This window comes from Rattus norvegicus, chromosome 10 (assembly GCF_021556685.1).
Source record: "Rattus norvegicus strain SHRSP/BbbUtx chromosome 10, alternate assembly SHRSP_T2T, whole genome shotgun sequence".
NCBI lineage: Eukaryota > Metazoa > Chordata > Mammalia > Rodentia > Muridae > Rattus > Rattus norvegicus.
This window is the reverse complement of record NC_141543.1, coordinates 48,466,900-48,538,200: the sequence shown is the minus strand read 5'-3', so window position 1 is coordinate 48,538,200 and position 71,301 is coordinate 48,466,900. Positions and strand designations below refer to the sequence as shown.

Here is a 71,301-nt window from a genome sequence, read left to right as displayed (position 1 = left end):
TTTGCTGCCTGACAATTAAGAAGAGATTATGAATCCCCAGAGGCAGAGGATGCAGGAAAAACAGGCTCTACCTTATCACTTGGAGCCCATTCTGAGGGCATCCTGTGCTTCCAAGGCCAAATCCTTCCTGCAAGTGTTTGGAACTAAACCGCCTCTGCTACTGCACTCACAACATGGCCTTTCATTGAGGGCATCCCTGAGCCCTTGCACTGCAGGCCTCCCTGAACTCTCTGACACACTCATTTCTCTCTGTAACATTAGTGTTGCAGATGTAGTGTCTTCCCTGTCAGACAGCATGTTCCTCGAAGGCTGGGGACTATGTACTGTGATTCTAGTATAACTAGGCAGAATTAGAAAGTGTCACTTGAGGATAGCAAGGGTGGAGCAGAAGAGAGGCTGAGGGTGAAGGACCACTCCACTAAGCTGTGGCTCTTTGGGCATATGTATTTCTCTCACCTGTGACCAGTGGCCAGCCAGTTTTCTGTCTTGTCTTGTCCTCCCCTGCTACCCCTGACAGACTTCTGGGAAATTACAATGAACGAGCTAGAGGAGAAGGAGGTGGATGAATTCAGCTCCAGTGGTCTCAAGTGTCCCACATGCTTCTCCATGAAGGGGAGAGAGTGCAGACCAACTCTCAAGTGGTGCTCAACGGACAAGATAAATTGTGTGGAGTTCTCCGGCATCGTAAACACAGGTGCCTGAAAGAATGGACCCAAAAGCACGTTGAAAGGCATAGAACATAGTCACAGGTGATAACTCTGGGAGCTGTGGCTGTTATAATAGGCAGCTCAAGCCAAGAACAAGAGGTGATATCTTCATGATCCTAAAACACGTGGCTGGCTGCAGCACAGGTCTGCACAGCTCCCAGCAGCAGCAGCAGCAGCAGAAGCAGAAGCAGAAGCAGAAGCAGAAGCAGAAGCAGAAGCAGCAGAAGCAGCAGCACACAGGATGCTCCCAGCACAGCACAGGTGTCTGCCCACCACTGCCACACAATGTCAGTCAAAACACTACAGCATCCCAGTGCTAGCGGGTCACTACAGGATGGCAAGGGGACTGTCCACTGATGTATAGAAGACATACCAGTACTTGACTGACATAGCTTGGGGGAAATTTAGGGATTGGAAGACCCTGTGGTAGGAGAAAAACATCCCGACCATTGCCTGACTTAGGCCTAGAGAGCAGAATGAGTCCTGTGAGAAGGCAGCTGGTCTGCCACCATCTACAGACCAGTCTGTGTGGGTCAAAGTGGGATCTAAGGCCAGGGAGGGAAGTGTCATGTGTTTTTCCCACAGGTGTCGACAACATACCCATTCAGCTGATGAAATGCATAACCGTAGAGCAGTGCAAGGACACAGTGACCACTTATATGGGTTTTTCCATCAGTAACAAAAGTGAAATCTGTAAGTCAGCCGTCAGAAATGGGGCCAGAATCAGAGCCCCAACCCCCATCTTCCTTATTCTCTTCCTGAAGAAACTGCTTCACTGAGCAGCTGTGGAGGCTCAACCACCATCCCCAAAGAATTAAAGTTGCAGTTTCTGTTTGTTGATCGCACTGATTGTCAATTTTGATACAAGTATATTCAGTTACCTCCTTAAGGGCTCTCCAGAGCCTTGTGCATCCCCAGGCACACAGGGAAGGGGACAGCACCCTCACATGGCTTCCTGGGGACTGATGAACAAGCAAGCATCTGTTCATTCACGGAAAATGGGTCACTGATGGCAAACCAAAGGAATGGTTCTGCCCATGCCTGATTTAGTAAGTCAGTGAGTTTGGGGTGTTGTTTATGGAATGTGAGGGTGTCAGCAGTGGCATTACCATCTCCAACAAGACAACCTCCAGCCTGGGTAACAGCTCAGAAAAGTTGCATCCCAAGAGCTCCCTGCCCACCAGTCTCCCCCTCCCCAGAAGCTGCAGAACCTTGAGAGGCCCTGTCGATCTTGTAACTTTTTGAGTTTCCTGGGTCTAATGAGCCTCCTTCCTCCCTTCCTAGGAAAATGCTTTAGAGTAGCAGAGAGCAGTGACCATCAGAAAGCATGTATTTCTGATGGCCTTAGGAACTGACACGTTGCTCAGGAGCAAAACTACAGTTATGAAGTAACAACAAAAGTAAATTTGTGGCTTGGAGTTCCTAGGACATTGAGAAATGTGTTTCCTGATGGTCACAACCCATGGGTCGAGAACCGCCACTTTAGAGGAAACAGCTACAGCGGGACCAAAGCCAGGTCTTTAAGGTTTCTGAGCATTCAGAACAAATTAGATGTAATCACAAACATGATTAGAAACCGGTGTAAGAAGTATGAATGAACAAGGCTCTCCCTTCACTAACCCTGGATCCGGCTTAGACACTGGGTGGAAGTGGAAGACTAGGGCTATGACCAGGGAAAGGCTGAGCTAAGCTAGTGGGTAAATGTGAGGTCTGTGCTATGTCACCTGGGAATGGTTGGGACACAGAGATGAAGATGTGAAGAGATTACATGTCTGAGGTTCCTAGCAGGTGCTGGGCCAAGAAAAAGAAGGCGAACATATGATTGGTGTTTGATGCTCCGTGGAGGTGCTGCCCAGTGCTAGGCACAGTGGAGGTCCCTGAGCTGAGCGTGGAGTTGATGTGCAATGGAAAGCTGTCGGCTGCTCTTCATTTCACTGGAGAGAGAGCCTGACAGAAGTGTCTCTAGATAATGGAGTCTCTTCAGGTCCTTCTTCCAATCATTAGGATAGCCAGGGAACCTGATGCTGGACCACTCATCCCAGGCCAAGTACCAGAAACTCTGGATGGATTTCTCTGAAGCAAGCTTTGCCACGACCACCATCTCTCTTTCCGAAATCTGCTTGTTTTAATCACACACGCACACAGCCCCAACCTATGTGAGTCTTCCTGTCAGTTGCTTTGGTCTTTTTTTTTTTAATCTCACATGATCTTGCTAAGTAATAGAATTTGTCGAAGGTGAAACTTTCCATAGGACAAATAGTAATGACTTTACACATCCTTCTAAAAAGTTACTTGTGGTGTGACCGCAGTGTCCTAGAAGACCACGAGAGGGTGCAGCGGATCCCTGCAGCTGGAGGTGCTTACAGCTAGATTCAGGGCCTCAGCAGGAGCCACCAAGTGCTTTTAAAGGCAAGCTACCTCTCCAGTATAGTACTGTGCCCAACATTGTTGCTTACAAGGGATACCTAGCAAACCCAGGAATCAGTGTCCTTAACTGGATCAATCAGCTCTGAAACGGATACACTTCTGATTCAAAGTCAGATCGCAAATCATCACCACCAGCTTTCAATCTACAATGACAACACAACCCCATAATTAGCCATAAATCAGAATGACCCCAAAGACCCATTACAGAATCTACAGCCACTCGGTGGAGAACATTATGGAGCATACCTACAGACTGTATCCCTAGTTAGATCAGATTAGATGATTTGCCCCCCACTCTCCATGCGTCCACTCCTGAGAGGGGGCCGGGTGCAGTGTACCGTCACCGCTAGTATAATCTACCTGTAGCAAATCGCTAAGGTCCCCAGGTGGCTTCCACCAGAAGATACATCATCTTTCCCCACTGGGTAGCCAGCAGTCATTCCTGTAAGAGCCCACAGAGCCCATGTGGCTAAACACCCCATGGATCCCCAGGCCACGCACACCAAAGCAGAAATTGCTGTTAAACCATGACACAAAGGAGCTGCCGCCACCCTACAAAGTGGCAGCAGCGTACAGGTAAGTTCTGAGGCCTTTTTCCCAGGACCCTCCCAGACACTGCATCCATACCCACAGCAGCTACTTGGCCCTGCAGTCTCCAGCGCAGAGTATAAATGGCAGCACATCTGAATCGAGGCACAGCGGAATCACGCAGAGGGCTAGGCTACACGCCCAGGTTCTTCCCCTGTATCCCCAGACGGTGCAAGACTGTGCCTGACTGTGCCTCCATGCTTGGCTCTCTACTGCTTCACACCTCAGGAGCCCCTGAGTCTCAGCACCATCTGCCCATCCTAATCCTGCCTTCAGTCCCCACTAAGCTGTGTTTCAGGCTTCAGAGTCAGCCAGGGCCAAGAGACCCACCTGCCGACATCACTTCCCCTGTTGGAGGAACAACAGGAACTGGGAGGACCTATCACCCCTGAAGACGTCAGCTGGCCTGTCGCCGCTACGGACATCCACTGAGGGCTTCAGGGGTCCCTGAGGCATCATCCACATTGACCTCAAGTGACAGAGCTGCTCAGAGTTGCCATGGAGTCCAAAAGGCGGCATGGTTAGAGCGAATAGAATGAAGTGAAGGAGGAAAGCAAAATAGGCTAAATTATCAGTTATGCCATGAGTGGTCACTAGGTGGAGATGCCCCCCTCCCCCCCCCCCGGCCCCTCAAATTTTGTGCCGTTTGGTTGGTTAGTTTCGTTTCCCTGTGTAGCCTTTGCTGACTTGGAACTCACTATGTAGATCAGGCAAGCCTCTAACTCACAGAGATCTGCCTGTCTCTGCCTTTGTAGGCCACCATGACTGCATCCCTTTTATCTTGATATGCCTCTCCCCACACCTTGGGTCTCTCTAAGATGTATTTCCTCTGATTGTGTGTGTGTGTGTGTGTGTGTGTGTGTGTGTGTGTGTGTGTGTGTTTCTCTTCCCTTTTTGTATTTTGTTTGTCATTTCTTATAGCTATGAATGCATTTTATTGAGATTTCCATACATGTACATATTACATTTTAATTAACCCCCCCATTCCATCCCCCCAATTCCTCTCCTATTCCCATCCCTTTCCCTCCTTTCACAGGCCCCACTTTTTAGTGATACCTGTACACACATGGATGCAGGGCTGTCTACTGGAGCATGCGTAGCCCCTCAGAGGCCATATCCCTGAAGGAAACTCAGTCTCCCTCCCAAGAAGACTTCAATTGCCTGTGGATACTTGGGTAAGGATGGTACATTATGATCCCCTCTCCCATCTAGGTGGGGATTTTGGCTGGCTTGATACTGTGTGACATTCAAACACAGGAAGATGGCTCAGTGGGTAAAAGCATTTGCTGTGCAAGTCTGGGGACCTGATTTCAAATCCCCAGCACCTACATGGGGCGGGGGACCTAAATATGACTGGCCATCGAAGCCTGTAATCCAAATGGCTGGGGGTGAAGTGGACCTTCAGATACATGGAAGGAAGGAAGGAAGGAAGGAAGGAAGGAAGGGAGGAAGGAAGGAAGGAAGGAAGGAAGGAAGGAAGGAAGGGAGGGAGGGAGGGAGGGAGGGAGGAAGGAAGGAAGGAAGGGAGGGAGGGAGGGAGGAAGGGAGGGAGGAAGGGAGGGAAGGGAAGGAAGGAACTGGCAGCCCTCTTCCCTCTCAAGCACCACTAGAAACCAGTTCCCTCAGATTCTCACAACTTTTTATTATTCCCCACCCCACCCCCGCCATTCTTGCTTTCATGGTGGGGCAGTGGCTTCTTGACTCCATCCTGCTGTGGTGTTTTCCCTCTGACTCTTGAGGTGTCCATCATCTGTCCACTTCAAAGCCCCCCATGTTGTTTATCACAGAAGAGAATGGGGTACAGGGGAAGATCGGTGAGAGTGGGAGCCAACAATGGAGAGTCTGAAAGGAAACAGGTTGGGAAAAAAAGATACAAGCAGACAGTGCATCAAGAGGAGAAAAAAGAAAAGGAAACTGGCTTGTACAATCCACTGTATTCTGGCAATCTGAGCTGTGCCAGCTGTTCCACACTGGAGCAGCAGCTGGGCTGTACCTTCTGTAAATTTTTGTTCACTACAGTCATTCACTGTGAGCTCAGTGAACCCCCCTCATTTGATAATGATTACTCTAAAAGTGCTGTGACAAGAGAGTGTTCTAGATTGCTTTCTACTGCTATAATAAATACCATGACCCAAAGCAACTTGGGAAGGAAAGTCTTTATTTTATCTTACAGGTTACACCGTGGAGGAAAGCCAGGGCAGGATCTCAAGGTAGGAACTTGGAGACAGGAAATGTAGTATCATGGAGGTGCACTGCTTACTGACCGGCTCCTCAGGCTTATGTTTGTCCTCCTTTCTTTCTTTTTTTTTTTTTTTTTTTTTTGGAGCTGGAGACCGAACCCAGGGCCTTGTGCTTGCTAGGCATGTCCTCCTTTCTCATTCCTCCCAGGACCACTTGCCTAGGGATGGTACTGCCCATAGTGGGCTTGGTCCCACATCAAACATCAATCAAGGAAATGCTCCACGAATTTTTCTACAAACCAATCTGATGGAGGCATTTTTCTCTGTTGAGGTTCCCTCTTCCCAGGTGACCCTGGTTTGTGTCAAGTTGGCAAGACAAGATTATATATGTGGGTACACTGTTGTTGTCTTCAGACATACCAGAAGAGGACATCTGATCCCACTACAGATAACTGTGAGCCACCCTGTGGTTGCTGGGAATTGAACTCAGGACCTCTGGAAAAGCAGTCAGTGCTCTTAACCACTGAGCCATCTCTCCAGCCCAAGGCAAGATCTTTATAGAAATGATCAAATTAAAATGAGATCACTTTAGCCGGTTCTGGTTCTTGCTATTCTTATTGAAAGGGGGTTTTGATGCTACTACTTTTCCAGAAATGATGTCTTAGTTTCTTTTCTATTGCTGTGAAGACGCCATGACCAAGGAAATTTCCAAAAGAAAGAGTTTACTGAGCGTTCACAGTTCAGAGAATGACTCCATGACCATGATGGCAGGGAGCACAGCAGCAAGCAGGCACAGTGTGGGAGCAGTTGCTGAGCTCGTCTTTTGATCCGTGCTGAGAGAGGGGGAGTACCTGGAGTACAGAAAGAAGAAAGAGGTTTCTCAGTTTAAAATACAAGCAGCCACTGGCCTTTACTTCTGTTCTGTTGGGTAAAGGAGTCACAAAACGTTGTTGATGTGTATAAACAGGAAGCATCGTGGTAGTGACAGTAGCCGAAGGATCAAAACAAGGCTTTCATTAGGAAAAGACTAGCCAGAACAGATAAGACAGACCTGAGTGGGGGGCTCCCACTGACACAGGAGGTATCGATTTTAATATTATTCAAGATGATCACGTTCTTCAAGTTGCAGGCAGTCTGGGTTGCACAGCCCATGGCGTGTATCTTAATGAAGTCCTCCCTAATTCCTGTTAATGAAAAGACCCAAGAATCACTTTTTCTCTCTCATTTCATCTCCCCTTCTCACCCACATCCTTTGAAAGGAAACTGCTCAGAATGGTCCAGAATTTGTGACTCCCACCTCTGGGTGAGATTATGAGCACAGCTCCATCCATGTGGAAGTCGGGCCATCTTGTCCTCTGGCCCCACTGTCTCAGACACAAGACGAACAGTGAGACCTCTGGGTAACCATTCAGTAGGAGCTTGATACGGATGAGGAAGAAGGCCAGATGCAGGGTCTCGATTGTTGGCTAAAACCCTTCTTGTGAAACCTGCCTTCCCCACTCTATCCTTTTTCTCCTTCCCTACCTGGAGGAAAATTTGTGGATCTCTCACAAACTGATCCTTCTTCCGAGGTCTCCGAGTTCCCTATGAGTATAACTGTAGAATACACCAGACATCTCTTTCCCAACATAAGCTGAGGTAGAAGCCTGTCCCACTGTGGATGGTTTTAGTCATCTTTTGAATTCTGGGACACCACATTTTCCTCATTAACATCAACCCATCTAGACAAAGAGCCCTTCCCTTGCTTGCCCCAGAACTTCTGTCAAAATTCTTTCCAAGTAAAGTAAAAGCATAGCTTGCCTCCAGTCCCACCATTCTTAGTCTACCATTCAAACAGCACCCAAAACACCACTCATTCTATGGCTCCATGAGATTTTCCAAATATTGGTCAGGAAAGAGTTACCAGCCCCTCCCTCTGGCTGTGCATTCCAGAAAGAAAATTTCTACAGTTGTTTTCCAAGTTCCTACCTCAGTGGTTTGTGGGACCTATGAGGAACCATCTAGGAGAGGCTAAGGCTAACAGATGACTTTTATGAATTTGGCCCACCATTTTTGCTTTGGTTTGGTTGGGTTGGGTTTGGTTTGGTTTGGGGGTTTTGTTTGTTTTGTTTTGGGTTGGGGGAGTGTTTTTGTTTGTTTTGTTTTATTTTGTTTAGCATGGTCTGTGATAGGTGAGCTCTGAGAGGCAAGGCCCAAGAGACTTCATCCCTAAATTGCTTCTTGCTATTTATATGCCTCTTCTATCACTATTACATAGTCTAACAATTCCTGGGCCTCAGCACACCCTCTTGGGCAAATTTCCTGCAGATCAACATGAAGATGAGCTTTCATAAATTAATGCTATTTAGGTAAATTAATGATTTTATAGAATTCCTGCTTTGATTCAAATAAATTTTAAAAAGAAAGTATTAAGAAATGTTTTTACTTGTTTTTCTAGAAAGATGTAATAAGGTTAAAATCAAGAATAGAATGTGCCCACTCCTCATAAATATTAAGTAAAAGCTGCATAAAAAGAAACACAATGAGCTTTCATAATTACACTAAAAAGAGATATAGGCTTGGGACAAATTTGTGTTCAAGGAAAAACATTCAAGTCCAAGGATGAAGCCACAAGTGGGCACTGTGATAAAGCAAGGCCATGTAAAAAATGTTGCTTTGGACTTACAATGAGCTTACAGTATGAAACACTGTTCTCAACCCCTTATTGATACCTTTCTGTAACTCTTCTTTTTTTGTAACATTTTATCTATGAGGTAATTCTTTCTTTTTTTTTAAATCTTATTTTATTTATATGATACACTGTCGCTGTCTTCAGACACACCAGAAGAGAGCATCAGATCCCATTACACATGGTTGTGAGCCACCATGTGGTGGCTGGGAAATCAACTCAGGACCTCTGGAAGGGCAGTCAGAGCTCTTTTTTTTTTTTTTTTTTTTTTTTTTTTTTTTTTTTTTTTTTTTGGTTCTTTTTTTTTGGAGCTGGGGACCGAACCCAGGGCCTTGCACTTCCTAGGCAAGCGCTCTACCACTGAGCTAAATCCCCAACCCCTCAGTCAGAGCTCTTAACCTCTGAGCCATCTCTCCAGCCCCCATGGTAGTTCTTTCTTACATAGAGAACTTTTTGTCTAAAAACTACAAAAAGCTGAAAGCAATAAAGAAGGTAGTGTAGCCATTTCTGTGTTGTCTGCTTTTTTTTTCCTTTGCTTTCTTTTCTCTCCAGTTCAAAAGAGTCGATGAGCTCCGAGCCTCTTCTCTAACCAGTCAGGGACTCCTGTCTGACTTGTCAGAAAAAGGAGCACAAGCAATAAATCCTTACCGAATTTCCAGCTCCTACACAGCACATGTTAATCACCAGGAATCAGAGATTAACTAAGCACAAATAAGGAGAGAATGGCAGAGTAAGATGTTATTAGCACTGATTTAAGCACAGAACAGTAAGAAAGAGTTAAGTTTTCAGTGTTTAATAAAGGACAGAGAGTTGTAAGATAAAGATACAGTGCTTACTAAAGCACAGAGAGTTATGAAGCAAAGATACAGAATTTAATAAGGTACAGAGTTATAAAATAAAGATACAGTGCTTACTAAAGCACAGAGAGTTAAAGAGAAAAGAAGCCAGTGGTTTTCAGCCACAGAATAAGCAAGAGAGTGTTAACTTTCCAGAGACTGTCAGCTTCTGGCCCCCAATACAGTCAGAGTCAGAAGGCTGGAGGTCATCAGTCTTTTGGCCTCCATCAGTGCTGTGTTCCACCTCAGCTCTGAACCCTAAAAGGCCAGGGCAAACCCCTGGCAGGACCATTTATAATAAATATATATTTTTCTCTTAGTAAATGATTACATGTTTTTCTAAATTAAGAGTGACACCAGGTAAAACTTGAGCGCTTGTGCTAGGCTTTGGTTGCCACAACGGCAGTAGTGGTAAAGACATCTAGCACTGAAGTGCCATTAGCCTACACTTCCAGGACGTCATAGCAACACAGGTACCCAAATCTGACTCTTCCGTGACAAACAGTTACATTCCTTCATGCCCATCCCTTCCCATCCATCCTTAACTCTTACCTCCCAACAAATGACTCCTTCCAAACCTTAGGAGCACTTAGCCCCATACGACCACTTTCTCCATGTGGAGACAGGTTTCAAAGATGCCCCAAGCAGCCAATTGGCAGCTCCCACCTATGTCCAATCAGGGTTGATCTAAACTACCAACAGTCTATAAGAGGAAATAATGTGTCGATTCTGAGATAGAGCATTAAATCCACAGCTCCCCGTCTCTGTCTGTGTCTCTACTTTACATCTGCTCTGAGGAAAGCCAGCAGTGAATCATGAGAACATTACAGTAGACCATAAAGAGACCATAAGTAAAAGAATTGAAACGAGTGAGCTGGGAACAGAAGTTGACCAATGAACAGAGCACCCTAGGAACACTCTGAGCCAGGCCCATGCACGTGGCCATCCTCAGGTTACAGATTGACACATTCTGAGATATAGTATATATTCACTGTTTTTCAGTTGCTACATTTGGCATAATTCACTACATAGTGATGAATGGCCTGCTGTGCCCTTAACAAAACATTTGAGGGAATAATCATACCTTGGCCAGTGACATTAACACACGTCGTCTGTGCCCCTGTGCACTTTAGGGAGACTGGCCTACACGTGCCAAGTTCACTGTAGCAGGTTGGACATTCAACACCATTGGGTTGTAAAGACAATGGAGACACTGAATGGAAAGAGAAAAGTTTTCATCTCGGGAAACAGGCAGAAGAAACATGTCTATCCATGACTCATCTAATGCAAGGTTTTCCCAGGATTCTACCAAAAAGCGTTGCAGTGGGGATGAACTGGGAGGAGGTGCAGGAGAAAGGCACTGGGGTGAGAGCACCATGGGGGACCTCATGGGGATTCAGAGCCATCCTCACCTTCATCAGTTACTCTGCTCTCTGCCATGGAGAAAAAGTCCTAGGTAATGGGAGAGGAGATGATCCGTTTTCTAAAAAGGGTTCCGCTCGTAAGTTGAGAGGGATGGCCCAGGTGTGGTCCACACACACCTGTGCTCCCAGCTACTCTAACATGGGAGGCTGAGGCAGGAGGACTGCTTGAACTAAGAAGTTAAAGACAAGCTTCCAAAACACAGCAAGACTACTTCTCAACAAAACAAAAAATGAACCTTGGGGATTAAATAGGTGAGAAAAGGCCATCAGTCAGAGGGGCAGAGCAAAGCTGTTAAACCATGAGAAAATTTAGAGAAAATCCCCAAGACCAAGTCCTGCCATCTAAACCCCACTCAGTCTACCTCACAGGAGAAGAGTCTATGTGTAATTCAAACCATTTCCAAGGAGCGCTACAAGAAGACAAGCATCTGTGATGAGCCCCCATGGAACAGCAAAGGAGATATGAGCAGAGAGTGGAGGTACAGAGACAGCTACACTCACCATTAATGGGCTTGTTGTTGCACTGTTCACTGTAGCAGCATTGATGGTTATAACTAAACATCCAGTCAATCCCCAGTGTTGCCGAGAATGCTAGTTCAGTACAATTGTCTTCAGAACAGCCTCTCTGCTCAACTCTTCGGTTTAATAGAAGTACTGTGAAGTAAACAAACACACCCCCCCCAAGAATTGTTATCTCCTGAGACAGAGAGGATGACGCATCCAGTGGTAAGAAGTCTGTCCCTTCATTCTCTCTGTCTTTGTTTCTCTTTCCTCTGAGTCCCTTTGTGATTGTTTCGGAGAACCAATCAACAGAGGGACAGTTTGGTGCAATGGAGACAGTGTCCAGTAGTAGATTGTTCACTAAGGATGCATGGTGCCATGAATTTGATCCCTTGCATGGCAAAAAAAAATGTGTGGGCTCACTCTTCACTCTCCAGTAGCCCTGTGAGGTTGATTTGAGAAACAGAACCGGAATCTCTCAGATTTATCCCTAGTGACTACACCCAGTATCATCATCCCCACTATCTCCCAGAAGCCCACATTCCCAGCTCCATCCTTGAAGGAGCTGAAGGTAAACTAGAAGTAAGACTGAAGAGTGGCTTACGTGGGACTGCAAATTCCTGCAGTTGGGAGAAACAACCTTTGGAGAATTCACAAGATCTAGTAGTATTATGTAAACATCTTCCACCAAAGCATGTTTTTCTTATACAACCATAACTCTCTGCGGAAAAGAAATAAAAATGCTCAGAAAGCTGTCCCAAATCTCTGCAGCTACCGACAATGTTTCCCAGGGGTCAAGGAGCCACGAACGTTGAAGGGACTCCTGGAGGCTTGAGTGGTCTATGAAGTTCTCCTAAGGCACCTTATTGCTCAACTCCCACTTTTCCCATCCTTGAAACGAAATGTGCCTTGCTCCTCTTACCTGTAGAGCTGACAGATAAGTGAGAGATGATGCAGACAGTAAGGAGGCACTTCAGGACCAAGAACCAGGACATAGCAACTCCCAAGACCACTGCACAAGGAACAAGTAAGAACAAAGAAATCAGGGCTAAGGGGCTCAGCTTTTGTAATCCAGCAAACCAAATGCCAGGCAATATTGTCTGCTCATCATGTTTGTATGTACATATGTATTTATGTATGTATGTAGTATGTATGTATGTATGTATGTATGTATGTATGTATGTATGTATTCTACAAGCTAAATTTTATCAAACACTGGCTTTATGCTGGATGCGGCCATTTAGAAAGATGCAAAACTGGAAAAGATGCTACATCAATCATCGAGGAAGCAAGGCAAGTACCATCCTTCCCTAGGAAGAACTTTTGCTCATGGAAGCATTCTTCTTGCATGGGTCTGGAAGGTACTAGCTCTCTTTCCACTGCCGAAGTGGCTGAGTTGGTCAAGAAATGACTCCTCCGGGGAGCAGGTAGAGACTCTCTGTGTGCTAGAAAGTTCTGGGTTGTTGTGCTCATCAGCTCTTTAGCTAAGGACATGGATTCACCACTTCCAAAGCCACCAGGTCACAAAGACATGGTCCCCACCACCATTCGTCACAACCACACACTAGAAATGTTCACCAAGAATTACTCCTGATTTTCTGAGAAGGAGAGAAAATCCAGTGTTCTCAGCTGGAGACAGAAGGAAAGGGTGAGTGTTGAGGACAAGCTCTTTCTGTCCTTATTGCTGCTGACTTCAATAACCTAGTGATCATTGTAAACTGTTAGAGTTTGTGCATGCAGTCAAGTGCACTAAATTGCAACTGATCTCCTAGAGACAGAGACCATGAGAACAGCTCTTCCTGTGCTCAGGAAGGGAGGGAGGTTATATAAAGGCCCTGAAGCCTCTGTGAGCATGCAGGAGTCTCCTGTGTGCAAAAGTTATATAATGGAGCTTGGTCATGGTGAGTGTGGCTAGCATTTCCTCAGGAAAAACCCCAGCATTGCTTCAGTAAAGTCCCATCCCTTCCTTTCTCCTGGACTCATATGCAACTCTGCCAGTGTGGGACTGTGTTTCTCTAGATCTTCGTCCTCTTTCTGCCCATTTTTATGCCAAACTCTTGTTAGGACAGAAGCACTACATTTCTTTGCAATGGAGAGAAACAATAAGCTATGGGGACTCATGCATCCTCACCTTACTGCAATCATCCAGATTTTTATCACATACTCTCAAAGTCCAGGACTGTATGCTGGATGTGCAGGCTGTGAGGACCTTCCTGGGAACCCAATGTGCTAAATGTGGAAGAAGGCAGGGGCTGCAGGAAAAGCACATCGGGGGTGTCCAGACACTTCAGAAGTTGGTGTGTAGAGGTATAGGAGGAGGGACACTGGAATTCTGGGCAAGGGAAAGGGTCTTGTTGCCCACACTAAGTTGACAAGAACTTCGGCGGACACAGAAGCATGTTCTTGGAAGTTTGCCACACCCCAGGTGTGGCAGGTGAAGATGGTCATGATGCCTGATGAGGAATCCACTATCCATTCCAAAGAGTACTAGTTAGGGAGCAATCTATTTTCAAGGCCTATACAAAGATGATGAGCAAGGTTTGCTAGGCTGATCCTGATGGTCTTTCTAGAATTATGTCACCAGGACCTCCTTGCATTTTGCCAGCCTAGAAAGGAATAGTGAGTTTCCTAACAACCCAGCCTCCAAGCCACTTACCTTGATATCCTCTGCAGGACCCTTTAGTCAATGTCCAAGACTGTACATTTTACTCCTCTCTTACCTGCTCAGATTATTAAGGCTTCTAGTTCTGGACCAAATCTCCCTGACCAGCTGAGGAAGCTGGAGATAGGGAAGGATCCCACAAAGAAGATGTGAGGCCAAGAGGCCAGACTTACAGCAGAGCCTGCGACGAGACTTCGATTAACCTCAACTGGGCTGTCACCCACTGCCAGTGGTCTAGATTCTGCACAGCAGGCCAGTCAGAAATAGGCTTGCTCTGTCACTATGAACAGCAATCTGAGGCCACTGCCATTTATCAGTGAAGAACAAAGCATACCACCCCCACTGGCCAGGAACTACCCAATTGTACCACAACTTCCTACTCCTGAGCCAAGGCATGGTGAAATCTCCATGATGACAACCAGTGAGGTATGTGCTAACTTGTGATTACTGTGGGGAAAGTAGCAGATGCAATTGCACAGACACGAGTGCTTTCTGGAGACCTGGAGAATTCACCATCTTTGTTTTCTATCCCATGTGCATTTGGAATGGTCCCACAGACCCCCTCAAGGACTCTCCATCCCATGCTCATTCTTGGCCAGAAGCATCATTCTTCAGACTGTGGCAGCCAACAGGGCATCTGCAGAGACCTAGATGCCCAGAGGTGACAGTCTTTCTCATACTGTGGGATCATCCTGCAATCTGACAGCCCTGAGTTATAGGTGACTTTATCCAATGGGAGCCTTAAGAAGTCTCTCTCCCCGCTATGGGTCTCCTCTCATTAGAAGAATCTGATACCTGGGTCTAATGTCTGTAAGAGAAGAGGGCTGGGCTTCATTTTAGGAGATATCGGACTTCCAGAACACTAGCGCCACACCTGCTGAGAGGCAGAGTATTAATCACAGACTTCAAAATATAATTAGAGTTATTGGAAATCAGAGCCTGGGCCCAACAGCTCTAATCAACCATGTCTGACACCTATTAATAAAGCCAACTAAACAGGTAAAAATAAAGAACATAAAAAAAGAGATGTATTCAATGCAGCCACACTGGAAAGAGGGACAAAGAGGTTTGCTGAACCATCTCCCAAGTCTATCTTTTGGATCCTGACATGAGGTTAAATCTTAAGTATAAAGCCAGTTACATGCCTACATAAGTAGTCCTGGCCAAATCAGAGGAACACACACACACACACACACACACACACACACACACACACACACCCTACTTGACATAATAACAAAGTCAAGTCTTATCTGAATTGCAAACATGCATTCTAAAATCTCATCAGGAAAATATAATAGGTCTGAAATAGGCCAAAGACCACAGAATGGAGACTACTGTAGCATACAAACTGTTAGTCGCTCACTAACCCACAGTCATAAAAAGAAGGGAGGATGTGGTCAACAGACATTTTGAAATGGAAGAAAACCAATGCAATTGTTCTTGAAGTGATGAAATAGTGAAAGGGAAGTGAGATCCTAAAAAAAACAGAAGAGTTCTAATGTTCTTACCACAAAGAAATGGCCAGTGCTTGAGAAGATAGACATGATTATCAAGATGTAAACATAAAACAGTGTATACATGTGTTGAGATACCAACATCTTACTCCACAGATATAAGTAATTTTCTTGTCAAAACATACACATTGTGTGTGTGTGTGTGTGTGTGTGTGTGTTATGTATATAACAAACAGCAATGAAGAGTATGAGAGCAGAGGGGATAACAAAGGCATCAAAGATCACAAACTGTGTCTAGATAGCATTCTTAATCTTTAGCAGCCACCCTATCAACAAGGTGACCAAAGAAAGGGGAGTGTGTTGTGGTGGAGGTAAGTTGGTAGAATACTTACGTAGCACACATTTGGTTTGATTCTCAGCATTTCAAAAACCTGGGCATGGTGACAAAGACCCATAATCCCAGCACTCAGGAAGACCATAAGTCCAAGGTCATCCTCATATACCCAGCAAGTTTCAGACCAGTTTGGATTACATAGAACAAAGTCGTAAGAAAGGTAGAGTGGGAAAGAGGTTCTTGACTTTAAATGGGAGATGTCTTCACCAAGGTTTAGAATTTAAATAATCAGACAATATCTAAACAATTTGATGCCGAGAAGTTGATCTGTATTTCAGGCTATTCAGAATATGTCCTGAGGCCCCCGAGATTATTGTAATGAGGGACATGGTGGGGGGCAGAGTCCTGCCTGCCCTTTGCTCCTTGGGAGAACATCTGGTGTGTTCCTGGGAAAGAGTCACATCTCAGAGGACTCTGGAATTTCTGATCTACATAATCACGTGAACCCTCTCCAGCTGGATGTCCATCATGTTGTGAACCACAGACAAGAGAGAAAATACAGATACAGACGCAGGACCCAAACATACAGGAATAATGGAGACAAACCATAAGGTAGTTCCCAGTGGCATCAGCAGAAGACACAGGTAACAGAAAGTCATGTTCTCCAGGTATTCACATGTCTGGGATCACTGGGTCATCCAATCCCTACAGTTCAACACCACAGCTCAGACTGCTAGCCCTCCTCAGCAAACTTCCATATTCAGAATGGTTACAGAAACTTCAGCCTATAGCAGCAAACCACTGAACTGAGAGCAGGAACCCCTTGGGGGGAATTAGAGGAAGGATTGAAAGAGTTGAAGGAGCTTGCAACCCCATAAGAACAACAATGCCAACCAACCAGAGCTTCCAGAGACTAAACCACTAACCAAAGACTATACATTGACTGACCCAGGGCTCCAACTGCATATGTAGCAGAGAATAGCCTTGTTGGGGCACCAGTGGAAGGGGAAGCCCTTGGTTCTGCCAAGGTTGTACCCCCAGTACAGGGAAATATGAGGGGCAGTAAGGGAGATATATGGGGGGAATACCCATATGGGGGAGGGGGAGGAGAGGGGAGAGGGAGCTTATGGACAGGAACCCGGGAAGGGGAATTGCCTCTGCCAGCGGGGACCCAGTTATTTGTGAGTGTCGAGGGGGACCCATACCTGTGGGAGAACGGGCAAAAAAAAGGAGCGAGACCAAGCAGTGTCCTTGTCAAGGTCTGTTTATTGAGAGGAATGTACAACATTTAAAGCTCTGAAGCAGGAATTGAAGCTTAGGGCAGGGGGAGTACTGAGAAGTGCCCAAGGACATAAGGTGAATCATTAAATTCCAAGATATCCTCCTTAGACAAAGAGGCAACAGTCTTCCGGGGACATGTTCTTTCTTTGAAAAGGTCAAGCCCTTAGGAATCTGCTCAGGGCAGGGTGCCTAGTCCAGCAGTCTGGTCCCGGTCCCCAACAGGGAATGATATTTGAAATGTAAGTAAAGAAATATATCTAATAAAAAAATTTTTTAAAAAGAAACTTCAGCCTAAATACCATGCTGACAGACATACTTTCACTTTCCCACAGACTCTCTCTCTCACCCCTCCCCCTCCATGCCCCCTCCCTCCTCCGCCAGTACAAGGAGCTATAGGGGAATTTGATCTCTTTTCTGCACAAATATATGCAGTTACATGTAGAATGGCACCTCAGTTTAACCCCACACACATTAGAGACCCTGTGTTCCTTCACAGGCCGGACTACAGACCCTTCACCTTACATCAAACTCAATCATCAAAAAGACAGATCAGCATCCAGGATTCTTCTTACATCGACCTGCTCATTAGCTAATGGCCCAGTCCATAGCCATTAGCTCATCCTTCTGGAAGCATGCAGCCTTCTGACCATGAACCAATATAGCATTCAGAACTTTAAGAAAAAGATTACTGGGTTGGGGATTTAGCTCAGTGGTAGAGCGCTTGCCTAGGAAGCGCAAGGCCCTGGGTTCGGTCCCCAGCTCCGAAAAAAAAGAACCAAAAAAAAAAAGAAAAAGAAAAAGAAAAAGATTACTGCAAGCATACCTGAGCTCCCATAAATGAACCAATTTCTCCATTAGTTAAAAAGCAGACTTCATAGTACTCAGCCTGCAATTGACACAGACACCAAGCCCTCAAAATTAATGAGGGGATGGCCACAGCCAACTCAAGTTCTTGGTTTCAGTTAAGTCCCTGAGATGGGCAGATAATGCAGCATTGGCCACACTCCTCCTGACACATGCTGGAGCATCCGCCTCCACTAATGTCTATTGGCCTGTCCTGAGAGCCTACTTCTACTCATTGCACCACCCCCACACCAGACAACAGGCAGAAACTCTCCAGATTTTGAGTTGAAGGTGGTGTCCCCTGACTTGAACATTCATAGCATCTGACTGTTTCTAATGGCTACAGACAGAGTATATTCGCCAGCCTGTGGACCAATATTCTAACATGTGGATAGACTAGAAGCAGAGAAAATAAGCATTATTGGTTATTAAGGAAAGAGCATGACTCCAAGGTTTGTTATTAAACTCTTAACCATCCATATACTAGAATGTAACTGTATTTGAGGACACAGTCTTCCCACACACAAAAAAAAAAAAAATCAAAGCAAGGCTATCTGTGTGGCCTCATCTAACACAGCAAGAACAAGAGGTCGGGACCTGACATAAGCAGAGAACAAACCATATGAAGATAGAAGAGTCAGTCACCTGCAGTCATCAGAGAAAGAAAAAATGCTGACACTGGATCTTATACTTCATCTTCCAGGATCCCAAGAGCTCCTACTGCGAGTGCTATCCCTCTGTAGTGTGTTGCAGTGGTAGAGCTTGCGCACTCAAACTTTGGTAGACCAGAAGGCTAGAATAGTTCAGCTTTACAAAAGCTCTGAGTTTGCTTTAAGAGAATTTTAGGCAAACTACAATGTGGGATCAAGGAAGGAACCACAGGCTAGCTCACAGGGTCCTGATAAGTTCCTATTTAACATCAAAAATATCAATACTCAAAGACAGTCCACGTTAGCACATGCTAGACTCTTCCAGACTGTCAGCTAAAGCCTTACCAGAGAGTGGACTGTTTCAAGTCTGAGAATCAAGTTCTCATCCCAATGGGGAGTGTGAATCTGTAGGTTTCTATGTTTCTGCACCTCAATATGCAGAATTCAAGGATCAGGGTCTGAGAGTTCATTGCGATTGTTCTGGCTCTATGCAAATGACCACAACAAGCAGTGTAAGCTTCGAATTGCAAAACACAAAATGTTCTCTAGATTTAGAAACAGGACTGGGAGAGGCCAGTAGCTAAGTGGAACACAGACCTCAGTGCAATTTCAAGGGGATCTAGTGGAGACATTGCTGCCTACACAGAGTTTCAGCATGAAGGTTTTAAGTTAATTTTGACACATGCAAAGTCAGTGTTTAAGATAATGTTCAAGGTGCCAGTGGCATGTAGAAACTTCCTGAGCCTGTGGGATGCTTGACCATTCCTGGAGATGCCTCAGCTCTGTGAAGCTGGTGTCTAAAACACTCGGATGGCAGTAGTGAACCATCCTGTCTGTTTGGTGTGCAAGGGAATGGGCCCCATACTTCAGGAACAGGAAAGGCTTTTGAAACCTGATTTAGACAGCATCTTTACTTCTTTATTATCATTGTATATTTCAACATGTACAGAGTAACAAACAGTTTTTGAAACATTTTTATTGACTTAATCCACACACTATATAATTCAACTGGAAAGGGGGAAAGCTTCAATCAGGCCCTCATAGAGACTCTCAGATATCCTGCCATTGCCCTGAGTTGTGGGGATCAGCAGGACCTCTCCCTTCACATACTCTAGCAGATGGGGAAGATGTTGGGTGGGTGACAGAATCCATGCAGAAAAGGCTATGACAAGCAAGCGAGGTCTCTGGAAATGGTCCACCAGTTTGCATGACTACAATGGGTGTGCTGAGAGAGGCATGGACACCAGAGACTTCATCCCAGGACTGCTTCTTACTGCTGATATACCTTTCCTGTCACAAATACACAGCCTAATGAATCCTGAGCATCAGAATTGGACAAATTTCCTGTAGATCAATACAAAAATGTACTTTCATGTAATAATGCTGTTTAGACAAATTGATGATCTCATAATTAATGGTGATTTTATAGAATTCCTGAATTAACTCAAGTAATTTTAAGCCCCCTGTAGAATAAAAAGCTACAAACAGAGTTCTGTGTCACAAGCTAATTGTACTGGGAAAAAAATAGACTTGGAACAAATTTAAAATTAAGGGAAAACATTCATTCCAGGTCAGGTCCAAGGATGAGGCCGCAGGTGTGCACTGTGATAAAGCAAGGCCATGTAAAACTATTGCTTTGAACTAATAATGAGCTTATAGAATGAAACACTGCTTTGAATTTATAATCTACATTCTGCTGCAACTCCCTTTTGTCTAACATTTTATCTATGGGCACTTTTTTTCTTACATAGAATACTTTTTCTAAAAAGCTATAAAAGCTAGAAGAAAAATAAAAGCTTGGTGTACCCTTTTCTGCTTCATCTAGTGGTATGTGTATGCTTGTGTGTCTATCTGTGTGTGTGTGTGTGTGTGTGTGTGTGTGTGTGTGTGTGTGTGTGTGTGCATAACTTTCTTTCCTTCTTTTCCTTTCTCTCTAGTTAACAAGGAGTTGATGAAATCTGAGCCTCTCCCCTGGTCAGTCAGCCACCCCTGAACAATATCAACTAACTGGACCACACAGAGCTCTCAGGGACTAAACCACCAACCAAAGAGTATACATGGAGGGATCCGTGGCTCCAGCTACATGTGTAACAGAGGATGGCCTTATCTGGCATCAATGGGAGGGGAGGAAGGCATGATGCCCCAGTGTAAAGTAATGCTAGAGTGATGAGGCAGGAGTGGGTGAGTGGGTGAAGGAGTGCCCTCATAGAGGCAAAGGGGAGGGGGATGAGCTGAGGACGTTGGGGAGAGGAAACTGGGTAGGGGGGATATGATTTGAAATGTAAAAGAATAAAATGATTAATAAAAAAGAGTAAAGAGCCAAAGTAACTAAGTTTCTTTTCCTAATCCCCTACTACTATCAGTAGGAGTCAATTGCCAGAGCTATCAGCTCCAGCCCCTCCGGAACAGTAAGAAAGAGTTAACTGCCAAAAGCCATCAGCTTTGACCTCAGAATAGGAAAAGAAAGTCAATTGCCAAAAGTCATCAACTTCTGGTCAGTATGATGATGCATCGCACTCATTTCCTGGGCGTCAGGATGGGACCTTGACAGAGGGGCCACCTCAAAGCCCACACCACTAGAGCTTGCTCTCCTGCTGGCCAGGTGAGGGGCGGCCAGCTCTCGCATGCCCTCACCATCAGGGCCAACTCTCCTGCACCCATGCTACCAGGGCCAGCTCTCCCACATTGCCAAGGGGAGGAGTAGGGCCAACTCTCCAGAGTGTGTCAGCCGGTGAGGGGTGGCGAGAAGATATTTTAGTAAAATAACGTCAGTAAGTTTTCTAACATTGGGGAAACAGTAGTTAAGCAAGAGGGGAGTAAGGAAACATTAAACATTACAGTTTCTACAAAATGCTAAAATTTTTTTAATTTTTTTATTAACTTGAGTATTTCTTATTTACATTTCGAGTGTTATTCCCTTTCCCGGTTTCCGAGCCAACATCCCCCTAGCCCCTCCCCTTCTTTATGGGTGTTCCCTTCTCCATCCTCCCCCCATTACCGCCCTGCCCCCAACTATCACGTTCACTGGGGGTTCAGTCTTAGCAGGACCAAGGGTTTCCCCTTCCACTGGTGATCTTACTAGGCTATTCATTGCTACCTATGAGGTTGGAGCCCAGGGTCAGTCCATGTATAGTCTTTGGGTAGTGACTTAGTCCCTGGAAGCTCTGGTTGCTTGGCATTGTTGTACATATGGGGTCTCGAGCCCCTTCAAGCTCTTCCAGTTCTTTCTCTGATTCCCTCAACAGTGGTCCTGTTCTCAGTTCAGTGGTTTCCTGCTGGCATTCGCCTATGTATTTGATGTATTCTGGCTGTGTCTCTCAGGAGAGATATACATCCGGCTCCTGTCAACCTGCACTTCTTTACTTCATCCATCTTGTCTAATTGGGTGGCTGTATATGTATGGGCCACATGTGGGGCAGGCTCTGAATGGGTGTTCCTTCTGTCTCTGTTTTAATCTTTGCCTCTCTATTCCCTGCCAAGTGTATTCTTGTTCCCCTTTTAAAGAAGGAGTGAAGCATTCACATTTTGATCATCCGTCTTGAGTTTCATGTGTTCTCTGCATCTAGGGTAATTCAAACATTTGGACTAATAGCCACTTATCAATGAGTGCATACCATGTGTGTTTTTCTGTGATTGGGTTACCTCACTCAAGATCATATTTTCCAGTTCCAACCATTTGCCTACGGATTTCATAAAGTCATTGTTTTTGATAGCTAAGTGATATTCCATTGTGTAGATGTACCACATTTTCTGTATCCATTCCTCTGTTGAAGGGCATCTGGATTCTTTCCAGCTTCTGGCTATTATAAATAAGGCTGCTATGAACATAGTGTTCATATGTTCATATATGTTGGGGCATCTTTTGGGTATATGCCCGAGAGACGTATAGCTGGGTCCTCAGGCAGTTCAATGTCCAATTTTCTGAGGAACCTCCAGACTGATTTCCAGAATGGTTGTACCAGTCTGCAATCCCACCAAAAATGGAGGAGAGTTCCTCTTTCTTCACATCCTCACCAGCATTTGCTGTCACCTGAGTTTCTGATCTTAGCAATTCTCACTGGTGTGAGGTGAAATCTCAGGGTTGTTTTGATTTGCATTTTCCTTATGACTAAAGATGTTGAACATTTCTTTAGGTGTTTCTCAGCCATTCGACATTCCTCAGCTGTGAATTGTTTGTTTAGCTCTGAACCCCATTTTTAATAGGGTTATTTGTCTCCCTGCGGTCTAACTTCTTGAGTTCTTTGTATATTTTGGATATAAGGCCTCTATCTGTTGTAGGATTGGTAAAGATCTTTTCCCAATTTGTTGGTTGCCATTTTGTCCTAACCACAGTGTCCTTTGTCTTACAGAAGCTTTGCAGTTTTATGAGATCCCATTTGTCGATTCTTGATCTTAGAGCATAAGCCATTGGTGTTTTGTTCAGGAAATTTTTTCCAGTGCCCATGTGTTCCAGATGCTTCCCTAGTTTTTCTTCTATTAGTTTGAGTGTGTCTGGTTTGATGTGGAGGTCCTTGATCCACTTGGACTTAAGCTCTGTACAGGGTGATAAGCATGGATCGATCTGCATTCTTCTACATGTTGACCTCCAGTTGAACCAGCACCATTTGCAGAAAATGCTATCTTTTTTCCATTGGATGGTTTTTGGCTCCTTTGTCAAAAATCAAGTGACCATAGGTGTGTGGGTTCATTTCTGGGTCTTCAATTCTATTCCATTGGTCTATCTGTCTGTCTCTGTACCAATACCATGCAGTTTTTATCACTATTGCTCTGTAATACTGCTTGAGTTCAGGGATAGTGATTCCCCCTGAAGTCCTTTTATTGTTGAGGATAGTTTTAGCTATCCTGGGTTTTTTGTTATTCCAGATGAATTTGCAAATTGTTCTGTCTAACTCTTTGAAGAATTGGATTGGTATTTTGATGGGGATTGCATTGAATCTGTAGATTGCTTTTGGTAAAATGGCCATTTTTACTATATTAATCCTGCCAATCCATGAGCATGGGAGATCTTTCCATCTTCTGAGGTCTTCTTCAATTTCTTTCTTCAGAGGCTTGAAATTCTTATTGTACAGATCTTTTACTTGCTTGGTTAAAATCACACCGAGGTACTTTATATTATTTGGGACTATTATGAAGGGTGTCGTATTCCTAATTTCTTTCTCGGCTTGTTTCTCTTTTGTGTAGAGGAAGGCTACTGATTTATTTGAGTTAATTTTATACCCAGCCATGCTGAAGTTGTTTATCAGCTTTAGTAGTTCTCTGGTGGAACTTTTGGGATCACTTAAATATACTATCATATCATCTGCAAATCGTGATATTTTGACTTCTTCTTTTCCAATCTGTATCCCCTTGATCTCCTTTTGTCTGATTGCTCTGGCTAGAACTTCAAGAACTATATTGAATAAGTAGGGAGAGAGTGGGCAGCCTTGTCTAGTCCCTGATTTTAGTGGGATTGCTTCAAGTTTCTCTCCATTTAGTTTAATATTAGCAACTGGTTTGCTGTATATGGCTTTTACTATGTTTAGGTATGGGCCTTGAATTCCTATTCTTTCCAGGACTTTTATCATGAAAGGGTGTTGAATTTTGTCAAATGCTTTCTCAGCATCTAATGAAATGATCATGTGGTTTTGTTCTTTCAGTTTGTTTATATAATGGGTCACGTTGATGGTTTTCCGTATATTAAACCATCCCTGCATGCCTGGGATGAAGCCTACTTGATCCTGGTGGATGATTGTTTTGATATGCTCTTGGATTCGGTTTGCCAGAATTTTATTGAGTATTTTTGCGTCGATATTCATAAGGGAAATTGGTCTGAAGTTCTCTTTCTTTGTTGGGTCTTTGTGTGGTTTAGGTATAAGAGTAATTGTGGCTTCGTAGAAGGAATTCGGTAGTGCTCCATCTGTTTCAATTTTAGTTTGAATAGTTTGGATAGTATTGGTATGAGGTCTTCTATGAAGATATGATAGAATTCTGCACTAAACCCATCTGGACCTGGGCCCTTTTTGGTTGGGAGACCTTTAATGACTGCTTCTATTTCCTTAGGAGTTATGGGGTTGTTTAACTGGTTTATCTGTTTAACTTCGGTACCTGGTATCTGTCTAGGAAATTGTCCATTTCCTGCAGATTTTCAAGTTTTGTTGAAATATAGGCTTTTGTAGTAAGATCTGATGATTTTTTGAATTTCCTCTGATTCTGTAGAAAATGCTATAAATTAATCCATATCTTTCAACAATTTATCTTAATATTAATATTAGTGCTCTTAATTCCACATTTTAAAAAAATAGTCTATCCAGTTAAATTAAAATACAGGGTTTATATATTTATTACCTCAAAGAACAAGCTTTGTGATGAAAGACAGTTACCAATTTGGAGTGAGAACATGGAAAGAATGTTCCAAGCATGTAGCTAGAAATCAAGCAGGTCATCATTATTTTAAAATCTAACAAAATAAACCTTAACACAACTAATCAGAAAAGATAAAAGTCACTTCACTACAATTAAGAAAATTATCCATCAAGAGGGCATTGAAATTCTGACCATGTACCCAGAGTAAGCATGGGTGTACCAAGTTTTGTAGAATAAATACTATACCTGGAAGATCAGAAATAATATTTCTTCTTCTTTTCCCAATTCCAATCTAGTATTTGTTTTCTTGATAATAGCCTTCTAACTAAGCTAGTTCAAAATAGCTTAAATTCTAATTTCTATGATAGCTAAGGATGTTGAATACTATTTGCATTTCTTCTCTTCAGAACTCTGTTCAGGTCATTAACCCATTTTTTTATTTGTTTGTTTTATTAATGTTTAGTTTGGGGGGATGGTTTGTCTGTCTGACCACCTATCTGATTGTTTGTGTTAGATCTTTGTAAATTACAGTGTTAATCCCCTGTCAGATATAAAAGTGCAAAAATCTGGCAGTAAAAGAGAAGAACTAGAGGTTTAAAAACCATGCCTGAGAATGTAACTGCATTTGGAGACAGTCTTCCCAGAGTTCATTAATGTGGATCTCCATTCAATAAAGCAGGTGGCCTTGTAAGAACAGGAAATGGGACCCAGATGTACACAGCAGACAGACGATGTACCCAGGGAGAAGATGATGGCACCATCCTCAGAAAAACCAAAGTTTACAATACCACACCGCATTCATCCAACATCAGGGTGAGGAGAATGTGAGGTTACGTTTCTGCCCTCCATCTGCGGAGCTCAGAAAAACTAAAATCTCCAGACAGACACAATGTTTTTGTCAGGGATATATAACAAGAAGCCATATGAAGTCCAGGTCACATGGCCTATGCCTGCTCTATAGCTAATTCTAGGACAGCCTGGTCCACAGAGAGGGACCCTATTTCAAAAGAAAAGATAACAGCATTATGTACTGGCGTGTCATGTGGTTTGGGGTGATAAAAGGCTATGCAGCTATTGGTTGTGGAAGTTCCAAACACTGTGAATGTACCCAGTGACACACCAGCACACAAAAATGGTTACTCTGGTCTGGACGAATAAGTGCTTGCTTCTTGGTTATGTTTTCTCAGGGGATGGTGAAGGAAGCAACAGTGTGTGCCGCAAAACAGTGAGATGTGGAAGGTTCTAAACTTGAGCCTGGATACAGCATGAACTCTCCATGGAAGCAGAGAAGTTCCAGCATTTTCCAGAGTTAGTAAAGATTTTATTGTTATGATCAAAGATGCTAATATATTTAGGTACATTTTAGAAGTCATCAGGAATTATATCCTAATCCCAAGTCAAAATGTACTTAATGGTGTGTGTGTGTGTGTGTGTGTGTGTGTGTGTGTGTGTGTGTGTGTGTGTGTGTTTGCAACTTGAGTCAGCAACTCTAAAATCAAAAAGTCTAACACTGTCCCGTGTAACAACTTACATCTGAAACATGTAGCGGAAGAAGTATTTCTTGAGGGAACAATCTGGTTCCTATGAAATAACTGTTCCTGCTTGAGGGACAAACTTGTGGGGTAACTGCTTCCGTTTAGGGGCTGATTGCATGACAGGTTAGTCTGAAAGTCTCTACTGTTGCTGGAATCGAAGGTGATTCCAGGCTCTGGACAACAGCTGGAGAAATGCCCTTTGGGGAACCTGAATAAGATGGGAAAGCTGACCATCAGAAGTCTCAGTTATTCTTCGTGTCTTTCATTTGAAGGGGGAAAAGTGGGTAAATTTAGGGCTAACAATATGTACCAACAGTTCAGAAACTCCCCTCCCTAGACTAAATGTGATATGCTGAACTGAGCAAGATTATGACCAGAAGAGTTAATATAAGGGACACAGGCAGAAATAGAAGGCTAAAATCTCCAGCTTTATCCTCCTTTGACCTGTGAACAAGATGTCCACAGCTTCACGAGACAGCTATACAGAGCAGTGGGACCCAGTACAACCAAATAAGAGATTGCTTTCCAGCTTTCAGCCACATGATGTAAATGCAGACACAGCCAGACCAGAGGAGTCCTGGGATCAGGAAAGAAGAAGAAGGCTGAGGAGCTGAAGTGCCACAAAAGGAACTACAGCAACACGTGTGAGCATGCAGGCAGCAGAGAGAGGGCAGATGCCAGAGCAGGTAGCATATTGTCTCACACAGATCCAAGGACTGGTAAGTCAGAGGGGGTTCTGAGGAGGATGTGGTAGCCACAGAGAATGGGCAAAGGTTTCTGGTGTTAGGTATGGGCTTGCTAGAGTAGGGCAATAGTTACAGGAACAGAGGGATGTCCTGACTGCAGCCTTCATGAATTGTTTGACAAACAAGAAGAGTGTGATTGGGCCTTAGAGAGTGCCAAGCCTTCATTATAGAAACACTCAAGGAAGAGCCAGGAGTAAGGACAGTGAGCCAGTTGGTTGCCACCACTATGTCCTCTGTGCAGAGAGGAAGGAGTGGCAACTACCATGGACAGCTACAGGCCAAGAAACTCCTGACCTGATCCTTAGACTCACAAAGCAGACTGTGTCTCACCAACTTCTTGACATGATGGTCTATGGCATGCTACACCCTATTGCACTGCTTCACCAGGAGGCAATGGATGGGATTTCCTTATTTTTGCCCAGCATCCTATGGAACACCATGCATCATATCCAGAACTCCTTGAAGAAAGGCTCCTGCAATAACTCTGTCAAAGGACTACTCTCTTGACACTCTAGCATGCTTTGTGTCAGCCGAATCCTCTCCCAAAGACAGCCACAGCCCTTAGTGAGTTCCCGAATGCAGGGCGATTTCTCTCCTAGAGTCTCCTTGCTTCACTGGCGTCACAGGAGGAGGGCTAGAAGTTTACAATGGTCCAAATCCTGCCATGAGAGGGGCCAGCTTTCAGGGATCTTGGAACTACTATCTTCATAACTTCAAACTAGTATTTAAAACTTCATTGACAGACAGCGTCTGCCTGGCACCCATCTCTCCTGAGCTACAGAAGTACAGAGTGAAGGGAGATGATTCCATGCTCATGGCTCTGAGATGAGAGAGCTTCGACAGTGCCTGACACTTCCTCTTTTTATATGTACCTTGTTTTATTTTATTCTATTTTTTTTTCTTGGAACAAGGTCTTGTTATGCAGTCCTAGCTATCCTGAAACAATGCCCTTGAAACCCTCCTTTATTTATATTATTATTATGGTTAGAATTAAGTATGACTGGGTTCATGGAAAATCCCTAACCAGCTGCAGAAGACTAATACAAATCTGGTGGTCAGGATGAATAATGATATGATAAAGTTCAGACCTTGCTGAGAAATACATCTGACGTCAGGATGTCCAATGTGATGACCTGTAACCTTTCTGAGAAACCAGCATCCTGTTGACATCAGCTGACCACACAAATACTGTGTCCTAGGCCTGTGGAAATGTTTCCCACTTGCCCCCTCCCTCTGTTACCCCTATTATGGTATAAATTCAGCCTTGGGAAAAAATAAAATTGTTGCCTTGATCAGACTCTTGCCTTGGCGTCCTTCTTTGCGTCTCTTGTTTCCCGTTCTCTTCCAGGTACCCTCAGCCCCATCATTGACACTCGCTGTGAAACCCATGATGACTTCAGACACACAGTAATCCTCCTGCCCGGCATCCTGAGTGTTGAGCTTGTGTACCACCACATCTAGCTATACTTGAGCTGTGCTATTATAAACTGTGAGAAATGATCCTCCTGGGGCCTAAATTATCCATTCAAACTCATCTTCCTTAGTAAGAATCAGTTAGAGATTTTTAAGTAGAGATTAACAGTCAGAAAAGACATGTTCCAGGATGTAGGGCTCAAGGAATGGTGAAAACAATAGTAAGTGTAAAGAGACTCTCATGTCATCTCAGATGCCTTGGACATGCGACACATAAAGAAGAGGTTGCTACAGGGGCCTGGAGAGATGGCTCAGCAATTAAAATCATGTCCTTACAGAGAACAGGAGTTCAGTTCTTAGCACCCACATCAAACATTTCACACCTGTAACTCACAAACACACATGCACACAATTTTTAAAATTAAGTAAAACTCAAAATGGATTGGAGTTTTTAATGCTGAAGTACAAAAACATCAAGCACTCACCAACATTGAATTCTCACTAAAGGAAGCCCTCCAAGTGTGTGTGTGTGTGTGTGTGTGTGTGTGTGTGTGTGTGTGTGTGTGTGAGAGAGAGACTGTGAGATGGCCTGAGCCTGGAAGATCAAAGCAAGACTTTCAGCAAGAGGAGACTAATGAGAACTGGTACTGTTGAGATGAATGCAGGTCGAAGGCCCGTCCTATTCGGAGATGACGAGGTGGTTGAAAATACAGGTAACCCACCGGAGCAGAAGGTACGGATATTTACGCTGTCAAAAACGGTCATATTCAGGTTGCAGGCACTTTCTGTCGCACAGCCCATTCCAATCACCACTAACGAAAGGAGACTACTGCTTCCAACAGCTGAGAAAAAGATCCAGGAGTTAGTTTTCCCCCTTTCCTCTCTCCAGCCCTCCCCACCCACATCCATTAGGAAAGGAAACTGTGCTTAGATGGTCCAGAATCCACAGCTTCTGCCTCTCTCCTGAGATGCATGCATCCAGTTCCATCCCATGCATGCAGAGGCCCAGCTTTAGTGTTCTCTGGTCCTATTGTCCCCCGTGTAGAAGAAACCTTGTAGGGACCCTCACATCTCAGACACAATACTAACACTGGGGCCTCTGGATGCCCACTCACTAGGAGAGATAATCTTGAGGCACATAGGGAAGACGACCAGATGTAGGGCATCAGGTTGGCTAAAACCCTTCTAAGGTACCTGTCTACTCTATCCAGGCTCTATTGAGGAAAATAGACACACTTGACATCCCTTCTTCTGAGGGCCTTGAGTTCCCTACGAGAATAACTATGGAAACAACTGGATGTCTCTGTTTCTTAAGGTAAACTGTGGTAGAAGTCTGTCCCACTGTGGATGACTTCAGTCCTCCTCTGCATTTTGTGACACCCCATTTTCCTCATTCATTCAACTCATCTGGACAAAGAGTCCTTCCCTTGCTTACCCATAACCTCTGTCAAAATGCATTCCAAGTTAAAGCATAGCTTGCCTCCAGAACCACCAAGCTCTCAGTCTACCACTAAATCAGCTCCTAAAACACCAATCATTCCACACAACTTCTCATGTTTTCATCAGAAGTGGCTTGCTCATCTCAACAGCATACAGTCCAGAAGAAAAACCCTGTGGTTATTTTTACAGTTAACCCCTGGAACGTATCTGTGTCTCTCATGACAAATACATGCATTTCTCCTACATAGGAAATTATAAATATTTTTACTAAAACCAGTGGCTTTAAGTAAAACTTGAGGGCTTATTGATGGGCTCTGAGTCATCACAACAGCAGTGACAGTGGCACCTGGAGATCAAGTGTTGACACTGTACACTTCTGATCAAGGTCCCACTCCAGAATATCCCAACAACACAAGTACCCAAACCTGACATCTCTATGGCAAGCATTTAAATTTTTTTCTCTGCTCCCCTCAATACCCAGCCCCTACTTCTTCTCCTGAGGTTTAAAGGGACAACACTTAGCCCCTTGTTGTCCTTGTTCTGTGGAGAAAACAGCTTCTTGGATGGTCTGCCCCTATCAGGCCCATCTCTTGACAGAGGTGTCCAAGTGTTGAATCTGTCAGATTCATGTATGTCACATCAAGGTTGATCTATATGACCAACAGGGCACGAGCTGAAATGGTAAGTCAGTTCTGAGATGGGGGCTTGAAAGAAAAATATCAGCTCCACTTCTGGGGCCTACTTCCAGTTTCTCTTGGGTTGCTCTGAGAGGGAAGCAAGAGGATACGCTAGGAGAATACCTGCAGCCTGTGGGGAGGCTGCAGGAAGGGAAAGTGAGAACCACCAAAAGCCAAGAATGAGCTGGGAAGCTGATCCTCCATCTGACCATGAAATACTCTGGGCATCTGACAGACTACAGCTCACGACAGAACTCAGTGTAATGAGATACCCTGAGACAGCCACGAGGCAATGCTGTTCTCAGAGTATAGACTTGCAGATACTGAGTGCTGGTAAACGGTTCCTGTTTTCACCCATTAGGTTGTGGCATAATTGGCTGTGTGGTGATAAATGGCTGAAACACTGTGCCCTTATCAGTACGAACATCATGATGCTTGAGGAGGTAATCATACCTGTGCCCATAAATGAAACGCACTTCGTCTCGCTCCCTGTGCACTTTAGGAGAGTTGGAATACGTGGCATGCCTGCCTCCATATACCAGGCAAGACACTGGACACCATTGGCTTTTGCAGGCACCTGAGATGCTGAGTGGGAAAATTTTTAAAAAGTATTAATCTTGAAACAATAGCTGAGAACATCACTACCTCACCCGATCTAATACCATTGTTGTTTCATGATTGTACATAACAACACAAAGATACAACTAAAATGCCGGTAGAAGGCAGGTTCCTGAGATCCTTTGGTAATGGTTGTACACCCAAAAATCTTCACATTTCTTCAGTCACTTGCCTCTCTACCATGGCAGGAGAAAAATTCCTAGATATCGGAAAAGAAGATGATCTGCGATCTTTAAAAAAAAAAAATGCTAATCAAAGGGTAGGGAATTAGCTAGGTGCAAAACTCTCTCTCTCTCTCTCTCTCTCTCTCTCTCTCTCTCTCTCTCTCTCTCTCTCTCTCTCTCAGACACCCACACAGAGAGATATATACACACAGAGAGAGACAGACACATAAAGAGAGAGACACACACAGAGACAGACCAACAGGACAGGATACACAGACACACGCACGCCCACTCAATTAGGAAGCTGAGGCAGGAGGATTACTTAAGTCTAGGAATTCAAGACAAGCCTGGGAAAGACAGCAAGATTCTATGTCCATAACAAAAACAAATAGGTGAAAAGTAATCTCTCAGCTGGAGGATGAGGGGAAAGCACATTTAAATCAATAGACTCAAAAGAATGAGTTCCAATCCAAGGCTTTCAACTGTCACTCATTCTCCCACCCAGGCACGGGGCTTCCAACTATTCTTGTGCTTCCAAAGGACAGTGGTCTCAGACAAAAGGAAAGACAATCGAGCAAACGTCCTGTATCCCAGTGCAGGAAGGAGTCCCCAGAAGCCAGAGGAGCCATGGAGCTGGTAATGAGGGGCCATGGAGCAGGTATCAAGGGGGCATAGGGCAGGTATCAAGGGGGCATGGGGCAGGTATCAAGGGGTCAAGGGGCAGGTATCAAGGGGGCAGAGGTGAACTTCACTCACGTTGCGTGTCCAATTGGTTGCACATATTACTACTACAGCATTGCTGGTCATATCTAAATGTCTGTTGGTCCCCCAATGTCGCCGAGAATGCCAGTCCAGTACATTCATCTAGAGAACAGCCTTTCTGGTGGACAATTAGGCTTGTGGATGGCTCTGCAAAGAACCAAAATCCTTCATAAAAATGTTCCTTCTGAGCCCCAGAGAGAATGAAGCCACCAGTGTTGAAAAAAATTCTGCTCCATCACTTGATATTTTTACTTCTCCAGAAGGGACCCTATGTTTCAGAGAACAAAGCTACAGAGGGATGATTTGTTACAGAGTTTCCTGAGGTAGAGCTTAACATGCAAGATACTGTGAGATTGATTCCCCAGTGTTTCAAGGAAAAGTAAGGTAGGGTGGGGGTGACCACTCCAAACCGGGTGAATGAGGCTGATGGAGGAGCCAATGTCTCTGAGACCTTCGCTTTGGCTCTGTGCTTCATTCCCACCACCCTGACGCAGCTACACTCCCAACTCCCAACCTAAGAGAAAGGAGGATAAGTTGAAAGAGGAGTAGCAGGGGTGGCTTACGTGGCACTTTAAGTTCCTGTGTTTGGCTGAAGCAGCTTTTCGAAGTTTCACATGCACTGAAGTTCTGACAGAGTCCATTTGTGCATATAGACTTTCCGCAAGTGAAACTCTCTGAAGAAAGACATAAACATGAGCAAAAAACAATCGGAGGGTACTGCAGCCGCTATTTCCAGCATGCAAAGAGTCCTAGGAAGCAAGGGGGGCCATGAAGCTCTACACTTGGGCAGCCCATGATACACCCACCTCCTCTTCCCATCTTGGGAGAAAGGAATGTCTTGTTTACTCTCTTTTCTTAAGATTTATTTATCTATTTTCATTTTATGTGTATTAGCGATTTGCACACATCTGTTTAAGTACATCACATATGTGTAAAACCAGAAGAGTGTGTTGGATCTCCCAGAACTAGAGTTACAGACAGTTTGGAGTCCTGTGGGTGCTGGGAACTAACTGAACCCTGGTCCTCTGCAAAGTCAGCCAGTGCTCCTAAGCTCTGAGTCATCTCTTTGGCCCCTCTTTTTGATTCTTACCCACAAAGATCGCAGCAAACTCGGTGATAACACAGACAGCAAGGAAGCTCTTCGAGACTGAGGACCAGAGCATGATGACTCCCAAGAACCCTGCATGAGGCCCAGATGAGGATGGAGGCGTCAGAGCTGTGGGTCTCAGCCATGGAATCCAGTAACCCACACACGAGACTGTGTGCTTTGTCCATGTGTTCATTCATTCAGTTCATTTACTCAACTCTTCTATAAACCAGAATTTTAAAGTCCTAGCTTTATGCTACATATTTCTCTTTGAGGGGGTAAAAAGCACAATAAAAAAAAAAAATGCTGTATCAATCATAGAAGCATCAAAGGAAAAGTCTTCTTTACTTGGGTGGGTCTGGAAGATGGTAGATCTCCTTCCACAAAGCAAATGGCTGAATTAGCCAAGAAAGTACTGGCGGGGGAGGCCAGTAGAGAGGTACTAGAAAGTTCTGGGCCATGGTGTTCAAGAGCAATCAGACCCTTAGCTAAGGACATGGCTTCACCACTTCACCACCAACAGACTCCTTCCCCCTAACATCTGGCTTCTATCAACAGGTGTCACGACCCACACTGGAAATGCTCACCAAGAAGGACTCCTGCTCTTCTGAAAGGACTGCTGGGAGCTGGAGAGGAAGCGATCTCACCTAGAGAAAGGGTGAAAGGAGCACTTTCTCTACCTCTCTATCACTTTAATAGTGCAGAGGACTATTGCCTGGCAATTAGGGCACTATAAATGGTATCTTGGCATGAAACCAAGTGCACACTAAACTTCCTGATCTTCTAGAGATAAATTGATACTATCAGAGCAGTGCTTCCTGACCTCGCCTGCTGGGGGTGGGGAGGAGGTTATGATGGTCCCGGACTGAGCTACAGGAGACACTTTAGGCAATCACACGTTGCAGAGATCATGGCCTGTGGCATGTGACTACCATCCCCCACTTTTCCTCCGTGCAAATTCCCAGCATTTCCTCTCATGGACTCCATTCTTCCCACCCAATCAGAACCCAGGACCCACATGCATCTTGGCTGGAAAGGAACTGGGTATGTTTCTCTACAACATATTCTTTTTCATCCTTCTTGCTTTTATGCCAAACTCCTGCTAACTCAATACCAGTCTGTTTATATAATGAAGAGATAAACAAGAGAGAGTCACAATTCATCTGCCCTTCTGCAATCATCCAGGTCTTCATTACATTGTCTCAATATCCAGGACTGTGTGGCAGAGAGAATCCACCTAGCCAACCATTATGTTGAAGAGTGCTGGGGCTGCAGGAAAGGGACAGAATAGCTATCCAGACTCCCTGAGGCTGGAGTGTGGAAGTATTGGAGGGGACATTTTGACAGACACAAAGATCAACCAAGCCTTGACATGGAGACCCAAGGAAGAAGAACGCTAAGCTTTGCCCTTGATGATCAAGAGTGTTGTCCATCATGTCCAAGAAATAAACAGAGATGGAGTCATAATGCAAGTCTACAAGAGCAGCGAGGACACCAGCAAGGTGCCCAGACCTAACAAGTGTCTTCAGAAAGCAATGGTGATCAGAGGTTCTCCAGGCTTTCAGGTGCCTAGGATAACAGCTTACCTGTCCAATATATCATTAAGCACCACAGCTAGACATTCGCTCAATCCTCACCATTCACTCAATCCTTACCCTTTCCAGATTAAGACTACTCAAATAACCTGAGCTCTAAAAGGCCTAGCTGGCTGGCATGGTTTTACATGACCATACAGACATAAATGCTCTTCCTCCATCCGTGTACTGAACTGTGGGGAGGTTTGATCTCTGTTGCATAAAACTATAGCCAGCTTTGTGTTGGCTGGCGCCACACCAAGGAGCCTATCTAACTCCCTAACCTGGGCAACAGACTACAATTAATTCAACTGTCAAGAAGGGATTAGTAGTGCCAGAATTTTCTCATCTAAACTGTTTGTTTGCATATGGCTGGGTCGGTTAAGCATCCGATCATCCATCTGGAAGCTCAGGCTTTCTGAGCATTAGCCAGCAAAAACATTTGGAACACTTCAGCAAATTTTACAGGGAAAATATGAGTATGCTTAACAGTATGACACATGCCTTTAATCCCAGCACTCAGAAGGAAGAGACCGGCAGATCCTTGTGAGTTCCAGACTTACAAAATTTGGTTTACAAAAAGGCTTCATTCAGGGATTCATAATAAAACCCTATTTAATAAAGGGGGGAGGAGAAGAAGAAGGGGAGGGGAAAAAGGAGGGGGAGAAAGAGGAGGACAAAGAAGAGAGGAGAGGGGGGAGAGAGGGAGAGAGAGAATGCAAAACTTCCATAGAGGAATAATTATTTCTTCTGGTGTTCCCTGGGCTTTCTTTGTTTTTTTTTTTTTTTTTTTCGGAGCTGGGGACAGAACCCAGGGCTTTGTGCTTGCTAGGCAAGCGCTCTACCACTGAGCTAAATTCTCAACCCCTTCCCTGGGCTTTCTATCTCAACATTTACTCTTTGTGCCACAGCCAAAACTCGAAACTCAGCCCACCATCTATACAGCTACCAGGCCTCAAACATTAGTGAGAAATGCCCCACAGCCAGCTCAAGTTCTGGTTTCAGCTAAATCCACTGAGAAAATAAGCAAATGGTGCAGAATCAGCCCACACTCTTCAGTTCCACAAACAGAAATAGCTGAGTGTTTTATGAACCTTCCTCTATTTAGTGCCACTACCTTTGTGTCAAGAAACAGGCAAGAACTCTCCAGTCCTTCCTCAATTACAACTTCTAACCCAAGGGTGGTGTCTTGAACTTTCAACATTTCTGACCCTCCCTGATCTGTGGACAGGGCATATTCACCAGCCCATGGGCCAATGTTCAAACATGTGAATGAACTAATGGGAGAGACCACGATCTACTTGGTGTTAGCAATAAAAGAGTCTCCAATATTAGAAGACAGACGTTAAAAGACGTTAGAAGACAGAATCCGTGCACCCTAGAATATAACTTTATTTAAAAAGCACTGTCTTCCTAGAAATGGGAAGTCAAGGCAAGGTCATTCCTGTGGATCTTTATCCAACAAGAGGTCAGAACTCAACATGAGCTGAGTACAGGCCAGGTAAATACAGGGGAAGATGCTGACCACAGTCCAAAGGCAGAGTCTCAGAGACACCAGACCTGCTGACCCTAGATGTCAAACTTCCAGCCTCCAAGATTATGGGAGCAGACGGTGTGTTGTGTGTTATCCCACTGTGGCATGCTATTGTGGCAATGCTTTCAATCTTACACTTAGGTAGACTAGAAGATGACTAGAACAGCTTGAAAGAAACATTGTCCTCCCTAAAGAGAATTCTGGGTAAGTTATAATGTGGGATCCAGAACCACAGGCTAGCCCACAAGGTCTTGATAGACTAGTCTATGTCAGAAACAGCAATGCTCAAGCATGACAGCCTTACAGAAGCTGGCAGTAAAGGTCTTGTCGGACAAACTGGATTCTTTCAGGTCTGAGAGCCACATTCTCATCCCGGTGGTGGGTATGAATCTGCAGGTCTGTGTCACAAGATCTCACCACCCAAACAGCAGAACTCAGTGACGTTTGTCGAGAGCTCTGGCAACTACTCTGCCTCCCCATAAGCAACCACGGTGAGCCCTGTAAATGGTGAGGGCGTTTTGAGCCATAAAACCTCATATGCTTTCTTTAAAACATTTGCAGGGTCTAAATGGGAAAGTGGGCTGGGAGAGTCAGGTTGCCTAACTGGAAAAAAAAAAAAAAAAAAAAAAAAAAAAAAAAAAAGACAGACAAGGCTCTGCAGGAGCCGCATCAGTGCCTCAGTGTGATTTCAACAGTACCTAGTAGAAACATGGCTGACTTGGCAGATACATCAAGGAAACCTTAAACTCTATCCACACATACAAACTACATTGAGATGCTATCACATCCTAGACAAAATGTCACTAATCGAGAAAATAAATAATATCAAACGATGTCTGGAATATATGCTAAAAGGAATCCCAGAGTCCTGAGCAGATTCAAGCTAGCACAGCTACTATGGAAAGCAATGCAGTTAGTCCTCAAAAAACTAAAAGTAGACATTTCATATGGCCCGGCTGTGGCACTCCTTTGGGACTCTGACTTAAGGTACTACAGAAGGATCTACGCATCAGTGTTCATTGCAACATTGCTGCCAATGACTGAGTCATATAAACAACATAGATGTCCCATATAGGAGAAAAAAATAAAGGAAACATGGTTGGATTTCTCAGCCATCTAGAAGAGTGAAGTTGTCTGCAAAAAAACAAATGGGTATTACTGGAGATGATCACATGCTGTGAGATATCAGCCTCAGAAAGACAAGTACCACATACCTTCTTCCATTGTGGGCCATAGGTTTAGTAGACACATAAAACTATATATGTTGGGGTTGGGGATTTAGCTCAGTAGTTGAGCGCTTACCTAGGAAGCGCAAGGCCCTGGGTTTGGTCCCCAGCTCCGAAAAAAAGAACCAAAAAAAAAAAAAAACTATATATGTTGAGGATTTGGTCTAATGCTGCTTATATTATGTTAATTTGGTCCCTAAACTTGCACAAGAATCTGGACTTCCACACATAAGATGCTGAGGGACCCTGCCCCCAGTTGGTTTTGATTGGTAAATAAAGTTGCCAACAGTCAATGACTGGGCGGGAAAACAGAGGTGGGATTTTAGGATTCCTGGGCAAAGGACTGAGAAAGGAGCAGGAAGGGAGACAGCCAACATGCAGGGAAAGGAATAGAGGCCATGCCTAAGAGGCGCAGGATAGAGAACATAGCTGTTATGTAGATGCTGGGGAATTCAGAGAGGGCTGTAGGTCTGGGTCCGGGCAGCCAAGATGGACCATAGGTGTTAATAAGTAATAGCCCAGGAATATCAGAGGGGAGTGCTAGCCACATGGGGGGTGCAGCTGACAAGAAAGCAGGAGAGAAGGTAGGGGAACACGGGACTAGAGAGAGAGGGATAGCGTGGTATGGAGAGAACGCTAAAAGTACAATATACACTTGCATGGAATTGACTTACATAACCCCATAAAAGAAAAGCGAACAGATCCAATTATTCAAATCTGTTGTTAGGATTAAAATGTGACACTTAAGGGGGCATCGTGGCAGAGGGAGGGCAGATATTTTCATGATGCCGGAAGCTGGAATTTAGAGACCTAGTGTTGGCTGATTCTTCGACATCTGCTCAATTTTCAATGGCTTTGGTTAAATGGAAGAACTTGGAGCTCACTACACAGCAGCACCTCAATACTTCTTGAGGACGGGTAGCTGTGTCCGCAGCAGGCTGCACGCTATAATGATCTGGTTAAAGAGGGAATGCTGGAGATCTTAAGTCCAGACACCATTTGAAAGAATTGTTCCTTTATTTGCTTTCAACTTGACCAGTTGGGCTGATGGGTTGGTTAGTTTGCTGGTTGGTTTGAGCACTAGTTAGTGGATTGTGAGCTCCCAGATGGAGGAAATGGTGACTCTTGTCCAGACCATGAAGTGATAGATAGATAGATGTGGGCAGAATGTTGGATGCTGACTTCTAGGTTAGATGTAGGGTAAGGAAGCCATGGACTATATTGGGAAGGTTGACATGCTCACTGCATTAAATGTGGTTAGACTGAGGTGCTAGCCAGCTCTGATGCTCTACAGATGTGCAGAATAGAGATCCAGCTTCCCCACAATCCCTTAAACAGGCACAGGGAAAGCATCTAGAGCATTTCGTATAAGAGCATAGCAGATCACCCTAAGCATTTAGACCCAAAGCTATGACAGTAACCTTGAACCTGAGAGTTTGAGTGTTGTCAAAGTGAATTCCAGGCTGTGGTTCTGAACTGCACGTATTAGAGAGATGGACTTTTATCCCAAGACATCTGACGACCTGGAGAACATGAACTTCTGATACTTAGAGCTCCACTTCAAGTCATTTTTCAGGAGCTAACACCTGGCAGCTGTCCACAGTGCTCCTGCACATTCAGTTCCTGTCTCCGTTTCTCTATTTTTTTTGTCCAACATAGACATCATTCAAATTGCACATACAACTGGAGAGTCCTCATAAGATTGTGTAGAGCAAAATCCCCGGTCAGCTGACACTCCTAAGGAGCCAAAGGATAGCAAGTCCATTGTCACCTATCACATGTCACATGAAGACAACAGCCTCAGGGACTTCCAGGCATGTTCGTGATTACCCTGTAGGAACTGAAGATTAAGTTTGTGGCTTTTGAGATTCTTTGCATATTGCCTCATTGGACCTGTTTTTATGGTGGGCACTTAGCTTTGGTGGGACCAGTATCATCATTTGTTATGTACTAAAACAATCTCATGCCCATCTAGTACAGACCTCTGACTGAGTTGGCAGGTCTCTATATGAAAGGACTTAAATGAGTTTCTGAATGTGAAGAGAAGGTAAAGTCCCACTGGCTAAATTGCTGCTACAGGGACATCAGGCACAAGGAACTTCATGAATGTGTAAAGAGAGCCAGGTGGAAGACGGTGTTCAGTCATAAGGAACTAGGTCCAAAGTCAGATGACCTCATCCACTAGACTAAGAGATGTTATGTTTTCTTGTAGTTCTGTTTAATGTCAGTGTTCAGAAAGTTTCAAAGACGTTCCTGCACAGAGGCATCTGGAAGAATAAAGGGTAGAGTTAGTATGAAAGATGACATTGGTCACATGGAACATTTCTCCATTTAAGGTTGTGATATCCGGGGAAGCACATTGGCCCTCTGAGACGAAAGAGAGGCTACAGCTGGAGGATCTGGGTTCTAACAATGAAGTTGTTTCTTTTTACAATAAAAAGATAAATAGGGCTGAAAAGATGGTTCAGGAGATAAAAGTGCCTGTCACACAAGACTGACAACTTGAATTTGATCACCAGAACCCATATTTTAAAAAATCCATATATTGAGATGTACATCAACAACTTCATCTGTAGGTAAGATGGGAGCTAGAAGACAGGAAAGTTGTCCAGAACCTCATAGCCAGCATAGCATCAAAACCAAGGGATACCCTGACTTGACATGGTGGAAAGGGGGAACCAACTTTCAAAAATTGCCCTCTGACCTCATCTTAGTCAGTGTTCTATTGCTGTGAAGAGACACCGTGACCAAGGCAAATTTTATAAAGAAAGCATTTAATTGGGGCTTGCTTACAGATTTTAGTCCATAATGACTATGGCAAAAAAGACGGTAGCAGAGAAGCAGATATGATGCTGGAGTAGTTTAGAGTTCTGTATTCAGGTCCACGGGCAGCAGGAGAAAAGCCCAGCCCCAGTGACACATATCATCCAAGAAAGTCACACCTCCTAATCCTTCTCAAATAGTGCCACTCTCTGATGACTAAGCCTTCAAACATAAGAACCTACAGAGGCCATTCTTACTGAAACCACCCCAAAACTCTATACAAGCACCATGGCACACCTGTATTCACATGAACATACACAGGTAGTGCAAGATATATAGCATCTTCAATACATCCAGAGAGATTTTATAATCATAAATTCTGAGAAGGCTGCTTCTCCTAAATACATATATTTAGGAGCATTTCAGAATTATTGGAAGTTCTGCCCTACTCCAATCCAAAGTTGATTGAATTTTTTCCTATGAAACAGGTCACCAACTCAAACATTGACTTTTTAATTCAAGCATTCTAATAGACTATAGTCAACAATTGACTACCTTGACAACTATCACGGTACATAACTAAGCTTATAAAAGATGCTAGCAAATAGTCGAAAGTCTCACTGGTGTAGTTACTTGTGTTTCTAAAGGAGTGGAAGACTTGATGTGTACGAAGAAAACACCCCATTCATAGCATACAGTAGTCTTGATTTGAGCTGATGTGTTTCAGGCAGAGTTTGTTAGCGTCATGAGGCATGGCAGCCAGAGCAGAGAACCTATGTGTCCAGAACCAAGGTGTCAGTAAAGATGTGGGATACAACATGGGTAAGTGCTCCTACACACAGCCTAGACTCGGGGCATTTTAGATTTTGAATTAGCTTTTTGTCATTGTATAATGAGGAGTCTTTCCTTTTGTCAATGTGTTGGTTGGTTGGTTGGTTGGTTGGTTGGTTGGTTGGTTGGTTGGTTACTTGGTTGGTTAGTTGGTTGGTTGGTTGGTTACTTGGTTGGTTGGTTGGTTGGTTAGTTGGTTGGTTGGTTGGTTGGCTGGTTTTTACAACCCTCACATTCAGTTACATAGCTCCATTGGGGTCATGATTGACAGTTTATGAAGCTATGGTTCAGACCATAGCATGGTTCTAATCTCCCAGCAGGAATTCACATCATGAGGAGTCCAATTAAAATCTACTTTCCTACCTTTTTAAGATAGAAGGGGTAACAAGGTCTGTATACCATAAAAGCCAGCTTTGGTTTACAAAAAAAAAAATGGCATGTTTGGTAGGCAAGGCACTCTGAACAGAGGCTCACTGTGGTGAAAAAAATAACCACAAAGTCTCTGTTGCATAGACTGAAGCTGTTCCTGACCTATACTTGAAGTCACTCGTGTACCTAAAAACACAGCACAGGAGTGAAGGCCTTGAATTAAGCTGCCCCAAATTATAAAGCCAGAATGTGTATGTTGCAAATTCACAAACTGTATGATTGACATCCTGAGGAAGTAGGATCAGTTATTCGTAGGTTAAAATCCTGGCCCACGAAGGGATGGAAGTGAAGAGGAAGTCCACAGGCCCACAGCTGCTGCCCCTCACAAACCTTGTGGCCTGTCATCACAGCCCATCGGACAGGGCAGTTATCAGCACTCTGTCCCAAAATTCTCCTGAAGAAGGAAGGCTTCCCTTGAGAGCTAGAGAGTTGATGGGCCTGTAGCGAACATGAAGTCACCATATGTTGATTGTTAGACAAAAGTGGTATGTACCCTTTGAGCTGCAGTAGAAGCTTGCATTCCGGGGGGACAATTGTAGATACTGCAAGAGTAGTCCTATCTGTTTCTTTGGTATCCGCATTTCTGCATTTTATCTCTCCGTCCCAAGATGTAATAGAACAAATCACTAGATCCAATGACACCATATAGATTCAAGGCCCTTGACAGGATTCTTAAAGATGAACTCTGTAGTTTGATCGGTAGTGGGAGTAGAGAGCGGACCCCAGAGAGCCCTGATAACCCCACCACCGCAGCCACCGGCCTATTCACCATCACACCCGGGAGGAGCCGCCATAGCCATCACTGCAGTCATGCAACCAAGAGCAGCGAGGCCGAGACCCAGGAGCTACTGGCCCACCCCTGCTGCCGCCCTCAGCACCACTGACACCAAGCCCAGGGTGTCCTCATGATGACAGCGCCTGCCGGCAGGCACAAAAAAGTCAGGTTTTGGGAATAGTAAAATGGTTCAATGTAAGGAGAGGATACGGTTTCATCAACAGTAATGACACCAGGGAAGATGTATTTGTACATCAGACGGCCATAAAGAAGAATAAACCCAGGAAGTACCTTCGCAGTGTAGGAGATGGAGAGACTGTGGAGTTTGAGGTTGTTGAGGGAGAAAAGGGTGTGGAGGCAGCAAATGTTACAGGCCCTGGTGGAGTTCCAGTTCAAGGCAGTAAACATGCAGCAGCAGACAGTAACCATTATAGATGCTATCCAAATTGCAGGGGTCCTCCGCACAGCTACCAGCACAATTACTAAAATAGCGAGAGTGGGGAAAAGAATGAGGGACCAGAAAGCACTCCTGAAGGCCAGGCCCAACAACGCTATCGCAGGCGAAGGTTTCCACCTTACTACATGCAGAAACCCAATGATCATTGACCACAGTTTTCCAACCCTTCTGGCCAAGGAGAAATGATAGAGGGTGCTGACAGCAAGGGTACAGGAGAGCAAGGTAGACCAATAAGACAGAATATGTATGGGGTTTCAGACCACTATTCTGCAGGGGGGGGCCTCCTCACTAAAGACAGTCTAGAGAGGATGGCAATGAAAAGGGCAAAGAAAATCAAGAAGATGAGACCCAAGGTCAGCGGCCATCTCAACGTCAGTATCGCTGCAACTTCAATATACCAACGCAGACGTCCAGAGAACCCTAAAACACAAGATGGCAAAGAGACAAAAGCAGCCGATCCACCAGCTGAGAATTCGTCCACTCCTGAGGCTGAGCAGGGCAGGACTGAGTAAATGCCGGCTCACCATCTCTACCGTTATCCTGTTTGGTCATGCAACAAGAAGAAATGAATATGAAATTCCAGCAATAAGAAATGAACAAAGAATGGCCTGTGGAGAAACATGCCTAAGTTTTATTGTGACTACTGTGATACGTATCTTACCCACGATTCTCCGTCTGTGAGGAAGACGCACTGCAGTGGTCGGAAACACAAAGAGAATGTGAAAGACTATTGCCGGAAATGGATGGAAGAGCGGGCCCAGAGCCTGATTGACAAAACAACGGCTGCATTTCAACAGGAAAGATCCCTCCAGCGCCATTCTCTGCTCCTCTGCCTGCAGGGGCCATGATCCCACCTCCCCCCCAGTCTCCCGGGTCCTCCTCGGCATGGCATGATGCCTGCACCCCACATGGGAGGCCCTCCCATGATGCCAATGATGGGCCTTCCTCCTCCTGGGATGATGCTTGTGGGACCAGCTCCTGAGATGAGACCACCCTTGGGAGTCCACACGCCCATGATGCCCCGGTCTCCAATGATGAGACCTCCTGCCCGCCCTATGATGGTGCCCACCCAGCCTGGCATGACCCGGCCATACAGATAAAAGCAGAAGCGCTCTTTATCCTTTTGTATTTCTTGTGGTTTCACCAGGAGATCGTGGTGCTGAACCTGAGTGTTTCCTAGATGCACCACAAGGAACTTCCCTTCCTAACAGAGAGAACGCTGCTGGAGGGAGAAGTGATACCAAAAAAGTGAAGTTTTCACTTACATTGTGGAATGTGAAAATAAAGTCATCAGCTCTTTTAGTTTAAAAAAAGAAAAGAAATGAACAAAGATAAGAGCTGAAGGCCTTAAATGCTTGCTTTTTGCCCATTGACACTAGAGCTGTCTGCATTATCTATGCAGCAGGGGATTTTTATTATTTTTACCTAAAGATGTCTCTTTTTGGTAATGACAAATGTGGCTTTTTTATTTTTAAGGGAAAAAAAGCCTAGTTTTTCTCAATACACCTTTAATGGTCTTTAAATTGTTTGAAGTTGAAATTTTTAAGAACTTCAGTTTTCATTTGTAAATAGTTTACAACTTGATTTTTTTCAAAAAAAAAGTCAACAAACTGCAAGCACCTGTTAATAAAAGTCTTAAATTTAAAAAAAAAAGGAAAAAAAATGGATGAACTCCATTGCCTCAGCCTCCTGCCCTCAGAAGCCCCCCATGAACAACTTCGTCTATAGCACTCAATGTGGGTGTGGTCAAACACCTGTCTGGCATGGGAAGTGGTGAAAGAAAACTGGGCTTCATTTGCTCACCGCGCCTCTTATAAATTCTGATACCACAAAACAGCTGCAGCCTCTCTGATTCCCCTGCCGTTGGCATCAGTAGATCGGGTGCCACAAATCCAGGGTAGATATCTTAGCTTGAGATGCACAACTTCTGGTCAGGTACCTTCAGACTTCATAGACGTCTAGAGACCATGATGATTTTATACCCTATTATGTAATTAAATCTTACCACATTAGGAAGGAGGAGGAGGAGGAGGAGGAGGAAGGAAGAGGAGGAGGAGGAGGTAGTGGTAGTGCTAGTGGTGGCAGCAGTGGCAGTGATGCTCAGACTTGAGAATACATGCCTATTACACAAGCTCTCAGTACACTGAAGCAAGAAGAGTACTGTGGTGGTCAACATTACATTTAGGGTTTGAATTACTATATATAAGATGATATCATGTATTTTTTAAATGCCTCTAACACATAAACCCCTAACTTATACAGGCTGTACATTAGCAGCCCACTTCCCTTTTCCTTCTACATTTTTGTTCAAGTAAAAATAACATAAAAAGTAATTCACGGTGTGGAGGGAGAGAGACACTCCCTAGGCATGGTGACAGTCTTCAGTTGGACCTTTGTGCTTCACCAACAAGAAAATATCTCCAGTTCCTAGAGCCTATGGCTGTGGCCCTAACTCTTCCGTTATGTATGCATGTGTGATCATCAAACCTTTATTACACATTATTTAGAATAATAAAGATCTCAGCCATCTAGTCTCTCCAAATCCCTGACCAGATTATAGTTCATGACATTGGAGATGAAGTTGACATTCAGAAGACCTGTTGTTATTTAGTCCTTTTTCCAAAAGAGAAATTAGTGATCGATCATAGTAAATAAAACCTCACTTATGTTAACTTTGATTGGAGAATAAATTTATTAAAGGTTCTAGAAAATAAAGCTTAAAAATGATACTTAACATTAAACGTTCCAAAGTTCAGCGATTTAGTGTATTAATCAACAGCCACTTTAAACTAAGAATCACCTTTTGGATCCTCAACCTTTTACTGTGACTCAAAGGCATGAGTCTGCTGTTTTGTTTTTCTCTACAATCTAAATTTTAGTACAAATCACACAAACATTGATAATACTAATATACCTAAAATTTTTATCTCTTTTTGTAATTTAAAAAAAAATCGTGTAAGCTTTAGGAAACACAACTTGGATCCACCTGTCACAGGTCAAATGGACTCAAGGTAAATACTCCTGTCAATCAACAACCTAAGCTTCCCGCCTACTGCTTGTACCTAAGGGGGAAGTTCCAAATGTAAAATTCTCCCTTGAGTTCTTAAACTTTAACTTCTGTCCCTACTCTCTATCTGTCCCAGAAGACTTCCACTCATCTGACAGACACCATCATAAGTCATCTGCAGACTCCAAACTGCTCCAAAATCAGGGAGCCCTAAACTCTCTGAAAGCTGATAAAAGTCAGTCTGATCTATGTGATTGATTCCTGTCTCTCCATCTGGGTCAACAAACCAGATGTTTGTAATGATTCCCCACCTATCCTACCACCCATTACTTGAATCCCCTCCTGGCCTTTGGCCAGTATTCCAACTTTCCTAGTCACTGAAAAAACACCCTGAGAAGCTGAGAAGCAGTTACAGGAGAGACTACATCATCTCTTGTCTTCAACAAAAGGCTGGGGTATTAGGTCCAAAGGAAAGTAGTTACCTCTACCAGAAGGTTAGTATATGACTTAAGAAATATGAACAAGTCATCCACCAGCAAGTCAAAGGTTTGATTCAGGAGACAACTCAACATTAGGTTTTAATTACAATGTTTAAGTGGGGTGTGTGTGTGTGTGTGTGTGTGTGTGTGTGTGTGTGTGTACAAGTATATATACACATATGATTTTATACACATATATACATATACATGCATGTACATATATGTGTATTCATATACATACATGTTTACATATGCGTATTTATCTCTAACTTCTACAGGCTGTACCCTAGAAGCCCACATTTCTTTTTTCCCAGAAGTTGAAGGTTGTTTTTTTCTCCATATTTATTAAATTGGGTATTTCTTATTTACATTTCAATTGTTATTACCTTTCCCAGTTTCCAGGCAAACATCCCCCTAATCCCTCCCCCTCCCCTTCTATATGGCTGTTCCTCTCCCCATCCTCCCCCCTTTGCCGCCCTCCCCCCAACAATCCTGTTCACTGGGGGTTCAGTCTTGGCAGGACCAAGGGCTTCCCCTTCCACTGGTGCTCTTACTAGGATATTCATTGCTACCTATGCAGTTGGAGCCCAGGGTCAGTCCATGTAAAGTCTTTAGGTAGTGGCTTAGTCCCTGGAAGCTCTGGTTGGTTGGCATTGTTGTTCATATGGGGTCTCAAGCCCCTTCAAGCTCTTCCAGTCCTTTCTCTGATTCCTTCAATGGGTGAAGATTATTCTTAAATTGACTGATCTTATAAAATTTGCAGTTCTTGCAAGACAATAGTAGGTCAGAAGACTAACTGCTACTTCTGCTTTTGCAATCAGACTTGTTCACTCTGCTCAAAAAGATAATTGCAAGACCCAAAATTATAACTTTATGGGTTTTGCTTTTATAAGCCCTGGGCTACCATGGCTAGGTGCTGTATCTTGGGAGGACTCTTAGGTGCAGACTTGGTGCCAGGTGCCTGGTGGCAGTCCCTAAATAAAAACCCTCTTCAGGGTCATAGTGAATCTCTGAGTGACTCATCACTACCATGCACTGGGAGACCAGCCTGGGCTATCAGTGAGTTTTAAGCCAGACAGGACTACATGGAGGAGCCCTGTCTCAAAACAAACACACATACACACACACGCACACACACATCAATAGAATATGTTAAGACACCCCATCAGAATGTTACAGGAAGAACTGAAATAACATAAGAGCAAAGCATGTCCTCCAGAATTGCCTGCTTTGGGCTCAGAGGGTGACAGAGACGCCACAAGCATTTGCGTTAGGGCCTTTAATGCAGTTGGGGGAGAAGGGGCATCCTTGCATGCCTACACTGAAATGCTATGGAAACTTTTGTTCTAGCTTCCATCCGAAAAGGATACTAACAATCCTTAAACTGAGCAGTAGGGCCAGGGTGTCCGGAAATACTTTACACCTTGACATGTGGCATTCAAGCCCACTGAAGAGCTAGTATGGAAAAGCACATCTGTAATCCCAGCACTGAGGAAGTAATGCCAGGAGGACCAAGAGTTCAAGGTCATCCTCTTGCTCTACACAGCCTGAGCTAAATAAAACCCTGTCTCAGAAGTCCAAGAGAACAGTGGGACTGGACATCTTGATTTCTTGCACAGAAAAATACAGCTCTAATGGTGACCAAAGAAACAAATGGGGAAAAGGGAAAACAAACTGCACTGTGGTACACAGTTCACCAGCTCCCCCTAGAGGCGTGACTCCAAAGGACTCTTGCACACAAACGTCAGTACAAGGAAACACTGCACTTACAAAGTGGTGACCCCAGCTTGACTTACAGGCAGATGGAGCCAGGGCTTCAGAGAACTGTAAACAGAGATAGAAGCCTATCACATCCCAAGAAAACAATCTCTCCTACTGCCTTGTCCCTGCCCCACTCCACCCCACCCCACTGCTTTTCGACAGGCCATGCCGAGGAGGTGGGGGGCGGGGGCGGGGGCGGGGGCGGGGGCGGGGGCGGGGGCGGGCCGAGGGGTTGCAAGGGAGACTGAGAATGAGCCGAAGACACTGACAAAAAAGATCAAGAGTCAGTCCTAAATTGAAAACTGGTCAGAGTCCAAGTACTCCTATTAGATGGCTGTCAGTGTGATCAGACAGAAAGACTTTAAGTCTAAGAAAGGCTAAAGAAGTAGTAGGTATAATTATGAGTGTGTGTGTTGAAAAACATTTAATTCAGAAAGAAGGTATGAGGCGGCAGGGTGGGGGGGAAGAAGGGAGGAAAGGAAAGAGAACAAGGAGGAAAAGGAGGAAGGAAGATAAGGAGGGAGGAGGAGGGGAGAAGGAAGAAAGGGAGAAGAGGGAAAGGAGTATTCGTCCTATATTTTCAACAGAATAAGAATGGGTCTCACCACCCCCTCCCATTTACTCTGCTTTTTGAAGCACAGAGTTTGAGAAAGTGTTTTAATATAGATTTGGGGTCATCAATACACAGACAGACACATATAAGGACAGTGGCTGACGCTTTATAACTTATGTGGGCATCTAAGAGAGTCACGTTGACTCACCTTAACAACAGTTATACACATAAGATATCGTGACTTCCTTACACACCGTTCACAGGATCTAGACTATTAAAATCTGCTGGAGCACTGTTCTTAGCTAAGGGATGGCTCTTTAGTAAATGAGCTGTAAGGTTTATGGGGTGCATTCTATGTATTTATAGACTGGTGATATAAAAACACAGCTCAGCAACAGCATCATTACTGTAGGTCATAAGGAAGTGGAGATATGTGCTTTCATATGCGTGGCCTACATCTTTTTCTACCCTTTCTCGGTTTCTCCTTCTGAAACATGGATCCCTTCATCTTAAGGGTTGATGATAGCTGAAACTCCCTGTCCTGTCCTGAGGTTTTTGGTTTGGTTTGGTTTTGGTTTTTTGAGATGTGTGTGTGTGTGTGTGTGTGTGTGTGTGTGTGTGTGTGTGTGTGTGTGTGTGTGTGTTGTGTACATAACCACAGAATCCAGAAGAAGAAACCAGATCTCCTGGAGCTGGCATCATAGGCACTTGTGAGCCCCTGTATGTGTGCTAGGAACCACAAGTGCTCCTAACTGCTGAGCCATCTCTCTAGCCCCCTGAGGCTTCTTCAGGCTTGACAGGAATAGGGATGCTGCTTATACAGGATTGGAAGTCTCCATCTGCCTGATCTAAAGAGACACTGAAGGCCTGTGCTTAGGTAGTGAAGGATCAAAATAATTACATGAGAATTTGAAAACGATTTCATCGGTGAGACATCAAATCACACAAGCCATAAAGCTTACAGCAGATTTTTGTGTTTAATTCAAGATTAACATAAAAAATAAGACGTTTTTCTACAATAAAGACCTGCAGATGATTCTTAGAAATCATAAAAAACTGAAGTAAAAATCTGGCTGGTTTAACTTGGACACGAAGATCTGGAACAGATGATACATTACCCATGTTGGCAGATATACACACACAGCACTCTCCCTTAATAATGACAACGATTCTCCTGTGCTGTCAAAACACCTAGCAATGTTTGCTGCCTCTTAATGAGGGAAGCAGCTTTGCATACTAAGGTGGATATGCTTGAGAATCTTTGCAAAAAGAATATAATTTTGACTGAGTATTTGGAATTGAGAGACGCAGGTCATCTGCAGCATTTTTCAGAGACGATGTTTGGGTTTTATAATCATCAATGCTAAAAGATCCCCTGAAAGGACCAGCTTCCAAACTGCAGTCCTCTACCTACCACTAACATTGATATGCACAACACATCTTGGAAACCATCTACTCCTCTCCTGACCCCATACAACAGGCATGACTGTTCCCATGGCAGGGGTGGCAAAGCTAAGACATGAGAGGTGAGAACCTGGGTTGGAATTGAGAACCATACTTTCAGATTTCAGAGCTCCAGTCCCTGACCACTGAGCAAAAGTGCTTCTGATGTATAGCCTGAAGAGGTGCACATGGGTAAACCCCCACAGACCATGTGTCTGAGACCTGGCTGCTGAGGAATGAATACAAATTGTGGATGTTACTGCCAACTCTGTCTCCTCAGGAACACTGCAATGAACCATAGACTCTCTCTCTGTGTCTCTCTCTCTGTCTCTCTCTCTGTCTCTCTCTCTCTCTCTCTCTCTCTCTCTCTCACACACACACACACACACACACACACACACCAGAGAACTACATGCATAACATTTATTGAGTATTTTAAAAGTCCCAAGGGATGGTAGGATAGAAAGACCATGGCCTCTTTACTCTCAGAGAAGAACTAGTTAGGAAAACTGCCCAACCAGGGCCAACTGGTAGGTAGCACCTTCACCAACTGGCCAAGGATGAGAAACACAACCCATTGGTATCAAATGCCTCCTTAAACCCATAGCACTGCCAAAATGTATGACTTCTATAAGAAAGTTCAGAGACAGGCTCAAACTGAGATTCCTTTTAGCGAACAGTTGACAGATAACATTCTTAATTATCTAGGTCTTGAAAGATCCCAAAACTGTCATAGAATGGAAGAGAAACATGAGAATTGATTGTAGAGAACTAGAAAGCAGACCTGAAAGAGAATATTAGAGAAAACTGTAAGATACAAATGAAATGTGCTGGCTGTTGAGGCCTGCTCCTTTTAACATAACTGTAGCCATTTTATATTCAGTGGCTGTTTTGTTCATAAGGTGAAATTAAGTTCAGATCCTCAGACTCCTCTTCCTAAAAGTAATTATCCATAGCTGACACTAAAAAAACCTCCTAAAAGGTCCTAATGCTACGGTTGTGTTACTTATGCTCTGTTGAATCTCAGTGCTCTGAAACTCCTCTGTTCACCACTCATCCATCACACCTCTTACCTCACTTAGGATCAATCAGCTTAAAACCAACTGATAATACTTGATCTAGTTAGCCAAAATGTAGTGCTGTCTTCACCCTTGCCTTCTGAACATCTGAACGTGTTGTTTTCTGTAAACAAAAGCCTGCCCAAAGAATAGACTAGTACCACAATTAGGCTCCCTAGTCCTTTTGTGTGGTCCTGACCAATCAGTCTTGGTGTCATGTTCAATAACTTATCCTTGCTTAACTGAGATTGGTATTCCTGTGGTTCATGTGGTGATTCCTGAACCCCCAACATTGACCAATGACATTGTTCCAATGCTCATTTCCTCTTCAGTGCTGTATTGAGGTGATGGGAGATACGTATCTAAATAGAACCTAGGCATGATGGTTAGCTTTAATTGTCAACTTTACACAACCCAGACTCACTTGGAAAGAGAGTGTCAATAAGGAGTCATCAATATTGGCTTAGTCTATGAGTATATCTAAAAGAGATTGTCTTGATTGAATCAACTGATGGGAGAAGGCCCAACCCTCCATAGATGGCACCATATCCTATGAAGGGAGTCCTGAGCTGAGAGTAAGCAAGCAATAAAGTAAGATACACACATACATATATATATATACATATATATATATATATATGTATTTCTCTCTGCTCTCAATTATAGATGTGGTAGACCAGTTGTCTCAAGCTCCTGTGCTGCACAGATAAGTCATAACTTGGAATTGTGGTCTCAAACAAATCCTTCCTCCCTTAAGTTGCTCTTTTGTCAGAGTATTTTATCACAAAAACAGAAATTAAACTTGAGCAAAAGTTATACTGAGGAAGTGGCTTTATTGCTGTAGTAGACGCGATATATAGTTTTTATGTTTTGGATTATTTTATAGGGCAAGTGAAAGCATTTGGCACATTGAGCTAGAAAAGCTATGGGATACTGAAAGCAGAAGCATGGGACATTTTAGTGGCAACTTGGAAGATAAAAATTCTGTAAGAAATGTAGACAGTTGAGACCCAGATCATGGGTTTTAGAGACTAAGACTCTATCAGGAATAGAATGCAGTCATTCTGTGTGGTATTTTGGCTAAGAATCTGTGTGTGCTGATCAGACTGGAGCTAAAAAAGCAGCTATTACTATCTATCTTAGTTAGGGTCTCATTGCTATAAATAGACACCATGACTAATGTAAGTTTTATAAAAGACAGTATTTAATTGGGGCTGGCTTGCAGGTTCAGAGGTTCAGTCCATTATCAACAAGGTGGGAGCATGACAGCATCACAGCATCCAGGCAGACATGGTGCAGGAGGAGCTGAGTTCTATATCTTCACCCAAAGGAAGCCAGGAACAGACTGAGCATCCCCAGACAGCTAGGAGGAGGGTCTCCAAACCCACCCCCAACAGTGACACACTTCCTCCAACAAGGCCATACTTTCTAATAGTGCCACTCCCTGGGCCAAGCATACGTAAACCATCACACTATCATAAAAATCAACACCACTGAAATGAAATTCTGAGCTTCAATGGAACAAAGAAAAGTATTTCCTCAGGGTCAGCACACAGATCCTGGCATAGGTGTGATCCAAGAGGAGCAGGTCATATCTCAAGCTGGCAGCAGGTCTTGGAGATATAAGTGTCATCCACATGGTACTGGTTATAAAAGCATAAAAGATAACAAGATTTAGGGTGTCGTGAAGAGGAGCTGAGGAAATGCTAAGACCATGTAAAGTTGCTGGCATAGAGTTGAGCCACCATAAAAAAAGAAGCTACATGTGTTGCAGGAGTCAGAGCTGGATGGGTAGGGCCTTTGGAGCAAAAATTCCATTAGGAGCTTCAGATACTGGACATTGGACCCACAAAATTTGAATGTGCCCTGCTGGATTTTGAGTTTATTTATATCTAATTGTATAACAGGACCCAAGACTTTTGTAGATCCCAAGGTTTTCGTACAACTGATGCCATAGTAAAGACACCATCTTGACCTTAGAACTTAGCATGTAGGCTCCAACCCCTGCCAAAATGGGAACAAAGACCTAGTCCATAGTTCCAGGAACTGGGAAAGTCTCTAAACTTACCAACCTTGCTTTTGGGCTTCTGTAATTTTGCTTCTCCCTAACTGTTCTTCCTAACCAAAGTATGTCAACCAGGATGTGGGTTTTGTGCATAAACACCAAAGAATAGGGAGGCTTGGGGATACGAATTTTGGGCAAGTTCCCCTTGTAATCCTCCAGATGGCAAATAAAGACTTTCTGTTGGCTTCAGGAGAAAGTCTGTATTCTCTAAAGGAGTTGGCGCATGACATTCTGGAGACCCCAGCAAGATTCCCAAAGACACTAGGTCCTCAGATCCTCTGGGTTGATTGCACAAAGGACTGGCATTTCCTAGGGAGTGTGCACCCTGAGTCGCTCCAGAACCCCTGGAACTTCTCCCACCTCTGCTCCAGATGTCTCCACCCTAAACAGGAAGCTACAGAAAGTCGCCTGGATCTGTCCTCTCTGAAGGTGAGTCTGTTTATGACACCTATTGCATAGGGCACTTATAAAAGTCTGGACCCAGCCCTAGCTCCGGCGTCTAGGATACTCATGAGACATCACGAGAGACCCTAGTTTGAATCTGTGTGGTGGCCTCCTCTGCTTGTCCTTACTATGTATCTCTCTGCACTTCCCTTTGTGTGTTTCTGTTCAATCTATTGGTTGAAGAAACAGATCTAAAATGAAAGGGGAAATGAGTCGTTCTGGGACACAACTGTAGCTCCTGTTCCAGATAATCCAATTCTCTCTGCTTTGCTTGGGCAGGCACTGGGGGCATTCACATGGTGCACAGACATGCTTTCAGGCAAACATCCACACACATAAAAATAAAAAAGAGAGTATGGTTTTAAAATGTTGTGTTGTATGTCAAACTGACAAAAGGTGGAGTGTGATGATTGGCTTTCACTATCGACTTGGCTTAGAGCAACCTAGGAAGAGAGTCTTGATGAGCCATTGTGTATATTAGGTTGGCCTTGTTGTGTGTGGGGGGAGGGGTATCTTAAGTAATGGATATGAAAAAACACATTCCACTATGGGTGGTGCCATTCCCTGGGTAGGGGGTCCTGAACTGTATGGTAAGAAATCAAGATGATCAAGGTGGTGCTGTGCATATATGTCCTCTCTGCTCTTAACCACGAACGCCATATGATCAGCTGCTTCACCTCCTGCTGCTGTGACTTCTGAGTATTATAGCCTGGAACTGTGGTCTGTGATAAGTCCTTTATCTCCAAAAGTGTGTGTCTGTGTGTGTAGGTGTGTGTAGGTGTGTGTGTGTGTAAGTGTGTGTGTGTGTGTAGGGGTGTGTGTGTGTGTGTGTGTGTGTGTGTGTGTGTGTGTGTGTGTTTGACCTGATTCTGGAGTACTGGATGATGCCATTCAGCCACTCCTAGTTTTGTAACTTTTCAGTAAACATGAAATTCAAAATTAAAAACTAAAGTGGGCCACGGAGAGTGCTCCGCATTTAAGAGCAATTGCTGTTCTTGCAAAGAACCTGGATTCTCTTCCCAGAAGCCACATCAGGATGTAACATCACCTACAACTCCAGCCTCAGAGTGTATGGCACTCAAGCGTGCGTGCGTGCGTGTGCATGCACGCGTGCGCGCGCGCGCACACACACACACACACACACACACACACACACACACACACACACACCATGTACACAGAAATAGTAAAACTCAATGGTTTTAAAGATCTAAAGTAAGTCAGAGTAGGCACAGTGATGTGTACCATCATAGTCCCCATGGTGGCTTGCTTCTGCTTCATTGTCAGCAACTCTGAACAATAAAGCACTTGCTGGCTTACCCCTTTTGATATCATTATTACCACCCTATTTATCCAAAACTAGTCCAACAGCCACCTTAGTATTAAACCTGAACCCTGCAAGCTTGGGTCTGTGTAGCTGTCTTGTCCCCTGGGTGTCTGCTTTAGAATGGCTGACCAGGTTCAACTCTCTTAAGTGAAGGGACCAGGCCTCTCTGTGGCTATATTCCACCCTGCACAGTACTACCTCCTAATCCCAGGCTCTGAGCCCCCCTTCCTGAAGACTTGATCATTCAACCAGTGGGAGCATTCTGGTCCTCTGAAGTCCTTCTGCAAATGCTCTTCTTGTGTCTTCACAGTGACAGGACCCTGGGATGACATTTTCTTCTTCATTTGCTATGGGTTTCTGGACACAGCCAGAACACTCGATAAATACCAGATTAAAAAGCTGCTGAACTTCTGTGTTAGTATTAGGAGCAGCAAAGGGCATAACAGAGCTCAGTTTGGGTGCTTCTTGCATGTGACTGCATAAGCAGTAGCAGGTTGGGTGCTGGAGTGCAGGGGTGCTGGAGTGCAGGGGTGCTGGAGTGCAGGGGTGCTGGAGTGCAGGGATGATGGAGTGCAGGGGTGCTGGAGTGCGGGGGTGCTGGAGTGCGGGGATGGTGGAGTGCAGGGATGATGGAGTGCAGGGATGATGGAGTGCAGGGATGATGGAGTGCAGGGATGGTGCAGTGCAGGGATGATGGAGTGCAGGGATGATGGAGTGCAGGGGTGCTGGAGTGCAGGGGTGCTGGAGTGCAGGGATGATGGAGTGCAGGGATGATGGAGTGCAGGGGTGCTGGAGTGCAGGGGTGCTGGAGTGCAGGGATGATGGAGTGCAGGGATGATGGAGTGCAGGGGTGCTGGAGTGCAGGGATGATGGAGTGCAGGGATGGTGCAGTGCAGGGATGGTGGAGTGCAGGGATGGTGGAGTGCAGGGATGATGGAGTGCAGGGATGATGGAGTGCAGGGATGGTGGAATGCAGGGATGGTGCAGTGCAGGGATGGTGCAGTGCAGGGATGATGGAGTGCAGGGATGGTGGAGTGCAGGGATGGTGGAGTGCAGGGATGGTGCAGTGCAGGGATGGTGCAGTGCAGGGATGCTAGTAGAAGGTACCAGCAAGGCCATGGATTTAGCTTCTCAGAAGCAAGATGGACCAGGAACAGAGATGTCATTGAGTCCTGAGACAAAGAAGCACCTATTTCCAGACCAAAGACCCCCCCCCCACTTCCACTCAGGGATGAGAAGGGCTAGATAGTGACTTGAACCACAACCATCCCCAAACATATCAGAACAGATTGTCTAGACCTCAAGCAACACTTTAATAAAGGAGCGAACGTGGCTGCTAACATTGCCTGGAGTCTGTGACTTTCAACCCACTGAACAATTTAACTGGAAGGTATGTGAAGAGAAAAGTGTTTACATCCCTGCGACACTGGATGGGGCAGAGCCCAAGGACCTCAAAGCAGCAGCTTCAGAAGAAGGAGGCTCCCAAAGATAGAGGAAGCAAAGGAAGCTTTGATGCCCATGCTGGTCGATGGGGTAACGGAGGTTTGTGAAGTAACGGTGGCTCGTGGAGTACTGGTGGTCTGTGGGATAACGGTGGTCGGTGGGGTAATGTTTGCCAGGTTCGTACATTGAACCGACTTGAAAATGAACTCTCCAACTGTTACGTTCCCAGCAGACAGGACTTGACAAGTAGAGTTGCTGATATCAGAACAGCCCTTCAGCTCCACCTTGCCACTGCCTGAAGATGTAGATGAGACCATCAGAACTCTGTACAACCCTTCTGCCCCCGCGCAGTTAGTTATTCATCTGCAAGAAGCTCAACAGTGTGCAACAGTCCCTCCACTCCTGGAAGGCCCCTTTAAGGAAGACATCCAGGGTTAAGAAGACCACATGGTAGCAGTACAAGAACTATGGCGGTCAGAGCCCAGGCCCCTTCTCATCCAACCCCAAAAGCAACTGAGGCTGTGAGAGATTGATTGCAAACCCAGACTTAAAAGAGAGATGGGAGCTGGACCTTACATGCCCTGATCTCTTGTGCTCCTGTGGAGCTGTCCGATGAAAAAGCCAAAAGCAAACCAAGTGTGGTGGTATACACCTGCAAGCCCAGTACTTGGCAGACTAACAGGAAGACCATGAGTTCAAGGCCAGCCTCTGCTGGTTGCAAGACTCTGTCAAGAAAAATACAAAGGGGAGGGAAGGGGAAGAAGGAAGGAGGAGAGGAAGTGGAGAGAGGGAAGGAGGAAAGAAAAGGAAAAAGCAAGCATGGATGACAGTTCTTTCTCTCAACTCTCCATTCAGAAAGGAATGAGTCAGTTGGGCACCCTAGGCTCCACCCTGCCACCCAGCCTTTTCTTTTCTGATCTTAGTCTGGATCTGACTTCTTCCTGCCTGAGTTTTTCTTGAGAAAAAAAAGAAAAGAAAGAAAAGCCAACAGAAAGTATGCAGAAAATTCTCAGCATCTCTGTCTCAACTCGGAGTTCTGTTTATTTAAACGTAGTTTCAGATTCAAGTTGTAGGGGAAGGTCCACTGCTCTTTTCAAAGACAGAGCTATAATAGCAGCTACTCCTGAGTGGCTGTGCCCCCCCACAGGTCTGTCAGCTGCAACTCAGCTGTCCCTAGGAAACAGGGAGCTCCCTGAGAACTGAAGGGACTCAAGAGTGTGAAGGGACTCAGTACTGTCAGAGTGTGTTGTGTAAAATAGACCACCGGATCCCAGGAAGAAAGCCTTTGCTCTTGCCTTCATCCCAGGTATCAGTACTGAGAGCTGAGCGACCCTGAGTCTGGAAGTAAGGTGCTTGGCACATCTTGACAAGCAAGAAAAGTTCTGTGGCTTTGAGCACCGGAGATACAGGGACAAGGTGAGCATAGAAAGTCTTTGCTGATGTCTCTGCCCTTAGGCACAACTTCAGAATTAAAAACCAGGGCAGTATGCGTATCTTGAGATTCAAAGGGAAAGTGACCTTTTGCAGTGGTAGAATGTATGTTGGCCTCTGGAACATAGAGAAGACAGAGAGACAGAAAAACACAGGGAGACTGAGAAAGTGAGAGGGAGAGAGAGCAGACATTCCGGGATATGAGCATTTATAGAGGCAGTTAAAAAAAAATAGAAAAACTGGTGGCTGCCAGAGGCTTGTTGGGCAGAGGAAAAGCTTGAGCAGGTGGATCACAGAAGTCTTTCAGGACAAGGGCCTTCCTCTATGTGACACTGTCATGGTAGAATGGACCATATCAGGAGTGACCCTGAGGTAAACTGGGGGCCTGGGTGACAATGAGTTCCTGTGTAGGGTCACCACTGTGGTGAGCGCTTTGACAATGACAATTACACACGAGCCAGGCAGCAAAGGTTCATGGAGGGTGTCTGTGCCTTTAACTCAGCTTTACTGTAGGTCTAAAATAGCTCTTAAAAATAGTCTTTAAGGCTTTTTTAAAACCAGAATATGGGGACACACTGAAAACTCCATGATTCTTGTTAAGCTTTGACGTCAACGTTAAGCCGAAGCCGAAATGAAATTTGTATCTGGGTGCAGGTCTTAAACTCGTATTAGTCTGAGCAGTGTTTTAGCTGAGATGGGTTGCTTATTTGGTTTTTAATGGGCACCTGTTTTTTTTTTTTTTTTTCTTCTTGAACATCACTAGACCACATTCCCAAGAGTTCCGTGAGCCAGAATGAACACATCAGTTCCACCCACTGTAGTGTGTAGGAGGACGATACACATTCACTTCCGGCCCCGACTCCTGAGATGCCCCCAGCCTTGCCCCACTGTCTTCCTCTCCACCCCCACCACAAAGGACCAGCAGATATCCACTCTCTTCTGGGAAAATAAGGACAGAGCTACAGGGCAGTTGTGGCCCCAGGGCTGTTCCTTTAGCAAGGAGCAAATATGCACTGCATGCTGCTGTCAGGTTGGTTGGGTACTCTGGCAAAAATGATGGCATTCTCCGGTGAGTTTTATAGAAGAAAAGAAACAGCCAGATGGCCCTTGCTGCCCCAAGCCAACACCTCTCAAGATGTAGGAGGGGAAAGTATATATAGGTATAAAAACAAATAAAAGTCACACACACGTCCACACCTGAAGAGTAATAGCCTAGTAGAGAAGCAAGTGCCAGGAGGGCAGATGCAGTCAGATAACTGAACCTGGGGTGTGAGTACAGAAGGGCGGGAGAAAGGCAACCAGATAGACCTGCATAGCCCTGGACAAAGAGCCGAAGTAGCGACCAGCAGAAGGCTTCCCAGCAATCTCTAACTAAAAAACATCCTTCTCTAATCTTCCCTCTGTTTCTGCCATTCCCAGCTCTTCTGCCTCAGCTCGGCACTTGGATCAAGGCCTGGTATGTTTCAACTTGAGCCCTGTTAAGGAACCAAGACTTACCATTTTTAAGCTCCATAATGATACGGACACATTGTTCTCCTTTGTAGCACTCCTGGAGTTTCTCTGTGCAGTTTGTGTTGTTGTTGTTATAGCAAGACACACACTGCATGCCAGTGGAGTCCTGTGTTTCAGGTTCTGGGTAGAGGAAAGCCATTACTTAGAACCATGTTATCACACTTCCCTGAGAGGCAAGGACAAGCAGGCAGAAAAGCTGCTGGAAAGTCTACATGGGGGGGGGGGGGAACCCCAGGTCTAGCCCCTAAAGTCACCATGCTTTGCCCAAAGGTTTCCTATGCACAACTCCTAAGACCCACCCTTGCGCGCCATCCAGTTGGCAAGAACGATGACCCACAGTGCTGTGGGGTAGACATAAGCAAGAAACAAAAGAATACAAGCTATAGACGGTGTCAACAGCAGCTGGCTGTTAAGAGCATGTAGCCAACAGGTGTCTGATTGGCATTAAGACTTGTTCTGAACAGATAAAAATGGTCCATTTTCATATTGTGATGGACGAAAAAAATGTTTAAATCACATTGAGAACCAGCCTTACTCCTAACTGCCTTTATTTTAGGATGATGGACCCCGCTGTCTCTACTCATGTTTTTTGTTTGTTAGTTTTGGGGTGGTTCTTCTTCTGGGTTAGAGATTCTCAACCTGTGGATCGCGACCATCAGAAAGATACATATTTCCCATGGTCTCGGGAAGGGAGACACTGCTCAGTAGCAAAGTTAAAGTTACAAAATAGCAATAGAAATAAATTTACGGTTGGCGGTTCTTATGGTTGTGGCCCGCAGGTTGAGAACAGCTGCTCTACATGAAGCTTAGAAAACCACTTCTCAAATTGTGGCCCAGGAACTCCTGGGTCCCTAAGACCCTGCAGAGATTACAAATGGTTAAAACCACTTTTATAAAACACTATGATGTTATCTGCTTCTTTTACTACTCCTGTCACCTCGTGTGCATGTGGCACAATTTTCCAGAGGCCCCACATAGTGAATGAGGTCCAAGCAGACTAAACACACAAGCAAATCTGAGGCCCCAGCTTCTTTCTCCGCCAGGAGTTAAACACTCTGGGAAAAGATGTATTTGGGTGTTGGGGCTAGAGAAATGGCTTAGTCATTAAGAGCACAAGCTGCTCTTTCAGTGGATCCAGGTTCAGTTCCCAGCAACCATGTGGCACATTACATACAACCGTGTAACTCCAGCTTCAGAGGAACTGATACCCACTTTTGGCCTCCATGGCCATTGCATATGTGTGGAGCATATAAATGCACACACATATGCTTAATACATATTTTAATAAATAGTGTATTTATTAGTATATATTTTATATTAGTATGCATATACATATTAGCATATATTATACATATTAGTATATCTATTTACATATATACTACTATAAATATTTTTGGAAGTTATTTCTAAGTAAAACTCTTACTAGTATTAATACATACAGTTTATTATTTGTTTTGGGGGGTTTTTTGAGACCGAGTCTCATTATGTAGCCCAGGCTGACCTTGAACTTGATAGAGATCTAGGTACCTCTCCTGTCTCCCAAGGGAGTGCTAGGATTCAAAGCATGTGTAACCACACTTGGCTAACTGGTTTTACTTTTGAGTATTTGAATTAAGATTCATGAATTTGCTTAGCTTTAACTTCTAACCTGGTAGATGTTAGCAGATACAGACCATAGAAATAAAAGACTTGGAGAGTCTTCAATTGTTACTGAGACTTAGAATGTTGCCAGGCATGGTGGCACACACCTATAATCCCAGCACTCCGGAGGCACAGGCAAGAGGACTGAGTGAAATCATCCCTGGCTCCATAGCAAGTTTGAGGTGAGTCTAGACTTCAGGAGACATTGTCTAAAAGAAACTCTTAGTTTGAGGCCCTGAGATCACAAAACTTAAAAATGACTAATGAGCATTTGCTTTGCTTGCCACAAAAAAAAAAAAAAAAAAAAAAAAAAAAAAAAAAAAGACCCGTGAAATCCCTATCTTCACTGAAGGGGAAAGCATGATATTTGAGCTGGTTTAGTAATTCCCATGTCTCTTGTGTGATTGCTCTAAGTCAGATGCTAGCATTATCCAGCTGTGCGCAGAAGTGCCTAGACTTGAGACAGCCACCCCCAGCCAAGCAGAGCAGGCAGGAAAAACAAGGGTGGATGGTGGATGGTGACCCAGGACAGGCTGCCGGGCCCTGTACAAACCATAGTGGGTGCCGTTGCATTCCTTTCCTTGGCAGCACTGGCTTGCAAAACGGTATCTTTGGTTATCAAATACGCGCACAGTGAAGGCCACCTCCGTGCTGTTCTCGCTGCAATTCGATGCAGAGCAGAACTTGTTCTGGTACAAATGGAGGAACCCTCCTACACCAAGGCAAACACAGACTGTTAGTACCTGGAGAAGCTTCAGGGAGAGCAGCATCCTGAGAAGACAATGCTTCAGACAGGGTCAGTTGACATAAACCTCTGCTCGGCATAGTTTGGGAGAGACTAGAGAAGGATTCTTATACCGAGGAAAACCCAGCCGGGTGGTAGGGGCACGTCTTTAACTCCGGCACTTAGGAAATAGAAGAAGGTAGATCTCCCTGAGTTCAAGGCCAGCCTGGTCTACATAGTGAGTTCCAGGCCAGTCAAGACTACATAGTGAGACCTTGTCTTGGAAAAAAAAAACAAAAAAAAAAACAAAACAAAACAAAACAGGGTTGGGGATTTAGCTCAGTGGTAGAGTGCTTGCCTAGCAAGCGCAAGGCCCTGGGTTCGGTCCCCAGCTCCGAAAAAAAGAAAATGAATAAAAGAGAGAGAGAAAACATCTCCCCATCAGAGAACTCTTTCCTTCATCAGATAAAGAGAGATGGGGTTAAACTCTGCCATTAGTTAACCTACACCTTGTGAGCCTCACTCTCTCGGTCACATGCAACCCAGAAGAGATACAAATGTGCCCAGCACAAAGTTGTAAACTTACATACTGTTAAAAAGATTTCATGATTTCATTGTTGCCGTTGCTAACTACATCTCTTGTTGTTGGACATGAGTTTTGTGGTGACGATGCCGTATCATGATGTCAAAAGGTTGGGTAAAACGCTTAGCAGAAGGGACACCAGAAAAATGGTGGTCTAGTTCTAATATATAAACAGCAGGCCACTAATTTGTCTTGATGTCTCAAAAAAATAATAAAGCAGACACAGTGGGATGTTGTGTATGGTACAACACCACAGTAGCAGCTGTGGTTCCTTCCGAGAAACTGCACAAAGATCCAGTCAGCACTATGCAGTACGGAAACATCAGCTCCATGCGGCTGTTACATTAAATGTGAATTAGTCAAAATAAATAAAGTAAGGGATTGGGAGTGTGGCTGTGTGGTAGAGTGCTTGTCTGCTGCACACAGAGCCCTGTGTTTAATGCCCAGTCACACACACAACACACAGACAACACACAACACACACACACACACACACACACACACACACACACACACACACACACACACAAACCACCAAAAAACATTAGGAAAAGTTAGCTGGCCATGTTGGCGTATAATCATAATTCCAGCACTCAAGCAGTTGGGAATGGCATCAGTTTCCTCGATGGCTCTCTGCCTTATTTTTTGAAAAAGGGTCTTGAGATGGTCTGGACCTCACCAGTTTTAGGCTGGCTGGCCATCAAGCTACAGGTTCCTGTGGTCTTCGCTGAGGTGAAAGGAATACACTACCATGCCTAGCCTTTGCGCATAGATGCTGAGGGATACACTTGGAGCCTCGTGCTTTGTGCGGCAAGCACTTTGCTGATTGACCCATCTCCTGAATGCCCTTGCTCAGATGTCAGCTGTTGTGTATGGAAGACCACAGGGAGCCCTGAGACGTTCCCAGAGATCAGAATGCCTGGGGAGGCATTCGATGGCAAAAAATGCATTTGATCTAGAAGAGAAAGGAGCGGGAGTTGTGCTGCGGAAGGAAGAGATGGCTAGAAAAAAAATACAAATATCTCAGGCAAAACACCTGCCTCTTATTCAGCCCTGAGTTTCTCCTGCTGTTTACATCTACAAAAATGGATCTACAGTAAGGTTTCAATCAATGGAAGTGATTCCCTCGACGCCACGGGGCTCATCTGATTGCTTGATTCTGTGTCTGTTTTCCTACCCAGCTCCTGCTCATCCTGCGCACTGTACAACCCAACCCCACCTCACGTATCCTTCCTCCGTGCCAACCGTCTTTAGCTCCTACCTCCCACAAGTCCCAGAGACAGCAGCCCCACTCACCTAGAGTGGAGTTGACAGAGGACTCCACACAACTGAAGGACTCGTTTGTGCATGGAGTGGCATTGGCTTCACAGGTGCTATTGTATGTGTGACACTGTGCACAATCCAGGGAGTCTGAGAGGACAATGGATTCACAGAAAACAGTCAAAAATCATCAGACATTCACAGAGTACCACACCAGGAACTCTGTGTACAACAGTACAACAGGAAAAGATCCAGATGGGACGCCCAACTGTTCTCTGAGGATCCCCGAAACTGACGTTATGAGATGAAGCCATACCCATTATTTAGCCTCATCATTCATCGTTCCCCGACAGGAAAATCCAACCCTGACCAGCCACAGAGTTGTTCTTCTGAAGGCAGAGTGGACACATGGGTCTCACACAACACAACAGAAGATGGTAGGTACCATGGACACCAAGTGCAAGAATGTTGGGCAAGGTGGAAAAGAAGGCTGTGTCACGAAAGGGGCCAAGTGGTCTCTTACCTACGACTGTGATGGCAAATGCCGCAATGACACCAGCAATGAAGACGCCTTTCATGATGCTGTGGCTGGCTTCCCCAGAGGATGGGGCCACAGAGCCTCAAACCTGGAGAAACACAGGGGGCAACCGGGGAATCTTAGAGGAATGCCTACCACCAAAGAGTGTTTTAAAGACACTGAAACAACATCAGTGCCAGCTCTGTCCTTGTGTCTGGGGAAAATATAAACCAGAGTCCTGTATGGGTGCACAGGGTGTCCCTGTGGTCCTGATACCGGGTTAAATTAAAGCTGCAGATGGGCAGATGGGCCGATTTCCAATTCTGCCGGGTCCAGAGTTTGTGCCTATCAGATTTCTGTCACTCTGGCAAAATGCTTGTGATGATCAATTTATAAGGAAGAAAGATTCACTGTGACTGATGGCTTCAAAAGTGTCAGCCGGACTGGAGAGATGGCTAAGTGGGTAAGAGCACTGACTGCTCTCCCAAAAGTTCTGGGTTCAATTCCCAGCAACCACATGGTGACTCATCTGTAATGGGATCTGATGCCCTTTTCTGGTGTGTCTGAAGACAGCTACAGTGTACTCGTATACATAAAATAAGGAAATAAATTTTTAAGAAAGAAAGAAAGAAAGGAAGGAAGGAAGGAAGGAAGGAAGGAAGGAAGGAAGGAAGGGAGGGAGGAAGGAAGGAAGGAAGGAAGGGAAGGGAAGGAAGGAAATGTCAGTCACTTTGACCCATCATGTGGGGCTTTGTGGAAGGAGGTCTGTTCCCCTAATGGCAGCCAGGGAAGTACAATGAAAGAGGAGAATGCCCCAGCATCTCCTTCAATGAGCTAACTTCTAGGAACCCTCCTAAAGGCCCCAGCACCTCACTGTAAAGCTATAGGCTGATGACCAGACCATGGACTTTTGAGGGATACTTGAGATTCAAATTCTAACAGGGTCTTAGATATATAGAGCTGCCCTGGGTTCTGTGTCCTCCTCACTTCCCTCGGATTCTGTATTCCCCTCACCTCCCCACACACAGATCCTGTGTCCCCTCACCCCTCCAGAGTGCAGTGGGTATTCTCCCTCCAGGAATCTCCTGCACTCCTTCCCCTTGGTGTTCAGGGGTTTAGCTGCCACCACCTATGCAGATACCTGTGAGCCCTCACTATATCCCAAGCCCTTTACATGTACTCATCTGCCCAGACACCTTGGCAGCCAGGTACTCTTCTTAGAACCTGATCAAAACTGAGATGAGCGTTATGCGCTCGAAATCAAGCTCTTCCTCCTGAGAGGTGTTAGAGTTGGGACACACCCATTCCACTCTGCCGTCCAGCACTCAAAACCCCAGGCCTGAACACATCAAAGTTCCTGAGTCAGATTAGAGTGTCACCAGTGCTAGTGTACCTAGCATTCATGACCTGCGAATCATCTGACTTAGCTCTTGGAGGTTTGCTAGGTGTTTGCCACATTTGTTAGGATCCTAAGTCACATCTCTGGGAGTTTCCCTTTGCCTGAATAGCAGCGTGACACAGAAAGCAAACATTTGCATGTAGCCCTCCCTGGTCATGATTTATCCTATAAATGGAAGTGGTGGCCAAATGTGGCTCCTCAGGTTAATCCACTCAAGATAGATAACGACACACCTGTCTGTCCATACAGGAACCACATATGCTCAGTAGCCACATATGCTGAGCAGCTGCCCCTAGCCAGGGCAAGCAGAACTGTTGCATTTCATGGAGCTCCCCCTAACACCACCACCCCGGTCAGGCTGGTGCCTGTACTTCTCAGACATGCAACCACAGGGAATAGCAAATGCAGCCTAGGCCCAAAGCAGGACACACTCCAGGTTCTTCCCATGACAGCTGCCACAGGCTGAGGAAGAGCTGACCTTTTCCAGGGAGAACAGCCCTTTTCTTGCTTCATCTAGTACTACAGCTCAAACACACATCCCATCACACTGCACACGCACACAGCAGTACAGCCTTCTGGTTGACTTATAAGTGGCTAGGGAAAAATAAAAAAATCAAAGGGAACTAGCCTGGTCAGGGGAACAGGCGATCAGCATGTTTCCCCAGTGACCCTGAGATTTAGAAACCCCAAAGGTAGATAGAATATGTCTTGGTTAGAGTATGTGACACGCGAGCTCTGCGTTCAACTGTTTATTCATTCACATACCAAGAGGCACCTCTCCAGGCCTGGAACCCCAACGGCTGGGAAAAGATCTCTAGAACCAATTACTGTGAAGGAGGAGAGGAGGGGAGATAAAGGATACGGGGAGAGACAACCGAAGGACAGTCATAGCACTGATCACCTCAACTCCACCACCATCCTGATGGCGAGCCTTATCTCCAGACCCAGAGAAGTCAGGACCTGGCTAGCAATCTGCAGAGGAGCAGAGCCTAAGGACAGTCCTATAGTGGACATGAGACCCGTCAATCACTTCTATGGGCCAGAAGGACAAGGGTGTAGCCCAGGCTAGCCTCAAACTGACTTGGTAGTCAAGGATGGCCTTTGACTTCTAATCCTCCTGCCTCTGTATCCTGAGTTCTGGGATGTCAGACATCTACCGTACCCAGTCTATGAGGCACTAGGGATGGGACCTAGCACTTCCTGCGTCTTAGGCAAACACTCCACACTTGAGCTCCATCTCCAGTCCCCTTCCTGACTTGCAACATTCAGCAGTCTGGTAATATGCTTCCAGAATTGCTGGCATCCGCCAGGGAAACCAGAGCTCAGAGACCATGCGGCACAGACAACAAAATAGCATGCAAACAACCCCACTCCCCTAGCCTCAACCTCTACTACAGCCTGCCCACCTTGAGATCGGGGCAGCAGTGGGCAACACTAGCAGAAAAGAGCCTCAAGAACATCCTGGACACTAGCCAGAACAGGCCTGAGTTCTCCGAGTGCCCCACCCCCACCCTCCAGGATTCAGATTCTCCCAGGATTAGGCTCCAACCTCAGAGGCCCCTCACCTTCTGGATCCAGCCAGGAACACTATCCGGAGGAAGACGGAACCTGGCAATGGGTTGGAGCAGGTGTAGGGAGAGGCCTTATATAGTAGGTGGCTGTGTGATCTGAAAGCCCAGCCACCCTCTGGGGAGGGGCCTTTTTGTAAGCCAGGCCCCAGCTTTGGGCCTTAGACAGTGCCCTGCCCAACCATAGTGATTAGGCTACTTAACCCTTGGCCCCTGTGTAGGTGGTGTTCTCTCTGAGATCTGCAGGAATTGGAAGTACCTGCCTTTCCCAAAGTGTGTAAGAGGACACAGCGCGTTCCTGGCATCTTCCAGTGTCTGCCATAGCCTCCTGACTCACTTCCATAACCTGGAAGTAGTATTCCTGAATCACAGCTTTATTTACAGTAGACTTTCCGTTCTGGAAAAATCCTTGTTTATAGATGAGGAATCCTGGCTATGGAAGGAAAATGTAACAGGCTCAGCCCCTGGCAGGTCACAGAGCAGGGTCAGAGGGATCACAAGAGGGCCATACCACACAGAAAAGTTTCAAGTCTTTTTGGCAAACGACTTAACTAGACTCAGTTCCAGGATTTTTCCAACCAAGATAAAGCTAAGCTAAGCCCACTGTACAGCTGCACAGGTTAGTGGGTGAGCCTCAAAGGGAAACTTGCTCTGGTTGGGTTCTCCAGCAGGGATGACTGGCTCCTCGAACAGCCAGGGTAGCCTTCTGTGCTCCATCTGGGCAGCCAGCATGAACTAGAGTCCAGGGCAGGTGCACTGGCACCCCCCTCCTCGTCCGTCCCTCATGTGATGCTATGATTCTCCTCATCTTTCTGTTGTCCTACAAACAGAGAGAGAGAGAGAGAGAGAGAGAGAGAGAGAGAGAGAGAGAGAGAGAGTGTGTGTGTAAGGGAGCAACTCCGCCAAAAATGAAATTGAACAGTGTACTCACACCAATGCCCACAGCCTGAATTCAAACTAAGAAGTTTTTTTACTCTTAAACATAAATATCTCTTAGCACACTATGGTAGTGTCCACCTTTAATCCCAGAATTTGGAAGGCTGAGACTGGCAGATCTCTATTAGTCCAAGGCCAGTCTGGTCTACATAGCAAGCTCTGGGCAGTCAAGGCTACATAGTGAGAGCTTGTCTCAAAAATAATAATAATAAATATACATAAATACTTCTGTTACCTCTCTCTCTATACACACACACACACACACACACACACACACACACACACACACACACATCTAGACACTCCTAGAGCACCCTCCATATGTCATGCTGGCTAGGCATGTGGGAGGGTCTGTGACCTTTACTCTCCTGAAATGTTCTCTGAAGAGGAAGACAGAACATGAATACATATACAATCAAGCAAAATAGGCATGAAGATCAGGGTCAACGCATCAACCAAGTTGGGGGTGCAGACCTGAGTTTTAAATAGAAACCTCAGAGTCGTCTGGTAGAGAAGGCCCAACCTGAGTCAAGTTTCAGAGTCCCAACTGCACATGGAGGACTTTGAGTGTTTGTGATTTTGTTTGACAGCTCTGGGAAGCCCTATCAAGTTAGAATGAGGACGAACACGGGAAAACTAGACTAACCAATGCTAAGTCTCTTCAAGAGGCATCAGATACCCAGGATAGAGAGACAAAAGCAACCAAAAATATATGGTCTGAATGCAGACTTTGCACCTCAAGGCACATGTTACTTATTAACCTTGTCCATGACACCTGCGTGAAAGCCCAACAGCCCTAATAAAATGAAAGCCCTAATAAAATGAGAACTGCTGGTTATTTGTTCCCGGAACCCTCACGTCATTTCGCCATGTGTTTTCCAAGGCCATCTATCAGGAATGTTGGAGGGGTGTTAGCCTTTGGTGTTACTCACACAGATGATCTCGACCTTGCTCCCCAATCGGTGTCAATACTGAAGGCCACAACAGCCTTGGACTAGACTAGGCAGCTCTATATGACCACCCATCACAGCCCTGCAGTTAGCACCCTTGAGTGTCCTGAGTAGTACACAGATGGGTGTCACATTGTCTTTGACAGATGAGGAAACTGAGGCCCAAAGAGGCTTTTCCTCTAGACCTTCAGTTGCAAGCCAGTTTTCCCTGCATCCCAACATAGCTTAGGTGCCCTGAGCCTCTCTACCCAAGGGCTGGACACACTGACTCCACCTACTAAGACCCTAGAGGTAAGGTATCTGTCACCAGACATCTAACATCTCATTCCCTCATGTTGTGAGAAACCACCTCCCTAAAGCTGACCCTCAGTCTAACTAGCTAAGATGCCCAAGGGCCCAGGAGAAGCCAGTCCCAGTGTTTGGTTCAACTTTCACTCTTGAACTGAGAATCATTGAAGACTGGCTCAGACATGCTGGTTCCACCATTTCTGGGGAACAGAGTGAGGTCACCCCTTCTTAAACCAAGTACTGCTGAGGCAAGCCTAGCTGGGTCCCAGAAAGCTAGCTGTGTGTATGTATGTATGTATGTATGTATGTATGTATGTATGTATGTATGAATGAATGTATGCACGTAAACCTGGAGCAACTACGGGAAGAGGTTTCCTCCCAGAATTTCTCTGAGCCCCAGCAAAGCTTAGATGTGAGTTCCTCCAAAGAGTCCCATTGTAGTCAAGTGCATGGAGTCATCAGGGAAGAGTTCAGCAGGGGATTCCACCAAAAGCAACCACCTTTGCCCCATCTGCCCTCTACTTGCTTCTGGGAGCTCTCATTGGCTGCCTTTCCCCTCTAGTTGTGACCTCCCACTCACTTCACAGAGGACCAATCCACAACCTAAGATACAAGCTTCGCCAGGGTCCACGCTCCTCTTTGAGATGATGATCCTCAAGTTCCATTCCTGTCTTCTGAGTAAGACAGCCATCATCACTCACTTCTTAAGTTATTCTAAGAATTAAACTAGAGCATAGCAACATGGGAAGATGACTCAGACATTAAGAGCACTGTCTGCTTTTGCAGAGGATCCCAGTCCAATTCCCAGCACCCTTGAGGTGGCTCATAACCACCAGTAACTCCAATTCTGGTGGATCTTGTGATGTCCTCTGGCCCCCAAATTCATTTCATGTGTGTGGTGCACTAATACTTCTATACATTAGAAGAAAAAATTAATAAATTGGTTTTAAAAGGAAAAAGATCACAGAGAAAACATTTGGCATACATGCATGCAGGTCATAAGGGGCCACAGGAACAACAGCTAGGTTTGTTGCCATGAGCTCACAACTGAGATGGCCTTGGCCTAGAGGGAAACACAAGACCACACGGGATAGTTATCTGGGTGAAGCCCAGCCTCAACGTGCACCCTGCCACCTACAAGACAAGCAAGCTTGGAAGCTTGCACAGTACTTGAATCTCTGTTTCTCCACTTGAAAGGAAAACAGCAGCTGCAACACCTAATTGGTTGTAAAGATCAAGAGATTTGGGAGTTAATCTTTATCGTTTCTATAAGCTCTACCAAAATGCTGGGTTATGTTCTGTTGTTCAAATAAAGTACAGTAGTATCAAAATCAAATAAACCGAAAAGATTAAGAGCAAAAGATACGATGATCGTCGCGCAATGGAGGCTCTAAGGCTGGCCTAAGAGCCTTTCACAATGGTCTCAGTGACTCAGGCAAAGCATCTCAGGTGAACGTCTGTCTAGGTGCAAATTCAGTAACCATCACGGGGAATTTTTAGCATTTTCATTTCTACAAAACCAGATCCCAGCATTCATGTCAGGCTAGCTCACAGCCACCTCCGCACCAAGGGATTGGACGTCCTCTTCTGGCCCCTTTGGGCACCTGCACACATATGCCATACGCCCATACAGACACACACACACACACACACACACACACACACACACACACACATACACGTAAATAAAACTTTACATTTGAGAGGTGGAAGCCCCTTTCCTCCATTGACTTTTATTTTTCCCCATGCATCCTCACCCCCAATCTTTAAATTTACTCATTTATTCATCAAGGAACTAACAGAAAGCTGAAGGCAAGTCAATACCCTGCCCTCTCTAGGTTGTTAAAAATCTAATGAGAACAACTACAAGCAGACGGCCACGTAGAGATTGAAGCAAACTGCCGTGTCGTGGTAGAATTAAAACAGAGCAAAACGCAATAAACAACAAGGCAACTCCATAGGCACGCAATATTTCAGCGAG

At 44.9% G+C, this 71,301-nt stretch overlaps 4 protein-coding genes and 1 pseudogene across 11 annotated transcripts in view; 2 read left to right on the top strand and 3 right to left on the bottom strand.

The window, feature by feature from the left end:
- Lypd9 (LY6/PLAUR domain containing 9) overlaps positions 1 to 1,552 on the top strand; it is a 7,809-nt gene extending 6,257 nt beyond the window's left edge. For all 4 annotated transcript variants that reach the window (NM_001443656.1, NM_001109634.2, NM_001443655.1 and 1 more), the window contains 2 exon segments: positions 518 to 694; positions 1,293 to 1,552. In NM_001443656.1, coding sequence (NP_001430585.1) covers positions 518 to 694; positions 1,293 to 1,486 — 371 coding nt within the window. In that variant the 3' untranslated portion in view covers positions 1,487 to 1,552.
- Positions 1,553 to 5,344: 3,792 nt separating this feature from the next.
- On the bottom strand, positions 5,345 to 14,277 carry Lypd8l1 (LY6/PLAUR domain containing 8 like 1). 4 transcript variants are annotated; one of them, XM_087569855.1, is made up of 8 exons: positions 13,988 to 14,277; positions 12,254 to 12,343; positions 11,936 to 12,052; positions 11,332 to 11,484; positions 10,491 to 10,619; positions 6,954 to 7,086; positions 6,640 to 6,753; positions 5,345 to 5,564 (listed from the first exon to the last, which is right to left on the bottom strand). In XM_087569855.1, exons 2-8 carry the CDS (start codon positions 12,324 to 12,326, stop codon positions 5,504 to 5,506), a joined length of 780 nt encoding a protein of 259 aa, XP_087425981.1. In that variant the 5' UTR covers positions 12,327 to 12,343; positions 13,988 to 14,277; the 3' UTR covers positions 5,345 to 5,503.
- Positions 14,278 to 29,033: 14,756 nt separating this feature from the next.
- Positions 29,034 to 34,011, bottom strand: Bpifb9a (BPI fold containing family B, member 9A). Its single transcript, NM_001109633.2, is given in 6 exon segments — positions 29,034 to 29,436; positions 31,165 to 31,296; positions 32,250 to 32,402; positions 32,819 to 32,929; positions 33,346 to 33,435; positions 33,930 to 34,011. Coding segments are annotated over 5 exon segments (708 nt in total). The 5' UTR covers positions 33,419 to 33,435; positions 33,930 to 34,011; the 3' UTR covers positions 29,034 to 29,197.
- On the top strand, positions 42,388 to 44,572 carry Ybx1-ps15 (Y box binding protein 1, pseudogene 15; annotated as a pseudogene).
- Positions 56,358 to 67,255, bottom strand: Lypd8 (Ly6/Plaur domain containing 8). 2 transcript variants are annotated; one of them, XR_015631092.1, is made up of 6 exons: positions 67,144 to 67,255; positions 64,186 to 64,288; positions 63,699 to 63,812; positions 61,596 to 61,807; positions 59,440 to 59,620; positions 56,358 to 56,806 (listed from the first exon to the last, which is right to left on the bottom strand). XR_015631092.1 is itself a non-coding variant. In NM_001419311.1 (6 exon segments), coding segments are annotated over 5 exon segments (750 nt in total). In that variant the 5' UTR covers positions 64,241 to 64,288; positions 67,144 to 67,199; the 3' UTR covers positions 56,361 to 56,519.
- Positions 67,256 to 71,301: the final 4,046 nt, after the last annotated feature.

Excerpts from the sequence above, each read along its gene's own strand:
- Lypd8l1 (XM_087569855.1), bottom strand. The coding sequence starts at position 12,326 with ATGTCCTGGTTCTTGGTCCTGAAGTGCCTCCTTACTGTCTGCATCATC. Across the intron at positions 10,620-11,331 it reads CAACAACAAGCCCATTAATG|TGTCTCCATTGTCTTTACAA; the intron begins GTGAGTGTAGCT and ends CTTTCCATTCAG. Across the intron at positions 6,754-6,953 it reads AGTGGGAGCCCCCCACTCAG|GTACTCCCCCTCTCTCAGCA; the intron begins GTCTGTCTTATC and ends TCTGTACTCCAG.